The 72,089-nt window shown below is 35.3% G+C and overlaps 1 protein-coding gene across 1 annotated transcript; it reads right to left on the bottom strand.

Moving 5' to 3' along the window:
* Positions 1-40,612: 40,612 nt before the first annotated feature.
* LOC149580273 (ABC transporter G family member 35-like) lies at positions 40,613-52,182 on the bottom strand. The gene is made up of 24 exons (XM_089790197.1): positions 51,105-52,182; positions 50,738-50,858; positions 49,627-49,715; positions 49,445-49,529; positions 49,196-49,355; positions 48,997-49,073; positions 47,763-47,816; positions 47,586-47,676; positions 47,203-47,504; positions 46,425-46,706; positions 45,569-45,885; positions 45,237-45,397; positions 44,921-45,024; positions 44,581-44,734; positions 44,371-44,475; positions 43,716-43,882; positions 43,265-43,597; positions 42,881-43,171; positions 42,714-42,797; positions 42,378-42,511; positions 42,061-42,288; positions 41,775-41,946; positions 41,271-41,525; positions 40,613-41,111 (listed from the first exon to the last, which is right to left on the bottom strand). The coding sequence occupies exons 1-24, from the start codon at positions 51,488-51,490 to the stop codon at positions 40,845-40,847; spliced, it is 4,419 nt and encodes a 1,472-aa protein (XP_089646323.1). The 5' UTR covers positions 51,491-52,182; the 3' UTR covers positions 40,613-40,844.
* Between the last annotated feature and the right edge of the window lie 19,907 nt (positions 52,183-72,089).

Below are 72,089 nucleotides of genomic sequence, written 5' to 3'. Positions count from 1 at the left end.
TTGTTTCTGTCGCTATGTTTTTATTTCACAATGGTCGCCATGTCGTGTAGGATAAAACACTCACAACTTCGCTATGCGACATGACAACCACCACAAATTTAGGAAAGATTTGATGGTAGGAAAAACTTGGGAAGAAAAGGCTGAAAATTTTGAATTTTAAAATGATTTCCTGAAAAGATATTTTATTTTGGAAACAAATTACCTGCCCAAAAAACATTTGAAAAATACAAGCAACAAGCCTAACATGTTTATTTGGGACATGAGATTTTATTTTACTATGGTTTCACCTAGGGTTAAAGTTACACAAAAAAAAAATCCTTATCTAATTTTTTACACCAAAATTTACAAAAAAATTGTCTTGTGGAACATTAGACCACCAGTGGCTCTGTCTGGGGATGATAGACTACCTGTGTCTATGCAAGAATCTAGAATCTTTGGTAGAGTAGACCACACACTTGACAAAGAATGACAACTTCTAAGAGAGCAACCACACTAGAAAAGAACTATGCATAGGAACTATACAAAGACCAAAAGGATATACAAATATACAAAAACCCTAAAAACTATTGTTCATGAAAAAAAAAAAATTAGCAAAAATACTTCTTCAAGAACTATCCATGAACTAGCAATTTAAGAATGTTACCTGAGAGATCCTTCAACCAATAAGAATATTCCCCCCATGAGGCTTTAATTAAATAAGGACCCAACCATATCGGGTCAAATTTGCCATGTTTTCCTTCATCTTCAATCTTGGCATTCCACATGAGGATTAAATCTTCAAATTCAAATTTCTTACTAACTGTTATTTTATCATAAAGAGTCTTAACCTACAGTTGTAATTTTTTATTTTTGAGAGATGCTTCTCTCCTAGTCTCAGTCAATCCTACAAGCTCATCCAGTCTTTCCTACATGTCATCAATAATATCTTCATCATATTTTTGGATGTAGTTATAAAATCCCACCAGATTGTTCTGAGGCATTCTTGTCTGGATTCCATACACAATATCAAAAGGTGCTACCCCTATAGCCTTTTTTATAGTCACTCTATCTACCCCTATTGATAATTGAAATTTAGAGTCCTATGCTTTCTTATTATCATCCAATGTTCTCTTTATCACTTTCAATAAACTCTTGTTTGTAGATTCAGCTTGTCCATTTCCTTGTGGATGATATGGAGAAGATGATGATCTTGTAATCCCAAACTTGTCACAAAATTTTATGAATTTCTCAGATCTAAAACACATTGCATTATCTGTCACAATCCTCTAAGGGCAACCAAATCTAGAAATGATGTTATTTAGCAAAAAATTGTTGACAACCTTGCTAGTTGCATTTCTTGTAGGAATTGCCTCTACCCATTTTGTAAAATAATCAGTTGCAACCAGTATCCATGAATAACCAGTACTGGATTTAGGAGAGATTTCTCCTATAAAGTCCATTCCCCATTGTTGGAATAGTGCTTGAACTTCCACTAACTTCAATGGAGTATTTCCTAAAAATTTCAACTTACCTGCAAATCTCTGAAAGGCATCACATTTTCTAATCATTACCCGAGCGTCTTTAAAAAGAGAAGGCCACTAGAATCTAGCTCTCATCACCTTATGTGCAGTGGTCTTGGCCATGTAATGTCCTACACAGACTCTAGAATGCATTTCCTTCAATATTCCTTCTGATTTTTCTTGATCAACACATTTTAATAGCACTCCCTCAAAGTTCCTCCACCATAAATTATTATGGACTATAATAAATCTGATGGCTTGTAACTTCATACTTCTTTTTTCATTCTTAGTCAAATGGGGAGGGGTTTCCATATGTTGTAGATAATAAATGACATTAGTATACCATTCACAATAGTGCATGTCACATAAGCCTAAACTTGGGTTATCTTCTATTGTATTAATCTGATTGGCATCTAAGTTGGATTGAGTCATAAGCTTGGCTAATCCCTAACCTCTTACCAATTTAGTGATCAGAATGTCAATATTAAATCCTTGGATTTTGTTAATCCATCTACATCTACTACCTGATACCTCCCGCTAAGAAAAAATATCCTTGACAGCTGTAGTAGGTACAAAGGCAATGACAATGGCAACCACCAAATAACACCTAAAAGCCTTAACAACTTTTACCAAGGTATAGGCTTCCTTCTCATTTATTTCATACTTTAACTCAATAGGCTGTAAAGACTTACTGAAGAAAGCAATAGATTGTTCAAATCCTTCCTCATTCTTCTGTAACAAAAATGCAGCTATAGTATGGAAAGATGCAAAAGAGAATATATGTATTGGTTTTGTGTAATATGGAGTCCTAAGGACTGGAGCATTTTTTATGGAAATTTTAATGTCTTCAAATGCCTGTGAAGGTTCTCCATCCCAATTGATAATAGCTCCTTTCTTTAACATTTTTGAAATGGGCCTACTGATCTCAACAAAATTTGTGACAAATCTCCTTAGGAAGTTTACTTGCCCAAAGAAAGATTATATTCCTTTTACATTTCTTGGCTTAGGCACCCTGTCAATAGCTGCTACTCTTTTAGGATCTATTTTCACTCCATCCTTTGATACTATCTGTCCCAATAATTTACCTTCAGTTAACCCAAATGTACATTTCTTAGGATTTAAAGATACCCCATATTCCAAAGCTTTGATAAAGATCTTTTCAAGATGGTTGCAATGATCACCAGCTTTCTTGAAATATGTTGTAAGGTCATCTTGATATGCCAACATAAATTTTTCAATATACTCATGGAATGCTACATTTATAGCTCTTTGAAAAGTGGCACCTGCATTGATTAAACCAAATGGCATCCTCACATAAACATAGGTTCCCCATGGAGTTGTAAAAGTTGTCTTGAATTGTTCACTCTCCTTCACAAGGACATGATTGTATCCTGAAAACCCATCCATCATGGACATTAGTTCAGAACCAGTTACCTATTGCAACATAGCTTCCATGTGTTGGTGGCCCATGATTATCTTTCAAAGATGCAATATTCAAATTTCTGAAATCTACAAATAATCTTATATCACCATTCTTCTTTCGAACAGGTACCAGATTTGAAACCCCAATGGAATGTCTAGTTGGCTTAATTATCCCTCCATCCCTTAGCTTCATCAGCTTCTCTTGCATTTTGGGTGCTAAATTAGGATTAACTGGTCTCTGTTTCTATATGAAGGGTTTTATATTATCTAAATTCAATGGTACATTGTTGAAATAAATCTTCTCTATAAGCTTTGAGGTCATCATATGACCAGGCAAAAACATGTATGTACTTCCACAACAAGTCAATTAGTTGTTTTATAATTTTGGCTGACAAATTCTTGCCAATGTAAGCTTTCTTGGGAGCCTCAGTAGTACCAAGATTTACTTCTTCTAATTCTTGAGGGTTAGAGTCCCTAGTTCCAGGTTTTACTCTATCTTGATTGTCAAAAATATTCTCTAAAACCGCTAACCCCTTAGGTACCTTATTGGTTTTCAACTGCATAATTTCCTAGCCAAAAATAGTTTCCTTACCATCAATGGTTTTTAATTAAATCAGTACAATCCATTTCTTGACCTAGTATTTGTCCTCACTCAACATGAAGTTTAAAATATCTTTACTTCAAAAACTTGCCAATTTTTAATATTGTTAGGAATTGAAGGTCTATTTTGGACCTCTAATTGTGAAATTCTTGCAAATGACACTTCCTTAGGCTTGAATGCTACATTTGCAAGTAGGTCTGCCATGTTATTCTGACTTCTATCCCTCCATGAAATACCAAATGCATCAAAAAATTCTATCTGATCCCAAACTGCATTTCTATATTGTTTCAACCTTTTATTTTTTGAAGCATAAGTTTCCTTTATTTGTGAGATGACCAATTTGGAATCACCTATGACATGTAACCCTTTTATCCCATGGTGGGCGGCAACCTTCAATCCTAACAATAGGGCTTCATACTCTTCTATATTGCTGGTACAAGAAAATTTTTAAGTGAATATCTAAAGGTGTTCTTCTCAGGAGAAACAAATACTACTCCTACCCTTGAACCTTCTTTGGAACTAGCCCCATCAAAGTGCATGGTCCATAGAACTAGTGAATCCATGCAACATTATACTTCATGTTCAATTACAGTGGGAAATTTCTCTACTTCTTGAATGATAAATTCTTCCCTAAAAGTATTTACACCAGTGTCCAAAAGGAAAGTTGAATACCTACCGATGCCTTCTCCTAGAATTTTATTGACCCTTGGTTCTCCATCAACCCTAACTGCCTTATCACCTATATGGAAAGTTGCATAAGACAATATCACATTGCAAACTACCTTCCATAGCAACACTTCATTTCCTAAAAATCAACATCCCATAACATGGAGGAATGCCAACCACAAGAACTAACATGGTCAATTCTACCTCAGGGTATGCAGCTAGCTTAAATGGTAAAGCATTGATAGTACCTATGACTGGAACTTCTCTAGCATCCATACCTCTACATATTCCTTGCGTGGTATCCAATTTCAAACCTAAAGCTTCTGTAACTTTGAATAGCATGATGGTATTAGAAGCTCTTGAATCTATCATACAATTCTTTAGGGTTTTTCCTTTTATGATCAAATTGAGAAAAAATGGGTCAATATCTTCTATGTATGCTACTGATGAATCATCCAAAAACATCTAGGGAATTTGAGATATAATACCACTATCCTCTAACACTATTAGGGATTGTTGAGTGGTGCTTGGTTCAACCACACTACCATTATTTCCTATCCCACCCAACCATGACAAGGCTTTTCTCTTATGCTCATCAATTTTGAATAATTTAGACAAAGGTACTTTGACAGTAATTTGTGACAACATGGATATCATATCAATAGGCTCAGATACAATAAGCTTTACAACCATACTTGGAGTTGAAATCCTTTGAGCAACAGGCACTACAACCTGCTTGGCTAAATCAAATCCTGAATTCTTTTCTTGCACCACTACTTTAGGGATATCACTTGTTTGCAATTGTACTTTATTTTTAGGCTCCCACTTTTTGGTCTTACTATCTTTGGCCTTTTTTGTGTCTACCTAAGTTTTCTTGTTGTCATCCTTCATCTTGTGTGTAATATCCTTGATGAATATACTAGAAGATTTTCTAGCATCATTATCGATTGTTCAATTTCTCAAATTATAATTGCTATGAACTTGGAAAATCATCTCTGCAGTAATCCTATCAATCTCCTCCTTAGAGGGTATTCTCAAGTTAGCATGGCCAACTTTAGAAGATGTAACACATACCTACTCTTCATCATAACCTTCATTGTCTAAAAATACTTGTTGATGATGTAACTAATAAGCAATTCTCTGGTGTGCAATATCATTTTCAGGTTCTTCCAAATTAGAATCTATACAATCATCACACATGCTAACCATATTACAACTTACATCATCATGGCCCTTTTCTTCTTCATCCTCTCCATCTTGTGCAATTTGATCTAAAGCAAATGATTGAGCAACTGTATAATAATCTGGAGAGTGGGGTGATTGACATATGATGCACCATGGTACATCATCATTCATATTAATAGAATTTATTTGCAAAGGATTTGGTGTACCCTTATCCTTTACATTTTGGGGCTAGTTAGGAATTGGTTTGCCATCTTTCCTTTGAGTGGTATAGGGATAGTTCTGCATTCTTGGCTATTTGTTGAAATGGTTATTATTCACTGGGACCTTCTCACTAAAATTTGACTTATGTGTATTGAAAGTCATTGGATTCATCTTTTTTAACAAGTCCAATACATGACCTATTGTGGGTTCTTTAGGTTTCTTACCTGCAGGAGTTTTATCCACTTCCCTTTTGTTGTTATTCTTGGAATTGAATAGCTTTGGATCATCTCTCCTCCCAAGCTTACTAGATGCTTTTCTAATATTTTCAATATTCACTGCAACCTTATAAGCATCCCTCGAAGTTTTAGGATCTTTATCCCTTAATTGATAAGCCATCTTGCTGTCAAAAGCATTAAAATACGTTGTAAGACAAACATCCTCATTCAATCTCATAACCTAGAACAACTTATACATTCCTTTTTGAAACCTTACATTGAAATCAAATGTAGATGCATTAGGGTTTTCCTTGATATTATTGAAATCATTCAACATGAAACTAGCGTTAGTATTGTCACCATATTGTTCTTTGAACAATTTCTCCATATCACTCCAAGAACTAATGCAATCATTTGGTAATCTCCTAAATCAGTCCCTGACATCTTCTATTAATGAATGTATAAACAGTTTCATCACCACATCTTCATGCTCAACTTCAATGTCATTCAACATGTCTACAAAGACTCTCAAGTGTTGCTCTCCAGTAACAAAATTGTTTCTAAAGAACGTAAAAAATTTATCTCTTAGATAAAAAGATATGGGATGAGGGAAACTAGGAATCCCTAGGAATGATATTTGTCTAAATTTATCCATATATATATATGCCTTTTCTAAAAACCTATAGCATTGGATGTGCTTGCTATATTGGCCTGATTTTGGACAATATTGGCTTGAGATTGTTGCATTTAGATAGTAGGGATTGAGATACTAGTAGTGGATGAAGAGATAGGGGTAGACTGAGACATAGCCTGACTAGCTATTACTAGTCCACAAGTAGGTGCAAAAATTGTATTTTGAGTAGACAAGTTGGGCCAAAAAGCTAAAGCAGAGTTAGATTTAATGAATTGAATCTTTCTCCTAGTTTCTATTGTTTGAGCTTCATTCTCAACCTTCTCAAGTTCTTTAGCCAGATCCTCTTTCTCTTTCCTAGCCTTTTCCAGATCAAGGTCTAGTTTAGACATGGGAGGGTTTATAGATTCGTCTAGTGAAATTTGGGTTTCATTTATTTGAATTCCTATAGCTTTTCCCTTTCCCTTATCTATGGGTTTCATAGTAGGTTCTACAGGATCTGCTTGGACTGGCTTATAGGCTTGGACTTGAGAAATGACATGTTCTTGCCTTTGGCTCATGAGTTTTTCTTGTTCTAAAACTTTAGACCTTAAACTATCTATATCCCCAAACACATTACCATGAAGGACTGAGGTCCTTTCTTCTAACTTCTTATTTTGTTCCTTCAAAGCAACCATTCTTTTGAGTAAGTTGTCTCTTTCAATAATGGCGTTCAAAGTGGCCTGCTCTCTTTCTTTTTCCAAATGAATACATTTGGCCTCCTCTTCTGTGACCCATTTCTTTAAAACTTCTATTTTTGAACATACTTCCTTAGGGCTTGTAGAAGTTGCTTCTAAATCACCAGGATCATCAAGATCTTCAAGATTAGGCTCTTCATATGGAACTACTCTAAGATCTTTCATTCCATTCCCATATCCTAGCCTATGGTTCATATATGATCTATGAAATGTATCTCCTACTGAGGAAATATTCTTATCATGATAAACTTAGTCTTCTTGCAGTGGAGTACTAAATATCCCACCTAAAAGCCTGGTAGTTTCTGACTTAGAACTTAGTGAAGAAGACTCCTTTCCTACCACTGGTTGATATTGAGGATATACTTATGTATTACTTCTAGGTTTCTAGGTAGGATTTGGATCTACCTTCTTTTTGCTATAATTCTTCCTACCACCTTGGGGTAAATTAGTATATAAGGGTACATCAGGATTGGCCCTTGTGTAAACTCTTGTATTCTTCTTTTTATCATCCATTACAGAGATTTGTTTGTTAAATAAGCACTAGCTTCAAAACCTTGATTGAGTCGCCACCCTATTCTAGGGAAATATGACAGTAAAAGAGCTGTTGAATTTAAGAAAAAGGTACAAGGGAATACCAAAAAGCTTTGTAACACAAAAGGGACCAATCACAAACAACACATGACTGCAACTCTTGCTTGACAGATAAGACACTTCATAAAGGTTGTATACATTATTGTGTGTCTGTGATACTGGTGGTCTTTTCTCCTTTTTTTAAATTCTCAAGATTTATCACTAAAAAGGTTCATTTTGACCATGAGCAACACTAAACTAATTAACATACACATATACACCTAGATCAAAGAAATTGTAGTACATTTTACACACAAACATGTGTTAAGCAACTCCCCAGTAGAGTCACCATTTTGTTGGTGTTTTTCAACTACTAAGCAACAAAATGCTCAATACCAAGATAATGAAAACATAAAAAATCTAAGGGTCAACTAATTCCTATAAACAATTGAATTCGTTCCTTATTTAGACCCAACTGCAATGAAATCAAGATAGATTTCCTACTCTTTAGGCTCTGCAGAACCAAGGTGGGTATACTTGAGGGAAAGTTCAAATGAATACTATTGAGTAAGAATATTTTAGTTTCATTCTGATTCTCATCTCCTATCTCTAACATATACATAGTTTGTTCATTCCATGACATTTTAAAATGATATCCATCCCTTATAAGCAGATTTGGTCACAATTCCCCTCAGGTTTACAAATATTTATGGCAATAGTAGCTAACTAAGACTCAAACATCAAATGCAAATGAGTGCTGACCAGAATTTATAATCTTCAATAGTAAAATAAGATGGTTTTGAAATTAAGTTTAATGGTTGTTCATGATCTTTCCTTCTGCAGACTAAAATAATTAGATCAATGCCTAATCTATTGGGATCCAGAGTCTACTTAATTCCTAGATCTTACTGATTTCATTACAATCAATATTATCAACAATTCTAACTGAAACTCATTCTTGCAAACATCCCTTCTATTATCATGGAAATCCTGTCAATTTCATTGAAGCATTTACTTAATTCTTTGAATTAAAAGCAATAGAAAATTGATATACAATTTGATTTAATTGTATTCAATTGAATAAGACTTGCTCATACAATTTCAAGGCAACCAGATAACACAAATGGAGACAAGATTTAGCTAGAAAAAATGTGGCGACAGTTCATCTTTGCATTGATTTCTTTTGAAAAGTTTGCATACAATTGAATAAAACTCAGAATAACTCAAGACCAAGCATTAAGATCCTATCACACTGATACAATTCTCATAAATTTGCAGAGAAAAATATCATAAAGTATATCTTTTGAAAAAATGGACCAAACAAACCTAGTTAAGACTTAAAAAGTTAATAATTCGGACCCTTTCTGTAGCCCTGGGATCTCAGTTATATAGTGTGAGATGCAACAAGCTTCAGGCTAAGAGAAAATGACAATTGTCCCTTAAGACAAAAGATATTTACATTCTACTATCAAAAAGACAAAATTTTGTGTAATAGAAAAATTATACATCATTTCTGTTACACCTCCAAATGCTACTGATTCCATGATTGGCTCCTATGCTATTCTGGCTCTTTGGAATATGTAGCTATTAGACTAGCCAATGTTGTGTCTTGTTCTGGTACTTGAAAATCAACCTCAACTCGAGGATTTTCGATGTTTTTATCATTAACTGATAAAACCACCTTTATTCCTACCTCTTCCTCTGCCATATCATCATTTTGGTCTTCTGTGCCTGCAACTACAATTGGTTGCTTGTCTTTGTCCTGCTCTTTCTTCTGATCTCCTAAAGGTGCATCAATGATTTGTACTTCATCTTGATCCATCTCATCACCATCACTTTCACCTTCTCCCCACTGCTCTTTAGAAACAATATCTTCCATCCACTTGTCAAAAAGTGTGTCATCTAGCCAGTTAAATTGTAGGATATCATTTTGCTTCTTAATCACATATTCAGCCTCTTTATCAATGTTAACAAAATCTTGTTTCAAAGAATCAAAGAATAATTGGGCCTTCACCATTTCTTCTGTTGTGGTTGCCCACCATGCATGTCCTATTTTTTTTATGGCTTTATTCATTCTTAAACAAAATAAGTCATCTAATTCCTTGGCCCACTCATCTTTACTTTTCAATTTATTCTTTCTATCCTAAGCACATGGGAATAAGTCAAATTTTACACTTTTGTACTTATCCAAGTAATTAACAATTCTTCTATGTAACCCAACTCTTCTGTCATCAAAATTTGGGAGGTCATTAGTAATATCAAAAGTTTTTTCAATGTAATCATGAGCAAATTCTATAATAGAATAACATAACAATGTAACCTTTTTCCTCCTCTTATTCCACTTATTAACAATGGGTTTCAAAGTCTCTTCGCTTGCTTTTATTTCCTCTCATACTTTTATTACCCTTGCTAACTGATCATAGAATAATGGCCATTCAATTTTATCAACCAGATACAGAAGAGTCTTCCTCAATTTATCTTCATATTGCACATTTAACTCTATATGTAGTGCCCATAGTTTGCTCTTCTCTTTTTCAAAATCTTCAATCGTATAGTATTGTGGCCTTTGTGGAGTATCTGGCATTTCAATAAGAGGAGTGGATTTTAAAAGCTCCACTAGTGGGCGAGGGTATGTAATCCTTAGCCTGGAAGACCGTCCCATCACTTTGTTTTCAAGTTCAATCCTTTTCTGAACTTCTTTATTGTAAGTCTCCAAAACTCTCTCATATTTAGCCTGTAATTCTAACCTTTCCCTTGCATCTCTTTCTACAATGGCCAAAGCTAGGTTAGATGAGTCAACATTGAAATGTGCAACCTCCACATTAGTTGTCTCTGCTACCCTTTTGACAATTATATTACCCATCAATCTAGTATCATCTAATTGTGAGGAAATAGTCCTGGATCCCTTTCTTATGGACTAAATAACTAAGACAACATGGTCTGCACTGAATATAGTACCTTTTTTTTCTTTCTTATTTTGATATTGTAGGTCTAATTTATTAGAGATAGAATTGAAAGCTAAAGCATCTGCTATATCCCAATTGGGTAGCAACAAAACACCTCATGCTTTCACCAATTATCTCCCTTCCTTAGGGGTTAGGTTTTGGAGTTTTTGGATCATTTCATCTTTTATTTGGTTTTGTATGGCTACCTCCTCTATTTCTGGGTGCTTAGTTTTCAACTTATTGCACCTTTCCTTATATCTACCTATGTTTGATCTCCATGCAAATTGGTAAAAAGCTCTTGGCTTAACAAAATTATCATTTGACGAAAATTCATGGTTGGCTTGTTCTATTACAGGGTCCAATTCCCTTCCAATATAATCTGCCACTATCAAATTGAGGCTTGGCACCAGAGGCTCTTGAGGTTTTCCCTCATCCAGCTCTGCTTGGGTAATAAATACTCCCCCTTGGGACCCCAATTGTTCAACTTGCTCCCTAGTGAGCTGCTCCTCTCTAATCTACAAAGGGGATTGGGTAGGTGAATACTCCTCAATGTGAGGACCTTGCTCTTTTATTATTTTCTACCTGTTAGGGGAGGGCTCATCAGGTCTCTCTTCCAAGACAACGCTGGTGGATCCTATTATTTGTTTGCCTTTATCCATAGTGGTCTTCTTATTCTGGATCACATTATAACCCGACCTTTCTTGGACAATCAATTGTCCTGTCCCCATATTGGGAGTGAATGCAAATCTCTTCATAACCTCTTTGGCCTTATCCAGATATGCATTAATAAAGAATTGTTTTTTCTCATTCATGGTTTCCATTGTTTCAAGAAAGGTAATGATGAGTTTATTGATTCTATCTGCCTCTATTTCTGCATTATCAAAAGGCTTATAATTCTTGTCAAAACAATGAATAAATTCCAAAACCCTTGATAAAACTCTCCACTTTTCCTTCTTGGTCTTTTGCTCCTGCAAGGAGAACTCATTTCTAATTATATCCTCAGGGTAATATGGTTCATGTTTTATGGAACCAAATTTAACCCTTATTCTAAAAGTTTGATCATAAAAGCCCTTTGTATCACAAAAATGGGCATGAGACACTGCCATCTTATATCGATCTAAATTTTCTTTTATAAAAATAACCAGCCTCCTTTTCTAATAACAAAATGATGGGCTACATTACAAGTGTGAAAAATTGAGCCTCTTTGTCTTTTTACCAGGTAGGTTTCTTCCAATCCTCCTAGCTGCCACAACACCTCATCTATTCCTATTTTTAGTGGCACTTGGTAAGGAAAAACATGAGGAGTCCCTTGAAAACCATAAACTCTAATAACAGTAGAAACAAAATATGGTATAATATCCCCCCAATTGTGTGATACTTTCAAACTGGAAGGATTATCCATGGGCCTGATAAAATCTATTAGTACCTTAGGAATCCTGGGATTGTCCTTGAGTAAGAGGTGTATATGAGCAATGTTAGTATGCTAATAGAAACCAAATTTAAATAAAGCTTCTACAAACTAAACAAAATTCATAAACTTCAAGATAGACTAAGAATAGCTCTCAATTGAGAATATGAGCCATTAATGGGATCTCTCAATAAGAAGCTCTCTTGTTGAGTGGTTTTGTCTAAATAGATAGGATGTATGCTCAAGCTTATGCTTCAAAAAGGGCTTCAAATGGAGTTGGAATTTGGGTGTGGGTGTATGGTTTTGATGTAAAATGGCTTCTTAAATTGGCATTATGACTTTACTTCATGGATTGTGTTGTTTTGCAAATGGGAAGGATCCAATTTATAGGCAAGAGGCTTAAAGGATTGAGGGCTAAGATGCAAGGATGGGAAAAAGCTCATGGAGGGCTCAGATTGCATGAGAGGAGAGCACATGGATTGTGCTTCCTTACAGCCAATCAGGGAGTGACACATGTCATAGGGTGAGAGGATGGAGGAAAGGGGAAGGATGAGTCAACAAAGGAGGCTCAAGGGATAAAATCTTCATAAAGACCCTCATAATGGCTTGTAAGAGCAATAAAAGGGCTTGGAAGAGTCATTTATGGCCTAGTGGGCTTCATAAAGTTTTATGGTTGGGATATTTTGAAGGATATGAGAGGAATTTCGACTTGGGCTTGATTAGGAAGGTTTTAAGCTTGCTTAGGTTTGGCAAATGATTAGAGGATGGATTAGGATGGTTTAGGATTAGCTTAGGGATAGGTAAGTGGATGGCATTTAATGAGGGTGGGTGAAGGAGGAGATATTTGTTAACTTTGGCTTGGGTTAGTAAGTCTTAACCCATTTTTAGGGAATGTGACAAGGTTAGGAGGGGATTAGGATTAGGTTTAAAGACATCTTCTAGAAGAGTCTAGAATTTGGATGAGGATAAAGACTTTCTAGAATAGTCTAGAATTTCCTAGGATGAGGATGAAGACTTTCTAGAAGAGTCTAGAACTTCTTAGGATGAGGATAAATTAGATTTTTAGAAAATAAATAAAGTTTTATTTATTTCAAGGGTTTGGGTTGAGGAGATATTTATTAAAACTTTTTTAATAAACATGAGGATTAATATTTAATCTTAATTAAATATTTTGAGTTGGGATTAGGGGTAGGAAATGATGGGATTAGCCTTTAATCAAAATTAAAGAAGGATTAGAAGATTTTAGAAGAGGTTAGTGGTCTTAAGGAAATTGGCCAAGTTTTGGGCAAAAAATAAATTTTTTATTTATTTTGGGTTTTTTGGTCAATTTATTAATTAAATAATTAATAAATAAAGAAATAATGTTTAAATAAGATTTAAAAAATTTTGGGAGGGATTCCTTAATTAAATATTTTTAATTAAGATAAAGGGATTTAATGGCATAAAAATAAATTAATTAATTAATTAATAAATGATGATGTCATCAGGAATTTTTCAGAAAATAAAAATACTTTATTTTCTAAAGGTTTTTAGGTGTCTACAAGAGGCATCTTAGCTTTGAGGCAAAATACCTATCAAATTTTCCAAAACTAGCCTTCTCTGCATCCCAAGTCATATCTGCACTCCATAACTGAACTGGCAGAGCCTCTCCCTCATGTTCTTTGTTCAAATCCATTTCTTTACCAAAATATGTTACCCCTTTGAACAAAAACATGTGCATCAGCAGCGAATAATGACCAAAAGTTTTTTCAGTATTGCCTTTGGCAATTCCAACCAGGCTTATATGGATTTCTTCTGCTAAGTAGGAGGCAAAATAAAAAACAACATCAACACCAAAAGAAGAAATCTGAGCTATCATATACATGAAACTTATAGGCATAATATTATGTTCATCTTCACCAAAAACCCTAGACAAAGTCATATATATTTCTATAGTGGGGAAGTGAATTATTCCTTTTTAAAAGGTTCCCTATAGGATGTTGTAATCATTGGCAAGTTCCCAATTGTGCCTATGTGTGCCCTCAACACACCCTGCCTAATCGTAGCCCTTTTAGAAAAATATTCTTTTTCTAAACCTTATAGGTCGATGGGTGTATGATAATTTGATAGTGGCTCTAGACCAAATACTTCTCAAATTTCCTCAGGGCTTATTATGATTAGAGATTCATCATGTGTTCTTCTTACTACTCTAATTGTTGGTTCATAGCTTTTGGGAATAGTCATTAATAAGTCAGCATCCACGAAGACACTAGGGATCACTAGCTTTCCTAAGTCAAAGTTCCAGATATTTGCTCGAGGGGCAAATAATTTTTGTTCTGAGAACCATTTTTTAAAAAGAAAAAGCCTTGTTTGAAAAGTTTTAGCATCCCTAACCCAATTTCCCTTATCAAACAATCCATCAACAAACTTGAGTCTAGGGTTTGGGGAGATTAACTTTTTCACCTTGACAATCTTGTTTTTGGATTCAGGCAATAATTCGAGAAGATCATCATGAACATTTCTAGCCAAATAATCCTCTTGACCCGAAAAAACTTTCTTTGGAGGCATGGTGAACGACTTTGCAAAAAACTAGAAAATTTTAATGTATACTGTGAGAACAGAAACTTACTTTGACTCCCTGCTACCTTCAACAATTCTACAATATTTTGTGGACAAGTTGCAAATCTTTCACGTTATCGTCACCCAGTGCAAATTCTCAGCAGCTTTGAATTGTTTGAAAGACTGGAGATTTTTTCACGTATGAAAGAAATGATGAGATTTTCTGCAATATACTCTATTCTTGGTTTGCACGAGGAGTTTTAAACCTGCATAAATGAAGTGTAAGGAGAATAGAGTGACATCACCTTCTAATTTTTAAAATGCGCCGTCGATCTGAGAAAATTTTGATGATCCAAGAATAAAAACAAGAATGATTCATTTTCCACTCGCCAAGCTGGAAGTCAACCCAATTAGCTTTCTACATATAAGATTTTCTTTCACTGGTGGAAATTTAGATTGGTCTTACTGACACTTTGTGGACAATGAGCATATTCTTTACGCGACATAATGACCATTGTTGATTCCACTGCAATTCGACGATGTGTATTTGATCAGTGATTTAATGTGACTATGGTTGATCCCTCGTTTTCTTTCTTAGGTCACTATGTCACTACCCTTAAAAAATGAGCAAGTCCTCATGATGACTTAGTGACAATAGTTGATTAACTCTGATCTGATGGTCTTGAATCTTCATCCACCCTTTTCTTTAGTGTGTTACCATGTCATATGTGACTTGGCAATATTCTGACAAGTTGGCAAACCATATAATATTTTAATCCTTTTTGTAACATCATAAAATTGAGCCCCACCATGTTTCGTCTTTTTCAGTAAGGTTCTATGTTGCTACCGACACTTAACATGGATTTTTTGATCACGACATGGTGACCTCCGTGTATACATGCTTTAATTGATGCCAATGTGTCACACTAGATATCTGACTTGTCGCTAACTAGGAGACTCTTGGAACCCGTCATTTAAATATTACTGCATTTCCTTTTTCCGTCAAGGCACTATGTTGCTACCGGTGGGATTCCTTCATTTTTTGGTCGCAAAATAGCGACCTGCTTTAGACTTTTGAAATTCTATTACCGAGAAAGTTCACCACGTTTTTGCCATTATTACTACATTCAATGCTTCTAACAACACATCATAAGCATATATCCTCATTAAAAATAGAATGACTTTACGATGCCCGTCCTTTTACAAACCTCACACCTTTTGATTTTTCCATCAAGGTGCTATGTCACTACCGATAGGGCTCTTTTATTTTATGGTTGTGACATAGGGAGCTCCCAGAATTTTCCCAAACTGGTGATGAAAAACAAAGCGCCTTCCACCTAGTTTTTTTCTCCAATGCTGACGCTTATGACATCAACCTGATCATCAAGAACTTTTAAAATAATGAGAAACTGGTGCTCCATTTTCTGTTTCCATTTTTGTCTTTTTATTTTGCGATGGTCGTCATTTCTCGTAGGATAAAACACTCGCCACTTCGTATGCGACATGATGACCACCATAGATTTAGGAAAGATCTGGTGGTAGGAAAAAATCGAGAAGAAAAGACTTAAAAGCTTGAATTTTAAAATGATTTCCCAAAAAGATATTTTATTTTGAAAACAAATTGCCCGCACAATTTTTTTTGAAAAATACAAGCAACAAACCTAACATGTTTATTTTGGACATGAGATTTTATTTTAGTAGGGTTTCACCTCGAGTTAAAGTTGCACAAAAAACCAAATCCTTATTTGATTTCTTACACCTAAATTTAGAAAAAAAATTGCCTTGTGAAAAATCAAACCACTAGTATGTGCACCCCACTCTGAGAAACAGGCTGAACAATCAAAGATGCAAGAGGTAAGGTAATCATGAGGCTAGATGTAGAGGATATCGACAACATATTCCATGTTCGTTCTTCTCTGGTATATGCCGATATTTCTTTAAGGTTTCTCTAGAACACTACTTCCAAAAAAAAAAAGCCTTGGTCCCCTTTTTCGTTCTTTCTTGTTATTATTCTTTTTCCACTTCATCTTCCCCTTTACTCTTCATTCTTGATCTCTTCCTTGTCCGTATCATTTTCTTCTATTTCCTCATCAATATTCCCCTCCTTTTTCTTGTCCTTCTTCTCCTCTTTCTTCTTTCAATTCCCCTACCCCTTCTTCTTCCTCTTATTATTCTTTTAATTATCTTTCATATTCCTCTTTTTTTCTTCTTCTTCTTATTTTTCTTCTACTTCTACTACTTCTTCTTCCATTTCATCTTAAACTCTCCTCCTCATTCTTGGTGTTTAACTCCTGAACTCCATTTGCTTCATCACATAGTGTTTTCAACACAAGATGTAAAACATCAAGTTAACATATATTTCATGTATTATTTTAAAAGAATAGTTTTTTTTGTGAAATTTAAAGTTTTTTTTTTTCTTCAGAAAATACACTTTAATTAAAGAATTTTATGTATTTAATTGAAGTACATACACTTCTTTTCCTTGTAATTCTTCTTTTTCTCCATTTTCTTATAATTCTTATTCTTCCACTTCATCTTCCCCCTCTTCTTGTCCTTCTTGGTCTCCTCCTCATCCTTCTCCTTTGTTACCTTCCCCTTCTCCTCCTCTCACTTTTTCATCTACTCCTCGTCCTCCTCCTCTTGCTTCTTCTTTCCCTTCTGTTCTTCTTCTTGTGAACTTGTTCTTCTTATTTTTCTCCTCTCCCTAATATGCTTTCTCCTTCTTTTTTCTCTTTCTTCTCCTCCTCATAATTTTCCTCCTTTTTGTTCTTATGCTTCCACTTCTTTTCCTTTTCCTCCTTCTCTTCCTCATGCCTATTTTACCTATCATTTCCCTTTCTCCTTCTACTTCTCCCTATTTTACCTATCATTTCCCTTTCTCCTTCTTCTACTTCTCCCCCATTGCATTTTCCTTCTCCTTCTCTTTCTTCTTCAATTTCATCTTCCTTCTCTTTCTTCTTCAACTTTCCCCTCCTTATTGATTCTTCTCCTTCTTCTTCAGCCCCTTCTCTCTCTTCTTCTTCTCCTCCTTTTTCATTCCTTATTTTTCTTCTCTTCTTCTCGTTTTTCTCCCCTTCTCCTCCTCCTTGGTATTCTCCTTCCCATTTTGCATTTTCTTCTTTTCCTTCTCCACTTTCTCATTTCCCTTGTTCTTTGGTTCTCCTCATTTCCTTTTTCTTTCTTCTCCTCTTCCTCTTTCTCATTCTCCTCCTCCTCTTTTTTTCTCCTTTTCCTTCTCTATCCCCTTGTTTTTCTTCACACACACACACACACACACACACACAAAAATAAATAAGAAACAAATCTCAAACATAAACATGCACTACAAATAATCTTATTTTATATTTGTTAATACAATATTAATTCTATAAACATAATTATATTATAAAGTGATAACAAAATAATTAACATTGTATTTGAAAATTCATCAATTTGAATGAACTTTCTAAACCCATCATACCCTTCAATACAACTAATCATATATATTTTTCAAAATAATTTTTTTTTTTAAATTACAAATTTCACTTTTAGCAATTAAGAATTACTTAACACATTTTTTTTGAAAAAAGCAATGTTAAACTATATAAGTTACTACCTAATAAAAATTGAAAGGAGTTGGGGATTTGGATGCTTTTAAAAACTATATAAGTTAGAATTACTAAATACCACATTTTTCAGTGTTGTCAATGTCAACCATTGCTTTTGAGAGTCATCCCCTAAAATTTGTGTATGATGATTTGTCGGACCAATGCAATTGGTAATTTACAATCTAAGGATATTAGTATTATTGGTACCTTTTTGGATATTCATTAGTCCACTATGGTCGCATGTAGTTATCTATCGATTTTACAACATACAGTGGTATCTAGCGGTTCTCTCTAATTTTAACAAGTGCCACATAATGGCTTAGTACTTGCCTTAATTTTTATATAAATCTAATTTTAATTCAATAAATTTACTATAGTATGTTAAAAATGATTTGTCGGACCAATGCAATTGATAATTTACTATCTAAGGATATTAGTATTATTGGTACCTTTTTGGATATTCATTAGTCCACTATGGTCGCATGTAGTTATCTATCGATTTTACAACATACAGTGGTATCTAGCGGTTCTCTCCAATTTTAACAAGTGCCACATAATGGCTTAGTACTTGCCTTAGTTTTTATATAAATCTAATTTTAATTCAATAAATTTACTATAGTATGTTAAAAAAATTATTAATAAATATAATTATTGATATATTATAAATAAATTATAATATGAAAATAGTAATATTTTCATAATAATAATATAAATTAATATTTCTTAAACAATTATACAATATAAATAATAATATTTTTTTTAGTATTTTTGAACAACAAAAATTATATTACAAGAAAATACAATATTAAATTATAAAAATCTAAATCAAAGTACTTACATTAAAAAACTTATTAAACAAATATGAATCAAAATAATTTAATAAAAACTCAATCTTAAAAAGTATTAGTTTTAAAATTCATCGAGCCAACATAAGAGCTAAATGAGTTCACCCAATCAAATTGTAAAAAAATATTTTCTAAAAATTGTAAAGTCAAAAATCTTGCATCTAAATGTCATAGTTTGATAAAGAAATTAAGAGAATGATTAATTCGAACACATAGAAACCAAAATTTTTAATCACTGGTTAAAGTATAAAATTCAAACAGTATCACAATAGTACTTAGCCTAACGACAAGTATTAAAAAATAACTTTCATATTTTCAAGGTACCTCTAGTTAGTACTTGGTAGGCTAAGTACTATTGTGATACATTTTGAATTTTAGGCTTTAACTAGTGATTAAATTTGTTTTATTAAGAATAAACCATTGCATTTTTTTATCAAACTAATACATTACATAGCATAGATACAAAAATTTTAACTTTACAATTTTTATAAAATATTTTTCTAAATTAGGATTGGGTGTATTTAGCTCCTATATTGACCAGATATAAGAACTAAATATTTCATTTGAATGTGATTATTAACTTTAATATTTTTATTTTTTAATGTAACTGCATTGATTTATATTTTATATTTTAATAAAAAAAATTTATAATACATATTTTTGTCTAAAAATAATATTACTTATATTATATAATCATTTAAGATTTATTATTAATATTATTATTATTTATAATATAATAGCAATATATATAAAACATATATATCAATGATTATATTTATAAATAAAATTTAAATTTAAATATAATATCATTATACAAAAATATAATTATATAACATTGAAATATTTTATATACTATAATATATTTATTAAATTTAAATTAAATTTATAAAAACACTAAACGCCATTATGTAGCACTTCTTGTTTGTTACTACAATACAATACAATTTGAGTATATAGCAAAATCTGAATTCCATGAATTATGAGAATTGAGTTCAGTCATAAGCTTGGAAAAATTGTTCTGGATCAAAAAGTGCTTCACTGACTGCGACTGGACTGTTCTGGCAGGTCATCAGTAAGGAAAACTTAATATATTTACTTGCAGACAGTAAATAGATGGTGAAATGGAGAAATTCCGTGTATTCCAATCTCTGTTGCCATTAACATTTAACATTACCAGTGATAATCCCCGCATGAGCATAACCCATCCTTAAAATGATGGAAACGTCTTGAATCCCTTACAATTATTTCTCTGTTGACAATCTTAGAAATGAATTTAGTAGCATTATGACAATCAATACAGACGCCGAGATTTATTATGACTGCGATAGGCATCTTGGGCTTGTACTTATAAGCTCAAAGGCTATCGCGAGCTTTTCACTATGACTATACAGTGTGTTCTCCTTCACATCATGCATCACCAAATCTGTGCTAGGCACATACCCTGCGTTATCCATCTCCCTAGTCAAAGTCTGCAACATTTGATGGATTTGCACAGATTGAGGATGGGACTTATCTCCAACAATAAATGAATGAGTTTGTTATTAAATGAATCAGGCTGTAATCTTTTTACGCCCTTAATTTTTATCAATGTTGTAATCTTCGAAACATCACGCCACCGGCCAGCAACAACATATATATTTGACAATAGAACATGGTATGCAGCTTTGTCAGTCTGTAAGTGAAAGAGGTGTTCTGCCTGCACCCATTACCCCATCAAAATGTAATGGCGAATTCTACAGGTGCCAAGCAAAACACCCAACACACCAGCGTCCAAGCCCTACTACTCTCCTCCACGAACTGGTTCAGTAATTCCTCAGTCTGTGCTCTCCCCCAAGAATCTGAAAACATAACATGGTGCGTTGGTTCAAGAAGCTCTGGCCACTCAGTAATGGTTATGGAGAAGAGTAGTAGGAAGCCCCGATACAAGGATCAACTACCCCACTCCCCACACCGCCATCGCCAGGCACCGTACTGTACCTCCATATGAAGGTATTGTATGTCTGCGGCTTGCTGTGAATGGATGTAGACAAATTTATTGGTTCCTTTAGAAGCACCTCTGTTTACAGAGATAGCGTCTGCACAGCTGGAAGGAGTAGGCTGAACTTCCCGGCGGAAGACGTGACGAATCCGGCCGGGCTTCGCCCCGTTAATAGCCTATCGGCTAGATTAAAAATTAATAATAAAAAATTTCAAATATACGCAAGAGAAGACGCCAGGGCAGCCATCAAAGTGGTGTAGGAAGAAACTTGTCCATTTAACATGGATTTCATGAGTCTCGGTGATGTAGTGCTTCTGATCTTTACTGCGTTCTTTGCATTTATGTTTTGCCTTTGTATCGAAGTGTTTAATATGGTTGAGGTAGTTTAGATTTAAAATTAAATTTTAATTCTTGGCATCCACAGTAATAAAAATTGAAGTACGGGATTTGGGAAAACTGTAGATGAATAATATTCCGTAATAAAAGAAAACCCTAATAATCAATTGTGAGTATAGATTTTATCCTTTTAAAGGAAAACAAAAAGGCACAGCTGTCATTTGCCTCGTTTCGAAAGAGCGGGAAACCGAGTAAATATATAGAAAGAGAGGTTGTGGAGCGTAAAAATTCAAAGTTTGGAGAAGAGGATGGAGGAATTTCAGTAGAGGAGAAGAGGAATGTTGCAATTGCATTACAGTCATTGTGAATTTGTTTTGCATTTGATATCAGTATTGAGAGAGGATAGTATTACATTACATCTACAGGAGATATGGTGTGGAAGAAGGTGGGAATGGGCAGTCAAGTTGAAAACATTTTCTTCTTCTCTTGAAAACCTACAACATGGTGGCAGCAATGGCAAGTTAATGCTAGAGTTGCAAACGACCTGAAGCAAATTATATTTTGTTTTTTGATAATGGTTATGGTTCTGCTGCCCAGTCTCCTAGAACAAATCCAGAAACAGAGTCTAGTGGAAGGAACAATCCCGATCAATTGAACACTGTGGAGTTTGAGAAGAATATGATTGAATTCAAAGAACGACATTAGCAACCTTAATTTTAAATTCCAAAATTTTTGGCTTATGTTTGGCTAGTCTGCACGAATGGATGATGCATAATCAAAAGCCCATTTTTGAAAAATTGCATTGCCATTCGCTCATACAGGAAAGGTTGGTTTTGGGATCATTGGTGAATCACTCACAGACAAGGAATGACATATGTAAAGAGAAAAGGTTATGGATAGCCTGGCTTTTAGTTATTTGTGGGCGATGCTCTCGTCAAGAAAGAAGTGAACTCAGCCACTTCAATCAACAGCTGATGTTATTCATATGGTCTATTGACATCATGGAAAGACTTATTCTGCTGCTTTTGGAAGGGAATCAATTGTACTAAGAGCAAACCTGAATGCTAAGTGCAAAGTATAGGAAAGGTGCGTGAGCTGTTTGACAGAATGCCTATTGTTGACAAGGCTTTAGGAAACGTCTTGGTAGCAGGTAACTTGAAACAGGTCGCCTTTAGAAAGTATTATTTAAATATAAAACAACACCCTGCCTACCTATGCTTAATGTTTAGAGCTTGGGAAAAGGTAGGGATTGCCAATCAAAACAAATTTTAAAAATGGTTTTCTCTTGTATTTAATTGCAAGGGCCATTGTTTTCACTGCAACCCTCACAAAATTCAATAAGAAATAATATATGGACAAAGTCTCTCATGAATGATCTTCGTTTGTGATTAACTCTTTGTGTAGCTTATATTATATAGAACCCTTATTATATAATAAACTTGCAATTAGGGTGGATTTGGCAACAACATTTCAAAGTTTATACTTGGTATGAGAACCTCCGTGTTTTTATTGGTTGGATTTATTTATTAGCATTTGAAGCGGGTTCCTACTTCAATGGAATTAACAGGGTATCTTGTACCTGTGGAATTTGAGAGAGATCATTATAAAATAGAATATGGTATTTTTGATAAATCTGAGCTCCCAAACAAGGGGCTCACACTTACAAAGCCACAACACTGAGAAAGGAGTGCTGGAATGAAGACAAGCCGACAATGGCTAAACAGTAGCAACAGATACTGTCAGAGACAAACAAAACAAAGCAGCTAGCATCATAGCTATAAGCCTTCCACAAGGGTGGGAAGGTCAAAATCACACTGCAAGTGGAGAAGAGCATGAGTTTGAGGACTAATCTACGGGAAGGTCCTCATAATCCAATGCTTGAGACCAATACCTATCTCCAACCATGAGCATTACATCCCCCGCAAGTGGTGCAAGTTCCATTTCAACCAAAACACAAGCTAAATTAGAGTGACCCAAAGTAGTCGTAGCTTCATCTACCTTTTGTTGATGTGAGTTTTGTTCCACTACAACACACAAAATCAAATACTTAATGTTTCAAGGAGAATCACCAAGCACTCAATCCTCTCTTGTTATAAGGTTATCTCTCATGCTAAGCTTGCAAAGTAAGATCATGAAATGACTTCAAGGTTCCTTATTAATCGTGGACTTAACTCAGTTTTATGATGCGATATGCTGGTTATCACAAAGGGACTTACGTTATTCATCCAATGGATATCAACTCTTGCACTTCTTAAGATTTAGCTTCACACTGTGCAAAGAACATATAGGTTCTGATTTTCCAATTTTCCACTTCAATTAAACTTCTACTTCTACTACTACTTCTACCTCTAACTAGGAATGAAAAGAATCTTGGATGACTTAAACTCTACTAGATGTAATCTCACTAGCAGCTCCACTCACCTAGTGCAAGCTTCTAAAGGACACTCAAATAGTTTTCAAATCAATATCTTCTTTCCAATCCCATCAAATGGATGCAAATTAAAGATTGAATATCAATTGAAGTTAGGCGCACTCAATCATCGACTTACCACACAAGGCACCCTTACCATCGGCAAGAGGCTAGTGTCCCGGATTTGTTCGAATCAAACAAGTAAACATCCACAACAATTTCTATTCAACCAAACTATTTCAACATGAAAATAAATCTACTCCTAGTTAAAGATTGAGGAAACCATGCAACACTCCAAAGCAATAACAAGTAATTCACCATGAGAACCAACAGTGAACTATCAATTACTTTGAAAGCATCATAGCAACAACTTCATCAAGTCTCTCCCTTAGCTATCCTACTCTAATCTAGCTCTCTAATCTCACCTCCCAAACTAATCTCCTAAGCTCCTAAGCTCATCTGATGAATTACAAATGAGAAGGCCTTGGCCTTTTATAGTAGTTCATTACAATGAAAGAGCCAAGATCGATTCAAGATCAGGGGCCGAGATTTCTTCCCACAAACCCTAATTAGGATTACCAAATATACAGCCAATTACACGAAGGCACCAATTCATGTGCCAATAAGCAAATTACAATGACTTTCGCAACCAATGAGAAAATGGGACACTTGGCATGATTTGCTTGATTGTGCTTGAAACTGAAATTATCTAATTGGAGGATACAAATAATTGCCACCTCATCATCCTTATCTCATGTTTGGAGTCTTGGCTTGCAGAAGATGTTTGCCATAATTGCAAAAATATCTCTTGCTTAATCGTTAGAAAGCATCTCCCAACGTTTGAGATTTTCTCCATCCTTTGAAACTTCCTCATGGAATTGACTTGAACCACTTGCATCTTTGTGAACCCCTGAACTTGATCTTCCTTGTTTCTCCTTGAATATGTCCTCATGTAATTGGATCTTCTTTGCTTTCCTAAATTTCCTCTTGATTTCAATCTGACTTTGAGGGTTGATAGCTTGAATGTGAATCTTTCCTTCTCACTTGAGTCCTTGAGCTTGAGCCATCTCCTTGCGATGTCAGCTTGAAGTGTTGAGGCCTTGATCATCACCCTGCGCTCTAGCTTCTCCTTGCGCCAATTTTTGTTGGCATGACGATGGAGGGTATGTGCACTAACAACGCTTTGATTTTCTAAGATTTTTCAAGAATGAATTTCAATTCAGCCCTTCTCCTTGAATTCACCTTGCAAAACAAAGGAGAAAAGCATTAAGCTTGTGGAAAAAAATACGGAAATTAAATCACATCACTAATAAACAAAATTCATCCCAATTTAAAACCAACCATTTTGAAAAGTCAAGGTAAATTTTAATCTCATCCCAATCTAAAACCATTATTTATTATTATTTTAATTTTGTTTCTAATTTTTATCACTTTCTCTCTCCTCAATTTTTATTTATTTATTATTTGTTGAGGAGATAGGGTGGTTTTGGTGATTAACAAAGGATGACAGTTGTCTGGTAGAATATCCTGAGAGCCAAGAATTACCCTTCGGTGGATTATCCTGAGAGTTGGAAATTTCCCCCGAACATGGTTTTCTTAAAAAAAATTCTCATTTCAATGGTCCTTGGTAATTCCTTGTTCTATTTTTGCTCATGATATTGTCTTAATGCCATAAATCAATCTTCAAATGCCTAAGAGGATGGTAAAATTTGGGAGACTCGATGTAGGGAAATTCCAGAGTGACGTGAAATTCCAATAGGAGGGAAATTTCCGACAGACATGAAATTCACCTAGGAGGGAAATCCCTGAGAGGTGAAATTTCCCAGAGGGAAATTCTTGAGAGAAGTGAAATTTCCCCAAGAGGGAAGCTCCAGAGATGTGAAATTTCCCTAGTACCTAGTTCACTCACAAACTCTATCCCATTTTTCAAACATGCAAACCCTTCTCTCTCGAACTAATATTCCACTCTCCACTTGGAAAAGAGATATAAAAATTCAACTACACAATTGCATAGGTTACCCAAATGGGGAAAGAAAAAAAAAAGAAGAATTCGGATCTTAGCCCAGGTTGCTGTAGAATGGAAATATCACCCATGTTCACAGAATAATAAGATACATATAGAGAAATAACATAGGACATACCTTATTACCACAATACTCAGATGGTGAGGAAATGATTTACTTTATTTATACCAAAACATCATAAGTACATTGTCAATATTTCAAAGTCTTTATAAAAGGGTTGATTGGTTGGGAAAGCCAACCGACGCATTCCTTCACTACCTAACTACCCAACCTACTCAAGCTTAACAAGTGCTAAATACAATATTACTTTATTATGTACTACATCTACCCCACCAAAAAAAGAAGTTGTCTTCCAGAAGATTACCAAATCAAACTAGAACAAAACTTGACTTCAAGAAGAGGGTTGGGAAGACATCCTTGTACTGGGGGTTCCACGGAGTCGTTGCAGTTCTTGCTCTACCGCTTTCTATTTGGCTCAAACTCCTTGCAAAATCCGCAAGATCCATCTTCTTTGCTTCTGCTGCTGTGATTTTGCCTTCCAGGGCAGCCTTTTCTATATTCCAGTTTCCCTCCATGGTTGCCTTTTCGGCCTGCCACTCTTTTGCTAGAGTAGACTTTGCAATCTCCCATTCCTTAGCCCATTGTTGGGCCAAGTTTCTTCCTTGCTGAAGTTCTAAGTATGTCTTCCGAAATGCAATTTCAATGTTTGCAAGGATCTGGATGAGGGTTGGTCGCTTTGGGATGAGAGGAACAGTGTAAAGTTTGACCCATTATGTAGCTATTTCTTATTGTGTATATCCACTCTCCTAAAGCAATTCTCAGTCCTTATGACAGCCCTGCTGCATAAATGTTGCTAATGATTCCGCTGCCTTGACCATGAATCCCATATTCTGATTTTTAGCCTACAAGATCACTTCTTTGGTGGAATGCTCCATATCTTGCAGCTCTTTGAGAAATATAGCAGCCCTGCCTTCAAAGGAAAATGTTGTATCCAGTCTTGCTCTATCACTCTCTATTTCTGTGGGATTTTCATTTTCCATCTCTAGAGGAGTGGGTGACGGTGGAGAGACCATCCCCTCTTCCTCAAGCAACTTTTTCGGCCTCCTCCAAGACTGTGTCGTTACTCGGCATAGCCTCAACAGCTGTAGTGCCTGGCTTCTCCTTCTGAGTGTTTATTTGGCTTGTAGGTTGCACCGCCAAAGCAACATGATGGACTACTTCTGTACCAAACGGTGTTTGCAACCTCACCTTGTGTGCACATTGTTTTTGGCATCTAAGGTCTATCACCTTAGTACGGGGTTGCTGATTTGAGGGAATTAGTTGCACTACTCCTGGAAGTGAAAGTCTAGGAGTCTCCCATTGCGGAATCTATTGCTGAGATGCACTACCTTCCCCCTTCATACGTTCTTTCTCCTTGGCTTTCCCAGATGTACGACCCACCTCACTTTCCACCGTACGGTTGCCTCGCTAAACTCCTTCCTCCGTACAAATAGTAGTACGTAAGCTATGGGGGTGAATTTGGGCATACTCAAGTACTTCTACCGGTGGTGGTCCTCCTGTCGATGGTAGAAATGTGACCTCACTTGGTGTGCCCTTCAAGTGGCTTAGGTGAATCTTCGCTTCCTTAGAGTCTTGAGAGTCTGAAGATGTATTAGTGCTACTCTCCCCCTTGCGAACTGTCCTCTCCAGCCTCCCCCTGACTTGAATCCTCCAGCGATGTTGCTGGTATGGTTGCCTATTTGAGTTTCTTCTACTGGGATTCTCCTCCACCTGCTTCAAAAGTATCTAAGTGAGTCCAATATGTCTTGCTGGCTTCTAGGGTTCCACCCTGTTTGCCAGAACCAATGTTCCTCTATGCTTTGTTGGCAACTGAGTATAGATTGCTTCGAGGAATAAGGCTATGGCATGACGTGGCATGTAAAATGCCTTATGCTTCAATTCCATAAATTCTTGCAGTTTGTTTGAGAGGAATTGTCCCTAATTGTATACTTGTCCTGTATGCAATCCATCCACCACAAGTAGCATCCATAGAGCAATATTGAAAGTGCAACTACCGGTTGTGAGTTTGCTCTTGATCAAATCCACTATGCAACGCCATTCTTCATTGACAATGAACACTTTCTTGAGGCCTCTACTGTTCTTCAGAATGCCTTCCCATTCTTGCTTCGTGAGATCATCCCTGCACATTACTCCCAACCACTTCTTCTTTTCTTCCAGTGATATTAGGGTTTTTGTCAATTCCTGCCCTTGGTTGGGAATTCTGAACACCTTGTTTATTTCCTTGGCTAAGTAGGAAATTGTTAGAGTTAGGTGGAAATACTGGATGACAGAGTGATTGGTTTTCTTATTATAGCCAACCACCATGGTGGGTAATATGGATTCAAACTCTTTCAAATCGAACATGGGCATAGAAATAATTTTATCTACCTCCACATTCTGCAACGCCTCCTTGAGAGGGTGGTTGTCCTCAGTATGCTCCCACCAGGTGCGACATTCACTTCCCATGATGTTTTCAAAAGTAATGTTGATAGCCGTAATCTTCCTTGTAGCTTTCTCTCTGTCATTTCTGGTTATCATTTTCACCCCTTTCTTCATTGGCACAGCTGAGTTTTTCTTCTTAAAATCGTATATCTTCCCTTTGCTAGGGTTCCCGAGACTCAACTTAACTATTGTCCAATAATACACAAGTGCCCAATGGACAATGGTCTTGTCTTTTCCTCTCTAATTGTTTCTCCAACCCACCTGATAAGTATTTTGCCTCTCATGTTGTACTTGTCCAATTCATGTACAACCTCCATCTCCACCCTTTCGTACGCTTGTAACAGGAACAAACCGTATGGTCTTAATAGGTATGATGATGATGACAAGGACAACCCGTATTGTTGTGGTGACAGGAGCAAACCGTACGAGTTGAACTGGCCATACGACAATGATCTCCCAAACAATTTGTAGGGTAATGGTAGTTTGTACGTAGGCAAACTGTACGACAAAAGCAATATGCCATATGGTAGGAGCGACTAGAGTATGCCGTACGATAGGAGGTATGGCATAAGCAATAAGTTGTACGTTAGGAGTGAGTGGAGTATGCCATACGACAAGAGTGACTGGAGTTGGCCATACGACAAGAGCAGCTAGAGCCGACTTTGTACCTGGTATGGTAGACTTCTATACGGATGTCATGCTTTCGTCTAGACTGGCCTATATACATGTGATGATTTATCCGCTAAGTGTTATGGGTGAGAGGTATCCTTGCCTTTTATAAAGGTCTTGATTGGTTATCACATCTTTACATTTGTTTTCTTTTTGTCTTTCCTTTGAACTTGCATTTATTATTATTTTTTGACTTTTTTATTTTTTCAACTTTTGCTTGTGTGTCACTTCCGTCCATTTCTAAGGCATAGGCCGTAACTGGCTTCTCTCTCTTCTTGTAAGGCTTCAATTTAGACCTATTAACCGGATCCTTCAAAAGTTTGTTGTCCAAGGTTGACAAGCTTATTGCACTATTTCCTTTTACATCGATCACTTTGTATGGGCCCAACCAGTGTACTTTGAACTTGCTTGACTTAATTTCATTTTTTTAATTAAACTTAAGTACCAACTGTTTTGACTTGAAATTCATTCTCCTTAAATGTTTGTCATGCCAAAATTTTCTCCTTTCGTCACCCATTGAGCTAAGGACTTTATTTCATCCAGCTTTATGAGGGTATTGAATCTTTCTCTTAGGTTCTCCACATCTCCCAGCCTATGCTCCATTGCTATTCTTCAACTGGGTATTGCATACTCTATAGGCATTACGGCCTCCTGACCATACATTAGTTGAAAAGGAGTTTGCCTATACAACTACGGGAAGCCTATGCTCCCAATCTGCTTTTTCAACCCCACAAGTTTTGTACAAGATGGTCACCAAGATTTTATTTGTAGCTTCTTCTTGACCATTTGTCCTAGGATAGTACGATCTGGAAAACGAATGAAAGATTCTATACTCACTAGTCATTACCTTTATTGTGTGATTGACAAAATGTACTACTCTATCGCTTGTCAACTGTAGTGGGATAACGACTTTGGTTACTATTTGTTCATAAAAAAATCTGGCCATACTCAGAGTTGTATTGTCTGGAAGTGCTTGTACTTCGGCCCATTTTGTAAGATATTATGTTGCTACTACTATGTACTTGCACCTGTGGTTATGACTTACAAGCAAGGGCCCCATGAAGTCCAGTGCCCAATGTTCAAATGATTCTTGTGGTTGTGACAGAAACAATGGCATGAAATCCCTTTTTAGGGGCTTTCCCGCTCTTTGACATGTGTCACAACTCAACACCCATTCTTGAGCGTCAGCATAAAATGTAGGCCACCAAAGCCCAACTAAGAATACTTTTCTAGCTGTTGCATCAGATCCCATGTGGCTCCTTGCCAACCCTTTATGGGATTCCTTCAGGACTTTTGGAATTTCTTCCTCCATAACACAGCTCCTTAATACCTCATCTAGCCCCATCTTACATAACAAACCCTCAATAAAAAATGTTATGCTTTTAAGTGCAATCTTTCTCCTTTTTGTTGCTGGCATTTCCCTCGGAAAGGTAGTAGTTGATAGATACTACCTGATCTTGTCGTAGCAGTGGGGTAGTACGACAATTTGAAATAGGTGGGCTTCAAGAAAGTCTTTGTTCACGCCACTTCTAGGGGCTTCTCCTGACTTGATTCTTGATTATTGATTTGCAATTACATGACCTTTTCCCAGCCGGACTATGATTTTGAATGTGAATTCTTGCAAAAGAATCAACCATGTACTCACTCTTCCTTGGATCACAAGCTTGTTTACTAGATACATAAGTGCTTGGTGATCAACAAAAAATGGAAAGGGAGTAGCTAATAAGTAATGTCTAAACTTCTATTTTGCATAGACCATACCTAAAGCTTCCCTTTCTGTGCTACTTAGTTTCGTTCCACCTTTGATAGCAACCTACTCCCAAAGTAGATAGGATGATTTAGTCCTTTCCTAGCTTGTGCCAAAGTAGCGCCTATTGCATAATTGGATGAATCCACATGGACATGGAATTCTTTATTCCAGTCAAGTTATATGAGGATCGGGGCTCCTACTAGTCTCTTCTTTAATTCTTGGAAGGCTCCCTTCTGTTCTTCCTCCCAACAAAACTGTTCTCCTTTCCTCGTTAGCTTTTCTAGGGGTAAAGATACTTTTACAAATCCTTTTATAAACCTCCTTTAGTACCCTATATGCCCCAAGAAGGATTTGACACCCATTATGTCTGATGGAGGCTTCATATCCAAAATGACCCTGATCTTATCAGGGTTTGTCTTCAATCCTTCCTTATATATGATATGACCAAGAAGTCTTCCTTGTGGAACCATAAATCTGCATTTCTTCGGATTCAGGGCCAACCTTGCTCTTTGACATCGATCCATGCATTCGCCAATAATTTTCAGGTGGTGCTCCTTCCCACTATAGACGAACCAGTCATCCAAGAAAGCTTTCAAGTTTCCTACCGACATATCGTCAAAGATGTGTAGTATGATTCTTTGAAAAGTGGCTGGTACATTGTACAACCCAAACAACATCCTATTATAAGCATATTCACCATCTTCAATAACAAATGTAGTCTTTAGCTTATCTTCCTCCACAATACTGATTTGATTATATCTTGAAAATCTGTCCATGAAAGAGTATATTTCATGGCCGGCCACTTCTTCTAAGATGCTATCAGTAAAGGGGATGTGGAATGGATCTTTTATAATTATGGCATTCAGACATTTGAAGTCAACACATATCCGAATTTGGTTGCCATCCTTCTTCAATGATATGACTATAGGAAATACCCATTCACTTGTTTGTACTTTGAATATTATCCTTGCTTCCAGCATTTTTGTGATTTCTTCTTGGACCTTGGTTGTATAGTTTTTATTCATTCTGTAAGGTCATTTTTGTACTAGTCTTGCTCTGGTATCAGTGGCATCTGATGGACACACAACTTCGAGAGCACTTCTTTTAAGTCCCTGTACGTCCACGCAAAGATGTCCTTGTACTCTAGGAAGATTCTAAAAGTAGTTGCTTTCAACACTGGGTCCCAGTCATCCCCTATTAGAATCTCCTTGGGTTGATCCTCTTCCCCAAGGTTTATAATTTGTAGTTTGGCCTCCTTGTATTCTACCTTTTTCTCAAATATGTATGTTGATGTCCTTCTAAGGGTTGCCATACCCTCTCTGTATTCCTTATAACCCTCTAGGTACCTTTCTTCAGACTTCGATTCTTGGATTTGCAACAGATTACATTCTGGCTGGAAAACTTCAATCTCCCATTTGCTAGTGAAATAATCCATTGAGGGAGCTCGTTTCATCTTCTAAGCTTTCCCCAAGTTTGAGCACCCCTTCCTCATCTGGTTCCACCCCTTTTTGGACTTCTCCCTCTGCTTTTGAATCCGATGCCATGTCCTGACTCAAGGATTGGTTTCTCAGGTCTATGGTGTACTTCCTGCCATGTGACTCAATGGATAGAGTGTTTTGTTTCCAATTATGGGTAGCTTTCGCCCTAACCAGCCATCCTCTTCCCAAAAAAGCATCATATTCCTTTTTCTCTATAGTAATAACCGATTACTACCTTTTGTCCCATCAAGGTTCCTATTGGCTTGATTCCATGTTGGTTTGCTCCCACCGGTTGAAATGTAGGAGGCCAGAGTGTGCGTTTCCCTATTGCCTACCATGTTTCTTCAGATAAGACATTTACACCAGAGCCTCCATCAACAGTAGTATTCAAGAGTTTATACCCCAATATTTCCATTTCTACTACTGATGGTGTCCTCCCCATTCCTATAGTGAATAGGGTGTTGTTTTCTTTCCCAACTTGTGCTTCTTCTTTTTTGTCTTCTTTGGACGGTGTCCCTCTCTTGCTTGCCCCTTGTGTTAATGCTACCTGCAGCTGAGGTAATGTTTCTAGTAAATCAGCAATTTTCATCGGGATAGTGGTCTCCAGTACTTGTTTCATAATATTCGGTACACCCCCGTTAGTAGGAAGTTTATTTGGCCTTGCCTTGCCTTCTGCTGTCATGTTCTCTTGAATGCTTTTCCTAGCTTCGTGAAATCTTTCCTTCTTTGTAATAGCATCCGGGCAGACAAGTTTCCTGGCTTGCATCCTTGTAATAGCAAGGATTTCACTCTCTGGTTCTTCAATATCCAACATGTTCACCCCTTTTTGCATGGGGCAATTTGCATCCTCATGATTGCCCGATCCACACCATTTACACAACATTCCTCCATTCTATCCTCCTCCATTTTGACAATCTCATGCAAATTGCCCCCATTCGTTGCACCCCCTACATTGGATCATAGGTCTTCCCTTAGAATCATATTGTATTGCTCGCCAAGGAGTGTTGCTATTGCTGTTATTATTACTCCCTCTTCTATTATTTCCATATCCTCCAGGTGAGGCTCCTGTATTTGTGTTCCTTGGAGGGGTGGAGGGTGGTGTGGATTGCTCTCCTTGGGTGAAGAATACTTGTGCGTTCTATGTTTTTAGATTGTAGGGACAGTCTTTGATTGCATGTCCCAACACCTGACAAATCTCACAGAATGCTTTCCACGGGCATGTCCCTCCTTTTCATAGTCTGTGCACCATAGCTCCCTCCCTTCCTTACTTCCCGTTACCTCCATCAATCGCCTCATGTGCTTCCTTAGGGCTTGGATAGTCTTGGATTCATCCCCACTTTCTGCTGAACTTTCACTCCCGCTTCAATGCCTTTTGGCCTTGGAGGTTTTGTTCTCACTTTCTATGTCCATTGCACGAGTACACGCATCCAAAAAGGTTGATGGTGGAACTATTTTCATCTTTTACCTTAGGGACGACATCAATCCTTCAATAAACTACCTTTTCTTCAGTCTATCCACAGGCTTGTTGTCAAGTTTTCCTATCAATTCCTTCAGCCTCCTACTATAGGCTTTGACCAATTCATTCTTTTCTTGCCTTGTATTATAAATCTCTGTTACTATTTCATCATCGTCCCTAAGAAGTTTGGATTCTTCTTCAAAGGTTGTACGAAGATTATTCCATGTGTTCTTCTTGCTTGCCTCTAGATCTGTATACCAGTTGATGGCTATACCTCTTAGTGTTGTTGGAAATGCTTTTAGCTATTCATTCGCATCATTCTCTCTGTTTGCTTGCCATATGGTTGTGTGTTTTATAGTGACGTGCGGCATCCTTCGAGCCCTTCCCGATAAATCTAGGCAATTTTTGTTTGTCCATTGCTTGAAATGTTCACAACTCGGTTTCCCTTGTTATAATTTAAATCCTTTCCAAAATGACACTAATAGTATGTAGATTAAGCCTATTAGGATAGATAATCTTTAGGAAGGAGGGACATATCACCATACATGAAAGCATTGATTTTATTCATCCATATTAACTCTTAATAGACGTTCGATGGCTTTGGAACTATTCATACAATTATAGTAACAGTAAGGCTAGACGTATACATATCCTTAGAATGGATTGCTAAAACAAGGGAGAATCCGAAACCTGTTATTGTTGTTATTGAGTTGGGCCTCCTTGCCATCTAGCTATAGGTGCATGTGTTTGAGAATCCCGTGGCCACTGTGAACCTGCTGTTATTGTTGCTGGCTATTAAATGTTGGATTGAACACCCCGTCACTCCCTGTGACCACTCACAATACCATCACTGCTGGTTACTGACTTCCCACACCTGCTGACATGTTTGCAATCCACGATGTGAGAATAACTCAAGCCATCCACTGAGTTCTCTTGCCTCCCACACGAGAGATTGCAGTCGGTTCCCTTACTATTGAATAATGTTGAAGCACGATAGCCTGCACACTAATCACTGTTCTATCCTCACTGTACTGAACCCCACGTGACAACGACGGGCTTGCCCTACCAACTGAGAACGAGTATAACTGATGCTGACTCCTATTATTACTAGAATCTCATGAATTGTAAATACTTGTTTGATGCACTTCTCCTTGGATTTCAAATAGCTAAGACCTTTCAAACTGCATCTCCACTTCTGAAGATGAACAAATAGTTGATGAAGGGCTGGCGCTATGTCCACTCCTCACACTGGCTTAAGGGGTTTCGTCTTCAAAGCAACTAGTCACATTCAAGCAACCTTCTGTATTTGAGCAATATCATATTTTCATGGTGTAAATCCCAATGCAGCTCCTTGCTTTTATAACCTCGATGTAAGGGAAGATGCAAACAACTAGGCAATGTGGGATAAAAGCCAATTTCGTCTTTTAGTCACTTAAGTTACTTTTGTCATAAAATGACTTTAAATAATAAAGTAACTTTATAAATCAACTTTATAAAATAAAGTGACTTAACTATAGGAAGTTCCCACTTTAATATCTCCCCACAAAACCAAAAAGACTCCTGTGAGTGGCTGGCATCCTCAAAATAAGTGTCCTTAGCCTATCTGAATGGAAAGATAGACCAACAAGGCGCCATAAGGTCTAGCACGGAGAAGGGGGCATTACATTGCCATTTTGTTGCCCTTCTTCCCTCCTAGCAGGCCACCCCCTCCTACTAATAGGATGCTTCGTAACGGGACACTCCCTCTTGATGGGATGCTCCCGGCTAACGAAACGCTCCCTCCTGAAGGGACGCTCCTTCCTGACAGAACGCTTCCTCTTGACGGAACACTTCTTCCTGATGGAACACTTCCTCCTGATAGGAAGATCCTCCCGGTGGGCTAGACCCAATAGTATCTCCTCCTGCACTTAGGTTTTGTTCCTGTCGAAGTTCTCTGTGGACAAGGGTTTTCGGGTTTCTACACCCTACCTTCCTTCCTGGTGTTTCAGAGATAGCCAAATTGGCTATTCCCTTGATTGTATGTTCAATCAACCCTTCTTGGATTCAGATGGGGTCCCCCTATCCCCTTAATTTACAATTTCTTTCCTCCTACTGTTGGAGACGTAATATCCTCAAGGTGACTTCCTCCTCAGCTTCTTCCTCTGGTACCCACCTCGGATATTTGTTTGGAATCAGGGGCATGAATTGGTTTAGTGTCTCTTTCCCTTCCTAGGATTGTCACGCTCCTGCAAGTTGCGTTCCTGTGTCCTTTCAGCTAACTACTAGAGCACTTGTTGCCTCCATTCCCTTTTTGTTTCGGCTCTTTCTTCCTCGACATGTACCAAGTTTCTTGCCAGTAGGCGAGGAATTTGTTCAAGTAGATTGTACACCGCTGGTGGCACTGGACGTTCGTCCCGTATCGTGTTCTTAGGCATTGTTCTCGCACGGACTTCCCTTTGCATGTACTGGTCAACCACAACTTCCCAAGCTGTCACCAGATCGCGTGTCAAGTGATCTTCTCTGGTTATTTCCTCCTCTTCTCTGTCACTGTTTGTCACTTGTATACGTGGTAGGAAGGGTCTTCCCATTACTCCATCCTGTCTTGCCGACAATCTCCAGATTTGGACTTAGGCAACAACACCAAAATGTAGATTGAAAATATCACCCAAGTTCATAGAATAATAAGATACATACAGAGAAATAACATAGAACATACCTTATTACCACAATACCCAGATGGCGAGGAAATGATTTACTTCATTCATACCAAAACATCATAAGTACATTATCAATATTGAATATTCCAAAGTCTTTATAAAAGGGTCGGTCGGTTGGGAAAGCCAATTGGTGCATTCCCTCACTACCTAACTACCCAACCCACTCAAGCTTAACAAGTGCTAAATACAATATTACTTTATTATGTACTATAGTTGTCTTAGCCACAACTCAAGTCAGCTTGGAACAATTTAATAGTTGCATTTATTAATAAGCTTATTTCTTTTACTTATTTAAAAAAAAATGCTGGCAAATAGGATGGCCAACCCAACCTTGAATCAGGGATATCTTAGGTTATAACATGTATGCTAACTTCTATTAAATCAAAAGGGAATGTATAGCTACTGCTAGTGCATATGAATTTACAACATTACCATGCAGCCAAAGAAAAGAGATAACTTTTGTTTTTATTGATTTAGAAAAATCCAAAATGATGGACTCGGTAGTTGGTACCATTGGATCTACTAACAATGTGGTCAGCTTATGAGCTCATTATTTCTCAATATTGAGGTATAATTATACAAGCAGAAATCTGCAACAAATCATGATAAGACCTGATTATTTAGGAACTGCCAATGCTGTTGGCTGCTTCCCCCAAAATCATGTTTTTTTTACTCCAACAATTATCAATGATTTGTTCTGTTTTTCTGTGCAGTTAATCAGTTAAAAATCGTGATTAACCAACACAAAAATCCTATAAAGATGTGTTCACTGAGAAGATGCAGATTTCAAGGGGCATTCAACATGATGCTCAAGAAACAGATAATGTTAAGGGTAAGGTTCCATGCATATTCATAAAACCCTACTCTCTGTTGGTAGTTTTGGTGTCTTCATTCAAGATTTGTGGGGAAAAGTCACATTAAATATGAGATGTCTTTCAATGTTAGAAAGGTTCTAGAATTTCATTTATTAATTGCATTTGATTAGTCATATTTTTCAAAGATAGAGACAATATTCTTAGATTGATAAGGCAAATCTATTCACCGATTCTTGAGGGCGAATATATGAGGGTTTTATTCATAAAGACATCCACTGTCATACAAGTTTATTGCACTCCTATATTTAATGGTTTCACCCTTCTTTCAAAATTTTTATACTCTGTTTTAAGGCATATTTATGTTTTGAAGGTCTATCTTATCAATGATTAAATGATTGTTTTGAAGATCAAAAGACTGTCCCATAGGTGAATGACTGTTCTATGAAAAAAGTGATTTACTGTTCTTGAAGAGTTTTTCTTACTGTTTGAAGGTAATATTTACTGTCAAGAGATAAAATCTATTCATTGTTAGAAGAAAATAGAGATCTAAACATATGTTAGGCAATGCGTAGGTATAGTCATAAAGGGTACCTTTAGTAATATGCACAAGGATACATTTTATCATCACTAAAAGAAGCAACATGCAGAACAGTCCTATTCACTATCATAAAACAGTGAAAGGAAGCCTTGCTACATATGTTCTAGTCAAAAGGTTAAGACCAGTGCAATCTATAGTGTAGAAGTGATACATCGTCAATGAATCTTTCAAGAACAATGACGTGGAAACCACATGACGGGTAAATTTGTAGTCAAGAGAAAAATATGCAATCAAATGCATGATGATGCAATGATACACAATAACTCCAATACAACACAAACTTGTGAGATCAATAATATTTTGGAAAAAAAGGTGATGAATCTTAGCATTAGAGAGCAACCACCCATTCATAGAAGGAATTCCAACTTAGGAAGATCAATGAAGAAAGAAAATATAATGCATCAAATTTTAAGATTTGCTAGTACACATCTTTATGCTTTCATGCATTGAGAAACAAGTAAATGAGCGTTAAGACCTTACAGAAAAGTTTAAGCTCCACCAATTGGATTGTGATGATCAGAAATAAACACAAGCTAAGCTAGGTAATGAACTTAGTGTAGGTTCAGAGTTACTAATGCAAGGAAATGGCAAATTCATTATAGAAAATTCAATGGCTTTTGTACAATCCCTTTTATTCCTATAATTAATGCTCTCTCTCTCTCTCTCTCTCTCTCTCTCTCTCTCTCTCTCTCTCTCTCTCTCTCTGTGTATTTTGTCAGCAATAGTGATTTTTGTATTAATTTTAGAAGTAAATGCATACATAAAGTAGTTTACCATACTAACATCTATGCCAATTACAACCCATATCATCCAAGATTTTTACTAAACCTAACCTAGAAAGTTCATGGGTTCTGCCTAAATGCCCATCCCACCTTATAACCAAAACAATTAGACCATAACCTCTGCCCAATACATCCATGACCCATTACCATATGTTGGGGAAGTCATAACAGTTATAGTCACAATACAATTTCATTCAGTAATGGACCAAACTGTACTTGATACCAAAAAACACCATTTATACACAAAACTAAACCCTTAAAGTGAAAGACAAAAAAGTCTTATGCCAAGCTTTTCTTTGGTGCCTTTGTAGTACCATGCTTACTATTAGCTGCCCTCTAAGATTTTCGCTGCCGTGGTGTGTTTTGCCCCTCCTCCACCATCGCATTCTGGTTAGCCTCAAACTCTTGTCTTTACAGTGCTAGTTTGAGCTTCTCCCATGCTTCAAGGACAAGCATCTGGTATTCATCCCTATCCAACCTTCCCCACCTCACAAAAGGAATAATACCTTCCTCCCTTGCTTCTACAGGATCGTCTATCCCTTTAGAGATATTGAAACTGACCTGCCCATTCAAATCGTCTCCAAACTGCCGAGCATTTCATTGTCAACCAAGGAGTGCATGACCCATTTAATGGTGTCTCTATATCCTCTGCAATTTCTAAACCCCACGCTAGCTGAATAGAAAAGATATCGACATTCAAATGGTAATGATGTTTTGCTTCAACAAATTTTCTCCCCAACAATTTTAAAGCTGCCTGGATTACATCCTTCCTTCTGCACTTAAAGTCTCTTTAATCTCTTTGCCTTCACTGGTCCGAAGAATCCTTGCTGCTGTTTGGTAGTGATCAAGGTGAAGGTGACTTCCATGGTTGTGACACTCTTTGCAACATTCCCAAACTATTTCCCTTCACATTCTCTATGACCTTTAAACCATTTCACCTAGATAACGTCCCATCAATACACTGAACATTAACTACAATTAAAGTTCTACCAACCTTTGCATTCAAACTGATGTACTGCTTTGCAATGAATGATTGATTTGTTCCCGTACTTGGAACAATGAGACATTCTTTCTTGAGAGATTTCATCAATCTCTCTGCCATCATACACCACGATTACCTAGTCACTCATAGAGATATGACATCACATTGCCCTTTTCAAATCATCACCTTTCACACCATATTCTTCAATGAAAAAATCAATGTGTGTGTGGGGGCGGAGAGTTGGAGGGGCGGGGTTGGTCACACATTAGTCATCCTTCATTTATCACCTTAATCTTGTTTGGTTAGATTTTGAAAATCTTCCACCTTCACTTCGCTACACTCCATAAAAGATAAAGCCCATTTTGACAAACAGTCTGCCTCTTGATTTCCCAGTCTGTGCACATGACTCACTTTAAAATCATCAAAGCTTGCCAATTCCTCCAGGATTGCCTTGATAAAGTTTTGTAGGTGCTAGGCAACCAAATATCATTCATGATTTGCTTGGACTATTACTAAAGAGACCTCTTCCAGATGCCCTATTGTTTAATCCAGCGATTTATCCATTTTGACAAACATCAAGGCCACTTTCGCCTCTACAACATTGTTGGTTCCTTCCTGTAGTTATCTAGCACCATATGCTACTACCTTACCCAATCTTGGATTATGACTCCTACCCCTAATGGTCTTGGGTTTCCTTAAGCCTCTCCATCAAAATTAATTATAAACCATCCATATGAGGGCCTCTCCCATACCACATCCTTCTTTAAATATGCTGCTCGATTCACCCTAACAGGCCCTTTGATCTTTTTAAAAAAAAGGTAGTCTTTGACTCTTATGCTCGATTCACACTCCGATGCTATGATCCTACACAGCAACTGTGCTAAAAATTGAATTAAGGGATGGATATAACTAAAAATTCATAATATTCCTTAATTTATAAAAGTCCTAACAAACAGATGTAGAAACAATAGAATTTAAGTTTAAATAAGTGTAACCTACTTTTATATGTCCCTTATGATCATATCTTCCATAGTTTGTAGATCAGATTCATGATTATAAAGAATTAGTTTGAAAATCATAATCATAATTATTAGTATCAAAAAACTGTTTGCAGGATCAAAATGATTGGATGTATTTAACCTTCATTGTAATAGCGAGAAAATATATACAGCTACTACATAATGATATAGCCTGTCTCGATCTCAAAATAAAAAAATTATTACTCCCTGAAATGACTCTAATAGGCCATTGCTTTATCAGCAAGAAGAACTATTTTTTAGTTCAACCATTACAATCACTTCCAATGTGAAAATTTCAAATAAAATTGTGAACTAATGGCTCACCTTATCTGGAAATTTAATACTTTGATGCATATGGTAAACATAAATGCAAAGAAAACTCCAAAACATATGAGAACTACAGCAACCGAGCCGATAAAATCTCTGTGGAATCCAAAGTATTCCTCCACATATTTATTCAATGGCATGTGTTGTCCATTTACCATGATTTCATTTGTGAGGTCTCCATATTGTGTTATAATGAGGCCATAAACTGTCCAAGCAACTGGACAGATCCAGTAATACCAAATCCACCATTTTGGAATTTTCTGCATCACAATTTACAACATATGAAGTTAACAACTACCTTTATTTTTCATACCAAACAAATTGGCTTTGTTGGATTATAGAAATCAATGTTTAGTTCAGTCACTTTTCCCTCTAAGAAGACTCCACCAAATGAAATAAAAACATCATTCATAGCATACCGGTTTTGGAATGAAGAATCCTGAGAAGAGATTGAACAAGGCATAGAAGGACCCTGTTAAAATTGCAGCCATCTGCTCATTCGGTGTTATTGAAATTACCATCATCCCATAATATGTAAAATATAGGAATGTGGAGAAATAAATGAAAAAGAACCAAGTGAATTTGCTGGCTGTCCATTGGAAACCTATCATACTGTAGACAATAAGAACATAAAGAACCGTCTGGGAAAATATGTAGGGGATCTCTATGGCCACCTGTAAAAAACAAAGAGTACTTAATTCACTACATGCTGCAGTTCGAAAACTGTGTAATCTACTCTTTTTTTGAGATTGCTTGCAAACCTCTAACATAGACTCTAGAGTGAAACAAAATATGTAGATATGTACAAATAATGAAAGTACATAAAATCAGGAAAGAAACAAGTAAGCCAGAAAAAAAGCTTCTCATTAGCTGGACCTCATTGTTGCTGGTATATCAAATAAAACCTAAGAATATCAACTTGCCTGTGCCAAGGCATAGGGGATGGCAGAGTACATCCCTGCAGCCCGTTCCCTATAGAACACTGTTCTCTCAACTGCAACTACAGGCTGCACTGTGTAGGAATTGTTTGCTCCTAAGAACATCACTGCCCCATAAATGCCCCCAATGATAACGAAGAGATCTGTGCCATTATCCCTGATATGAATTCATGGAACTCGTTAGTATTTTTCCATGTGACATGTGAAATTGACCTATAAAATCACATCAAAATAAAGGATATATTTAACTGCTCTATGCTTGAAAACTTACAATTTCTTTTCGTAGTCCCAAAATATGGTTCCAAATATCAAAGCAGTGAGCAGAGTAACCAAATATCTGATGCTATTGTAGCCTGGGCTTCGCCAATATGTAATCCACTGCTTCCATAGACAGAATGTGAATTGATTCCAAAATGATTGTGAATATTGTGTTGGATAGTAAAGATCATTTGCATCAGAAATTGGTACACTGTGCTCTTTCACTAACGCTTTGTTTTTTCTGCATTTGTAAGGTAGTGGTGTTTATTAGGCTGAGTAGGAAAGGCATAGGTTGGAACATCATTACTAGCAGCCTTATGTTGTACTTACTCATAGAGGTGTGATTTCTTGTAGTTATTTGCAAAGTCTATTCCCAAGTGAAGTTCAGAGGCAGCAGAGCTCACTTCAAGCATCCATGTAGCTGGATTGTACTTATCTTTTATCCTGGGTACTCCTGGAACAGACTGTGTAGCATATTGTTGAGTGCAAACTTGGAAGAAATCATTAAATTCAATTGAAGGGTCAAACAATATAACTTTCTACAGTTTACACTTCATACACTAATATTTACTACTATTGGCAACATTAACCCTTATGACCTATTTCAATTCGATTCATATTCTTCCTATGCATTATTAGCTTTTCTGTCTGTTCATGCTAAATTACCTCAAAATATTCAATTATATTGTTGGAGTTCTGACCTAGGGGCCCAGCATAAATAATTTGCCCTCCTGTTTTCATTAGTAGAAGCTGCAGCAGAACTCAATCAGACATCAGTGATTTAATATAATGTTGAGGTAGACACCAAAAGATGCAGATATTCAATGGTTTACCTCATCAAATGATTCAAATATGTCAATGCTAGGTTGGTGTATTGTACAGACAATGGTTCGTCCTGTATTAACAATATTACGCACAGTTCGCATCACAATCGCTGCTGCTCTGGCATCCAGTCCTGAAGTCGGTTCATCCATGAAAACAATTGATGGATTTGCAACAAGCTCAACAGCAATTGTTAATCGTTTTCTCTGTTCAGTTGATAAACCAGTTACACTAGGTAGCCCAACTAATGCATCTCTTAAGTTGTCCAACTCCACCAGTTGCATGATCTCTTCCACAAAACTCTGTTGTTTGATAAGTAACCACGTCAGGGTAAATTGTGGAATTTTGCAAGGAGACAGGGAAGATTAAATGAGGAAAATAGAGTGTGGACTTACAAGTTTGGTGCTATTATCAACCTCTTTAGGAAGACGAATAAATGCAGAGAATATTAAGGACTCTCTTGTTGTTAACTGGGGAGAGTGTATATCATTCTGCTCACAATAACCAGAAATTCGAGCAAAAGTTTCTTGCTTTTTGGGAAATCCAGATATTCTGATTTCCCCTTCAATATGTCCAGTTGTCTTCCTTCCAGACAATACATCCATTAGCGTTGTCTTTCCAGCCCCACTAACTCCCATCAATGCTGTAAGAATTCCTGGTCTGAACACTCCAGTCACATCATGCAGCAGCTGAAGTCTTTTTTCTGTAACACCTTGTTGTGTTATTTCCTGTAGAAATTTCAAGGCGAAAAATCTGAGCTGGGATCAAATACAAAGTGGCTCTCAAATTAAACTCAGCATTCAGGGAAGCATGCATTGACATACTATACATTAGCTTCATCTGTACCTGAGGCATGTCAACAAAATACTGGATATTGCTAAAAGACATTGTTAATGGTTTGAATGGAAGAATCATCCCTGGCTTTGGTGAACCACATGTTGCTGCTTCCAAATCTGTCTTATCTGTTCCATGGTTGATTGACATATGTATTGATTTATTCACATCCTTTTGAACTGTGCATACATGCAATGGTAGTTTAGAATGTTATCAGGATTTATAGAATATAGCATGTTTATTTACATCATGGAATGGGGATCTATTGTCTAAAGTATGGTAGAAATGAATTTACACAACATTACTGCATCTTATATTCCTATACGTGTATGATTTATTGAGTGGAGTAAGGTACGACAGAATTTAAACAGGACTGCTGAAGCCCATATTCCGTTTACACCATTTCTGTTAAGCAGCTTGGTTGCAGTTTACACTTCCAGCGCTACAAGTCAATCTCTACTGAAATGTGTAAATTGTGAATACTCCAAACAAAAATCTTAAAAGATGCAGATTCTTCTCTTCCCAGTAATTTTGGAGGATTCCTGATGAATACTTAATATCTTTTCTTTTCTTTGTAGACTAGTATTTCTTTTCTTTGTAGACTAGTATATCTCGCAACTTGTGATCTTGAAAATATTGACAGTTAATAATGTAAGATTTTTCTTACCCATATTGTTTGCAGAGTTTTTTGAAGAGAAATGGTCCAAAAACTGTTCTTGCTGCTGTTTCACAATGCTTTCTTTAGACAAGACAGGCTGAGGTTTCCCAGGAGCTTTACATCAATAGGATAATGAGTCAATATGCAGGAATTCACAGACTTTTGAAGTAAAGAATCAATATAAGAAAAACTATCTGCATCAACATCAAAGGAACTCACGTTTTATATATGCAAGGACCACTGTGTATAGGACATTGAAGACAAATATAAAGCCAAACAAAGCAGCAGCCCCTATCCAATACCAGTATTCTTTCTGAAAAATTTGGTGGCTTTTGAGAACTTCAACACCCAAAAGTGATGTTCCGTTGATGCTCTGCATTTTGCAATCCAATATCAATTCAAAACAAAAAGTATTTAAGTTGCTGCAAACTTGCTCTATACTGTAGAAAATTCAAAAATTCATTCATATAAAATGAAAAGAAGAATCTCCAAAACTGCATTGCACGCCTTGTGGTTGAAATGACTAAGATAAGCATGGGTGCAATGTTAAAAGGCTTACTTTATTCCATCTAGGAGCAAGCATCTCGTTTATCATCAGGGCATTCTGTCCATACATCATTGGTGAGGACCAGTAGCCCCATATCCACCACTTGGGAATCTTCCCTGCAAAAAAAAGATGACCATCAAATTATACCTACTGTTTTAAATCATTTTACAAATAACCTTGAAGATGCCTTGGGAGCACCTTTCTGATACATTAGAGTAAGCCATTGGCATTCAGATTGAATAGCTTTTGGTCATTCATCAATGCTATCACATCTAGTTCTTCATTCATTTAAATTCATAATAAAAAATGAATACAAAGACAAACCTACCTCGAGGAATAACAAAACCTCCAAGCATGAAAATAGCCAGCAAGGCAAATACTGCTCCACTATTGGCTGCTGCTTTAGTCCTGCAAACAGCTGCTGTTAATCGAAACAAGGAAGCTGACATCTGATTAACAAGAGACAATATGAGGAAGTGCCTGAAAAACCTGCATGATAAATGACACCATTAGATTAGGAGAAGGGAGTAATGAACTGTGGTCTATTCACAACATCACTATTAATAACCCAATAAGAATTGTCAGGGCAAACAACATGTAACATAGTAATATTATAGGTGTAGATACAGAATAATCACTATAGTGGCAACTGAAAGGTACCTGCTGACTTCAGGAGAAAATCCTATACCATAGTATGTTATAATCACCCAAGCAAATGCCTCCACAAATGAGATAGGAATGCTTAACAATAAGGTTGGAATAGTGAAAGCCCATGCTGGAAACATGAGAAGATCACGTTGTTTGAAGAACATAGGTAACCTGGTAATTGTGTATGCGAGTTCTGCAGTCCCATTGAACATGTTGACAAGGAAACTGAAAAACAGAGCTCCAAGATATAAATTCCCATCATCCTCATTTCTTTGATGCATCTGGGTTCTCAGGAATACTGTAGTTGCTACTAGTGCCATGAAAATTATCTGCAATTAAGAGCATTACTTGTAAGGTTTATTTAAATATGGAGAACACTGGGGGCCATTTAAGGTAAATTTTTTTAATGTTGACAAATTATGGGAATCTATTTCTTGTAGTCCCCCTTTGAGTGAATCTGGGAATGCAAATACGGTAATGCCTAAAGTACCTATAAATTCCAAAAAATGATATTTGTATAGGAGATTAGGATGGATTGGAAGAAGAACTAGGCGAGTAGAATAAGTTCGAATATTCATAGAAATGATCTTAGACATTTGTACATATATTATGCATAGTATGTCAGACATTGTTAAATTATCCCCATCTTTGAAGCTGTGATTCTGTAGGAAACCTGCCCATATGATCAAACTTCACATACAAATAATGAATTCTACTTTTCTTAGATACAAGGAACTTATTGTGAACTATTATTCATGTGAGATATCAAAAGAGTGATTTTCAAGTTATGATTGTGTTGAGAAAGGCAAGGCAAGGATGATTAACAAACCAAATCATTACACATGCTGTTATTCTAAAGAAAGCTTACTTGTACAGTTTTGAATACATAGAAAAAGGAATTGCGCCTGAACAGAAGCCATTCTCTAGCAAAGCATGCCTTGAAGACCTCCATTCTAGGGACAGAATGTTTACTCAATGCCAAAGCCGCTTTGTGGCTTTTTCCTTTGTCATATGCTGTTGATAATTCGTTCAAACAATTGGAACCCACACAAAAAGTTTTGAACATATCTGTGAATTCATTAACAGAGACATAGTGATATTGCGTTGTCTTGTCTGCCCAATATTGTTGCTGATCTTTCTCCGAAGTTACCTGTATATAAAACAACATTATTTTTCTCATGAAAAGATTCTGTAGGGGTATCCTAAATTCCAAATTGAGACTGCAAAAAGGTTGTAATTGTATGAACAATGAAACATGAAACTTTACATCATTGTACCATGTTTAAGTAAAAGAAAATGCTAAATAATTGAGTTTTCCATGATTATTCATTTGTGTTGACTTTCTTGGATAAAACTGCCTGAGTTTCTGATCTGCTTCATCCATCATCAGAACCGAATTGGCTTGAGTGAAAAAATGGATTAACACTAAATGTTGTAATCAGCAGAATAGAAATAACCTTATCACTCTTTTCAACCCTTTCCATGGGGGACTCCATGGATATGGCTTGAAGTAGCTAGCTATTTTTTATTGTGAACAGATTGATTATAAAGTCGGCATCAGTGCAATTTTTTTGCGATGTTAGATCACATATGTTTTTGGATGTGATGTAATTAATTTACCAGTCCAGGAACAAAAAAGCACTTACTTCCTGTAGGAAATCTACAGGGCTCTTCCTCTCAGGGCATTGGAACCCGCAGCTTTCAAAAAATTCAATTATATGCTCTTTGGGTCCATGGTAGACAATTTGTCCCTCGGAAAGGAGTATAATGTCATCAAACAATTCATATGTTTCAGGTGCAGGTTGAAGCAAAGACATAAGAATTGTTGTGTCCATAAGGGAACAGAACTGCTGCAGACATTTTACTATTTGGTAGGTTGTAGAAGTGTCTAGGCCAGTTGAAATATCGTCCATGAAAAGAGCTCTTGCTGGTCCAACAATCATCTCCCCTGCGCGTGGACAAGGAAAGGGAATTACAGATACTGAAAAACACCCCAACCATTCGCAAACTGATATGTTTTCTCACATACCAGTTGTAACACGCTTCCTTTGTCCACCTGAAATTCCTCTTAGCATTTCATCTCCAATCAATGTATCCGCACAGTTATCAAGACCCAATACCTGTTTCACGATAAAATTCTATTTGAATCTTCTTATAGAATTAACCTTAATAAGAAATATGTTTGAAATTCCTGATCTTTACTTACTTTGAGCGTGTAATCAGTCTGAAGGCTACTTTCGACACCTTCAATGGCCGTTGCCTGCATGCAGGTTTACATGAATGAATTATACACGGTCCAATTAATTTACCAGATTGCAGGTACCAGTAATCGATATGGGTACAGTCTACAGATAACACATTTTTAATGAGACTCTAGTACACTCTTGAAAAAAAACTGCTTTAGAGGTAAAATTTTGTATTCTTGTTTCTTGGCATCCTCTTTTATTCCTACAATTACAATTACCATGATTTATTTAAATACGCTGTCTTTGTTTAAAACTCATTACCTAACTGTATGATTTTCTGAATTCCTATTCTTCTCCATTTTCACTTGTTTTTATCATCAGTACTTATTTTATTATGGATAGGTGGAAAAATGCAGAACTCCAATGGCTTCAAATGCAATTAGGATTATTAATGTCCTTGAATGTACTGTTGATTGTTTTGCTCTCTATTAGTGCCTTAGGGCCAAGCTCCGTTCATGATAGACCTAAAAAGTTCCTAGGAAATGCCTTGACAAAACTACATTTTTTAGGGAAACCCCCTCTAAAGAATCCGAGTCTAAGGCTGGGGTCCCATGGAAGCCAGCTTCCTCAAAAATAGAGCTGCACCCGCTGAGATTTTTAAGGAAATTTGTAAGCTGAGAGGTCCTATGGAGTTTGTAATTGGAGTTTCAGCTCTCAAATTTAAGGAAAAATTTTCTAAAATTTATTTTATGATAAAAGACTTTTTAAGTTTTAAAGTCTCAGTTTTTGACAAATGGCTAGATTTTCCCCTAAGCTGGTGGGACTATTTCCAGCCCCACCCCATTTTCGTCCGCTTCCTAAAAAAACGGGGCTCCTATTATGAAGGGAAAGATTCTAATTAAACCTGTAGCCCCTCAAAAAAATTCTTATGGGACCACCTGTACCTAAAAAATAGACCTGTAGGCCCCCCTCATGGGACCCCTGCCTAAATATCTTTAAAAAATGTATAAAGCAGATAAACCCAATATCAGGCGTAAAGCCAACTGAGTAAATTCCGGGAAAGTTGAAAACTACAGTCATATGCTATACAGATCCTGTACAAGATATGCTAATATTAGTGACAATTGTAGTCCATTATGAACACTCTAATGCCAGTACTAATTCAATTTCTACTAATAAGAAAACCATTTTTAATCTTATTGCCATTTTGGGACAATCATAAGACTAATGTAAAAAACCAGTAAAGAGATTAACCTTCATGAAGAGGTCAACTTCAGCCTCTGGAAAAATCCCAGCTTCCTTCTCTCTTTTAGCAACTTCAGAGAGGAGTTCTATAAAACGTTTCAATGTTGCAAAGAGCTTGTCAGTAATTTGAATTTCAAACTTAAAACTATTTTCATATTTGTATATGTCCGGATGCTACTAGAAAGTTTATAAAGATTACATGTCTTACCATATCTACTGCCAGCACCTTGACATCTTGCAGAGAAATCCAAAGTTTCACGAACAGTCATCAATCCAATATGCAAGTCATTCTGACTTATGTATGCAGATGTCTTTTGGGGAACAAATTCAGAAAGTTCATGCCCATTATATGTTATAGTTCCTTTCACCTGTTGATATAGAGCAATTTTATGCAAATGATGTGCCAAAAATGAACATTTAACTATTTGCTACAAATATTAATATCATGAGTGAAAACCTTTAAGTCCTTTCCCAGTTTGCCAGCCAAAGCTAAAAGCAATGTGGTCTTCCCAGAGGCTGGCGGACCTAACAACAAAGTCATTCTACAGTTTACATAGAAACAAAATTGAACATTAGCAAGGAATAACAAATAAAGCTAGTTCAACCCATTTTCATGTATAAACATTTTACCATACATACCTAGAGGGCTTGATTATACCACTGGCATCTTTGAGGATTTGGAGGTTAATTTTCTTTGTTGGTGACAATCCAACCAAACTAAGCAAGGCCTGAAATCCAATGGATAAAATTCTTACAGCGTTTTAAATCAACAAATCTATCCAGCTTGTTAAAGATACTTTTTATGAAATCTAAAAGATTACTTTTATGTCCTAAAGGCCAAAATTAATATAATCTATGGATTTAAGCCTTATTTCTTATACTAATCATTTCTTTAGTTAACGAGCCAAACTTCTGAAGTGAATGTATGATAAAGGGGCAATGCCTCGGTTAATTCAGTACTCACGCCATATTGGATAGAACTAGATTTATGAAAAGGAAAGTAATTCAACTGTAGATCATTTCATTTGACTGCATTTCCTAGGTCTGAGATGTTGATTGGAGTTCTAGCTCGTATATGGTTCTCTAATATAGTAGCAAGGTCAGTATTAGAATTGGACGGCATCTAGAATCTCAAGTGGAATGCAGCTTGAGATAAAGTACCAGGGGAGACAAATGATCCTTTAATGCATCTAAAGAAAATCGTTTTGTGATATGATAAATACATTAGGGGCAGAGCAGCTACTTGAATAAATTTGATCATCCCGAAGTCATGGAATGATAAGCATCGAGTAACATGACAGGGCAACTAAATGGATAGATTTGATCATGCTGGATTCATGGAAGGGTAAGCATGTTAATAGAAAAACTCATTGGTAGGAATGAGGCAGTCCTGTAACAGGCATGCCTATCCTGTCTCTATATTACCACATGATATCAAGACCAAATTGGGGTTGGGGGACATTATGGACCTCAATCTGAAGTGTGGATTGAAGATAGCTGTGGGAGGTAGTAATTAAAACTTAGAGAGAGATAATAAAATCACAATAAGGTTTATGGTAATCCAGTATTTGATTTTAACTTCTATTGTTGACCCAAAAATAAATTAGAATCTCAAATTCAGCTATTTGGTAGGTCTTAAATGGATGGACAGATTCTAAGCAGCTTTCTTTATTCTAGATTTCTCTTACCTTCTGTGATTATTTCTTATAATCTGAGAGGATTAAGAATCGGAGAAATTAATCAGACACACCTCTATGGAGTTCCTGACCGAGTTCCAGAGTGTTGGGAGCGCTCTTCCACCAACCAAGCACTGACCCTCTATGGATAAATTTTTAAAACGAACTTCAACAGTTGGAATCTGAATGCCTACTCTGTAAACCATGAACAAGGTTAACAATATGATCGTGAAATGAGGCAAAAGACAAATATATTTCCTAACTTCATGCTTGTACTTGTGGACTTGTGTCCTGAACCAAATGACCAAATTGGAATCTCTAGCGAAATACCCACATCTCTTGTTATTCATGTTCCATACGTGCGACCTTGCATAGACTTTGTTTAAATTCAGGATGAAGAAAACATAAAAATAAATTTCAAACCATACTCAAGATACTCACTTATCAATGCGGTTTCTTAGCTTTTTCAGTAAGTTTTCATTATCTTCATTCACTTTGAAGACACTCTCTATAAACAATTTCCTTTCCACTAATCCCAACTTCCTAACGTCTACTTTCTTTGTAACAAGTGTATTGCCTCCTGCTACAAAATCAGCATTACCAATCGCAGATCCATTGTCAAACAGGATGCTGGTTCTCAGCCTATCATATGTGGGTAATCTCTCAATGGCCGCCCACATTAAGTTTTGTTCATCATCAGCCCCACGATCACTTTTTGATTTGATAAAAGCATCTGCAATTCCCCCATTTTTGCTTCTACTTGTCCAGCTTGCATTTCTAGATGGTAACTCTTTCATGGATCCCAAACTCATCTCCAAATTTTCCATAGCACTAATTCTAGTTCTCTCTATCTCAAATAGAGACCAGATGAAACCAGTTGTACCAGTTTCCCATTATATGCAAATAACTCATGCTTGCTTGTCATTTTACAAGAAGCCCAGTTGCATTCTTAGACGCAAGCTGTATTTGGCCAACAAAACATGATTCTCGATTCTCCTACCTACCACGAGAAGTACTTAAAGCTTTCCGCATTTGGTCCGTCACTGCTTCTAATACGATATGAATATAATGTTTGTACAGGACCTACATTCACTTGTAGCTGCGAGAGTGAATATTCTCACCTTGGCATTCAAGATGGATCATATGCTGTCATTTCACCCATCAATCACAAAATTTATGTACACAATTCTTTGCAGATTTATTTTATTCTTTTAAAACTTTGGTGATGTTCATCATTCATAGAATATCAGAAGACATGAGTCAAATCTGAGTGCAGCAACACCAGAATCATGCTCGTAGGCCAACCGGGCTCTTTCTTTACCTGCATTTCCTGTCATAAAATGCAACTCATTTGTTTATTCGGCGGATTAAAATATGAAGACCACTTTTTATGGATTTGTCTGGTATTTGTCAATAAACTATTTAGCCTACGCACTGGTAAAGGAAGGGGACAAATTTTGAACTTGAAGTGCTCAGTGGTATGAGCTTTTGGAAAGTTACAGTGATTCTAAATTTTAGATCTTAAAGAACTGTCCATTTTTCATATAAAATTATGATTCCTTGTTTTGTGCGTTGTCTATAACCTGGAAACACGAATCACTGGATACAAAATACGTGCTACGAATATACTAATAAGGTAAAATAACTTATAATTCATATTATACATAAATCAAAGAAGTTGAGTATCTACATAATATAATAATAATAATAATATAATAATAACAACCAGAGGTATATTGTGATTAGAGGCAAGATTAGGACTAATTTAATTTAATTTCCATGGTTGATAAAAAATGCTAGTTGTTTGATCATAAGATTCTAGTATTGCTTTAAATTGGATGTATTAGAAGAATAACAATGAAATTTAAATTAAGTTGTCTTTGAAGTTTTATGATCATAAGATTCTATTATTGTTTTAAATTAGATGTATTAGAAGAATAACAATGAAATTTAAATTAAGTTGTCTTTGAAGTTTTATGTTAGATTGTAGATTGTAATGTTAGTTTATATGATACAATTTTATTTTTATAGAATTTTATTTTTAATAGTTATAATAAATATTTGTTTAATGTATATGCATGTAAAGTAAAATTGTATGGTGCAAAGTGTGAGTGTGATATTTGTTACATTAGGTATATTTGTATATGTTGTATTGATTAATAGTGCACATGTTCAAAGACATTCCCATGTATATTAACTAAGTCAATGTTTTCACATTCATCCTTTAGCTTGAGTTCACTTAGTTGAACCTAAATTTGGGTTAGTTCATTCTAGTTGCTCCTAGTTTGTAAATTGAGCATATTAGACACTTCTAGTTTGCATGTCCAACTCTACTTTAGTATGTTTATTTTAGTTAATTTTTGCATATTTTTAAAACTATTGCTTTACATAAAAACAATAAGTCTCTTCATTATAATTTATTTTGTAATCTTACAAATTTTCTTTCTTGCACTTGAGGAATATAGTCATTTTTTCTTCCACCCTTGACGGTGGAAGGTGCTTTTGGTTTGTTGTTTGATCCTTTGGTGCTCATGTTGCAAACCTTAACATGGTATTAGAGCATAAACTCAACAAACCTCTTCTCAAGACTTAAGAGTTTCTTTTTTTAAAGGTATTGTATTGTCTCCAAATTTGTCTTTTTGTGTGAATTTGGATTTGAGTATTTTTTGGAGCTTCATAAGCCTCGTGTATTTGCAATGTTTCAAAATCTTAAGATCCATTATTGTTTTTTCAATTTTTGAGGAGTTGAGAGTTTGGTTTGTATTTTTTGGGGGCATGCTTTTTGAGGCAAGTTCATCTTCTAGGCACTTTGGTTTGAAACAAACATCTGCAACAAGTTTGCAACATGTAAAACCCTTGACTGTCATTTTGTCAAATTTTGGATAGTAAAAAATCTAGTTCAATTTGGCTAAAGGCCCAAAAAATAATCAAAATCTAGGGGTTAGAGAAAAACCAAGATACAATGGAGCTAAAGAGAGGTCATCGTTGCACTTAGAAGGGCAAAAAACTTATAAAGTGAAAGCCATCTCATTGATTTTTCTCAGTATGGAATGGTGCTATTGTTAGTATTGACACAGGTGGATTGTAATTTCCAATCTGCAAAACTCACGTAGTTCTAAAAAATTAGAAAAAAAAGTGATTTTCTTCACAAAACTATTAGAAAAGAAAAAACTTTAACAAAACAAAAAAATGGTGTACATGGTTTGTTGCAAGTCCGTATGCTCTACATGTGCAACATTGAGTTGACAACACCCAACTCCATTTTAGAAGATCTACCAAAAGCAACTAGTGATCGTCAAATTTATCTAGTAATCACCAAATTTAGCCAAGATGTGTAGAATATTCATTTTTTTTCCTAACCTCATATTTTGAGGGCAAGAGGTATTTTGACGAGAGGAGAATATTTTATGATGGTTAGATGGTTGTCAAGTTTTTTTATACTTTGTAATTTTTAGTTTGATTGACTTGCAACAAAGATCAATATTTTTATTTTTTAGCTATGACTTGAGCATACAAGCATGCATATTTGTTGCATTAGGTATATTTGAATATGTTGCATTGAGTAATTGTACACATGCTCAAGAATGTTCTCATGTAGATTATTATGCATAATTGAACACATGTTTGCATATTCATTGCTCTATCTTAGGTTTGCATAGTTGAGCCTAAATTTAGGTTAGGTTAGCTTAGTTGGGTTCTAGTTTGCACATTGTGTATATCATGCATTTCTTGTTTGCATGTACAGCTCTAGTTTGCTAATTTTAGCTTGAGTAAGCTTTTGCATATTTTTAGAGCCATTGCTTTCTATAAAAATAATTGATCTCGTCATTGTAATTCACTATGTAATCTTGTAATGCAACCCTACAATTATTATCTTACAATATTGTATTAGTTTTTGCACTTTAAGTATATAACAATTCTTTCTTGCTAGCTTTTCTTGTGGACGGTGTTTTCTTTCTTTTTTGATCGTGTGGTGCTTTTGTTATAATATTTAAAACTAAGAAGCATTTTAGGATCTAATACAATGAGGAAGACTGATTGACATTAATGTTTATAGTTAGACATCGAGGTCGATTTAATAGTTATTGTAGAAAAAGAAAGGTAAGCAAGCTGGATTGCTCATTTTCCTAATGCACAAGCGAAAAGAAGATGACCCAATAGGCTCAAGTAGGACCTAGGTGCTAAATGAGTCAATGATCCCATTCCTGGGATAAAAGAAGCATGGGGCATTTTGTTCCTGAGGACTTTGCCCAATTCAATTGTAGACCTCCTGACAAACACTACATTTTTTGGAATAGTATCAACAGTTGTGCCACATGCACCTCCACAAAAAAAAAGAATTGAAGGAGGTCACATAGAGGGGTTTGCCTTAGCTAGGCCCTTGTTTAGAATCAACTTTGAAATGAAATGATAGAAATGAAAGTGTGTTGTCATACAGTAGAGGCCAGAATAGAACATGTTATAGCTTGGCAATGCAAATGCTTCTTTAAATATTATCAAATATGTTGATGCAATAACTTTGACTTGACACAAAAATCCTAAAGGAAATCATGGAATACAAAACCTTATGTGATGGATTTTGTAGTTTCCCACAATGTTTGATTGGAGGGAGAAGAAAAAAAGACTTAGATGATTGTAGATGTATCTCCTTCCTTGATACAAATTTCCTTTGCTTGACTATTAATGAGGGAAATAAGATTGATCCATTGAGAAGAACACCTTGAATGCTTGAACACTAGTTCTTGATAATCTTAATCATTTTTACCAAAACGAGGAGAGATAGGGTATTTATATACCTCTTAATAAGCTACAAGTTTGTCCATTTATGATGTTATTTTGTTGTATTTTGTTAAATCCTAGCCTGAGGGTGTTTTGCAGATAAATCCTAAAACATTGTCCTTGTTTACTTTCAATGAATTTTATGGTCATACAACTAAAGACTTGAAGTTTCATTATATGGGTTGAGCTTATTAATTTTTACAATAGAATGCAATGCACACACATGATTGTACTACAATGAATATTTAATCTTGTGATAAATAGATATAAGTTGTATATTGGATGTCTTGTTCTTGTTAACAATCATGATGCAGGTCATCAAAGAAGGTTGACCAACATGGATGCTTAGTCAATTAGCTATAAAGACCCAATCTTGCAGTAGAAAGAAGAAATCATTGAATAAGTCCATGGATAAGACGATACCATCCAATGAAGAGAAAGTCAAGACGGTTGTCCTTAACTCAAAGCAAATTGAGGAAGTAGTGGATGCCAAATATGCTACTCATGTTGTTTGAAAACAAGTTTCTTGTTCCTCATTTTGTGGATTTTTATACTACTTCCTAGGCTACACTAATTATAAATCCACCTATATCTATGGTGCAGATTAGTTAGTGGTTTGTTAGATTTTCTTATAAATAAGAAGTTGATCTCCTGCAAGAGTAAGTTGAGAGAGAGATTTATGCAATAACAATATACTATTTTATTCTAGTTCAATTTTCATGAATGTAATATATATTTTTTGCTACATGAATAAAGCGATGAAGTTTTGAAGCTTGAAAGTTTGTAATTGAGATCTTGACTTACTTGCTCAAGGGGCCCCACTTGGTGAGAAGTCCCTAGTTAGTGTTAATATCCATCTTTGCAGTATTTAGTTATATTTCTAGATTTGGTTTATTCTTGTAGTCACTTGAAATTTTTTCCTATGACTATTCTTGAAACCAAATCAAGCAAAGTAATTCTTGTCTATCACACCTAAACTTTATCTTAGCTAGTTGCATGAATTTGGTTTAGTATTCCTTTTTGCAAAGAATTTTAGTTAAGTTGCTTTCAAGCATTTATTTCTTGGAACCATAGAGTTGATTTACATTCAAGTATTTACTTCATATAACTTGGAGTTAGAATGTTTTTAGGAGGGACTTAGTGCACATACGTTTCAAGTTCACGTCCTTGGTTGACAAGTAAATGAGCCTTCACCATGATAGAGATAGCTACTTAGATAGGATATTCAATCCCTTGGTTGAATTATGAAATCTAGTTATTAATCCAATTGTGAAGCCAAGCAACTCTTGCAACATCTTGTGGGTTAACATTCAAGGAACTAGGTTTTAAATCCTAATATCCCACTAAATCATCAATACAGGGCCTGGGTTTTAATTTTAGGCCAAACCATGAGGAACAAAATACATTGGCCATTTTGTTCCCAAGAACATAATGCCCTAACCAGGGCTCAAAATAGAACCACATATCCTAGATATTACAAGCTACAGTTGATTTCATGGCCGAGACAAAACACGAAGGTCACAAATAGTAACATATGACTTAGGTAATGAAATAAATTAGGGTTGGAGGAAAAGTATAGGAGATTCTTAAAATTATGAGCTTACCTCGATTTTAAACAATATTAAAATGTAAAGGACTTATAGTTGAATTTAGATGTCTATTAAGTACCACATGAAGTCTTGCAATGAGAAACACACTAAGGTGGGTTCTAAATAATCATGAATTTGTACACCAACTAAGTGCTTACAATTTATGATGGTACACTAATATAGAGAAAATAAGCAAATATGTTGAATGGTAGTGTAGATACTAGTCATAACTTAAGCAAAAAATGTTGTTAGATTTGATTTAAATGCTCTCCATGACATGAGATGGTTAAAAAAATGAAAGACTTAAAAAACACAATTGCATACACTTAAGCCTTTCAAGATTTGGGTCTACTCAAAAATATAAATTTGTTTGCAAAGTGATATCAAATAAAAAAAGTGAAAGTGTAAGATTTAAACTTTCTCCTCTACATTTTGTTCCTATTTTTGGTGATTACATGAATATGCATGTCGACATAGAAATAATCATGATCTACAAATAATTATAACACTTCTAAGATTTAAATTACTAAAACACTTACTCCTAAAATTTAAAAACTATACATGAATCGACCATTAAATCAGTAGTAAGATATTTTCTCCATGCGTGGCTTATGGTGAAGTGTGCACAAAACAAGGTTAATTTTTTTATTATAAAAAATTAGGACTAAAATTTGACTATGAGAGAAGAGTATGAGATGTAAATATAAAAATTGAGTGGAGAATGCATACATAAATTGTTGGTCGTCAATGTGAGTGGAATATGTTCTTATATTTTGCCACAAGAAATAAGAATTAGACATAAAAAATTGCTTGAAGAAACAAGAGCTCTTTGTGAACTAGAGTCCCTACCTTTTGAAATTAGACAAAATTATGCATGTGCTACAAGGACAACCAGATACCATATGTAATTGTGCATTTGTTCCAAACAATTCTCTCCCTTATGATAATCCAACTCAATTGAATACATGCTTTCATATTTTATGAGCATTGACAAAATCTATTTAAACTTTTAAATCTATTATTTTCTGAATCTATTTAAACTGTTAAAACTGTTATTTTCTAAATCTAAAACTAAGCTTGCAAAATATTTATAATAAAAAAATAATAAATTACAAAACAATAAGTTACTTATAAATAATATTATAATTTTAAAGTCTATTAATCTATTAATTTTTAATTTTGCTAAACTTAAAAATATATTTTTTAAATTATAAAGAAAATTGAGATGAGTTTAAAATTTAAATATAAAAAATTTAATGTTTAAATTTTTAATATCCATGATTCAGTTGGATGATCCTACTTCAAAAGATATATATACGCTCTACAAACTCAGCAAAAATGACGAAAACAATGAAAGCAGTGAAAAATCTTTCAAAAAGCAAGCCCCTCAAATTGAGTTTTAATGCATTTTAGTGAAAGACAGGAACATAGCCTCCTCTGATGACCTATAATAAATTCGAAGCCCTTTCACAACACAGTCATGAACTAGGCAACATCTGGGATGCAAATAAAAACAAATTTGAAACTTTTGTCTGGCAACATATTGAACGAAATAAGGAGATTCATTACAATCAGTCCCATAATAAAGAAGATGGATGGCAGATGGGGTGCAAAAGGAAAAAGTGACCACAATTTTGGCATAATAAAAAAAGAATAGGTGGAAAAATTCAACAACAAAAAACCTTCTACAGTAAAACAAGATATGCGACAGATCCAATGTTTAACCCTAGCCCTAAATTGAAAATGCCAGAAAAGCCTCGAGTGGTTTCTGAGGCCAATTCTATCCCCTTAGGAAGGGCTCAGGAAATCGTTTCAAAAATCAAAAGCCCCTTGGCTCCCTCGAAACAGTATCATGAGCGCAACCCATAGATTAGAATTCCTAGCAAGGAGAAAGAAGTGTACATCCCACCGCACCAAAAAAGAGATCAATCCGCCTTTAAGCAAAATGTGGAAAATCATCCAAAGCCTAGCTTCATGGAGAGATATTCAAAAGGTGAAGAAATTATAATTAGCAATGCCTACAGTGAAGGGAGATGGAAAGACTGTGAAGATAAGGGTATCTATATGTATTGGAATGGTCCGTCAAGGAAGAGATCTAGGCTGGTGCGCATTATTTCAAGGATTTGGGGCAACAAGGTAAGTAGCATTAACTTTTTTGCTGAATTTTTTTGGTTTATTCTATGCTGAAATCCATAGGATAAAGAGGAAATATTGAAATCAGACTATGTTTTTTTACAAAGGTCACCATATTAAATTTTTAGCTTGGCAACCAAATTTCAATAAAAACCATATTAAAAATTTAGAATCTATAATATGGATGGAAAGCATAGAGGTACCATCAGAATTAATGGAAGAAACAACAATTAAAAAGATACGAATTCGTTAGGAACAATAATAGGTTTCGAAGATAACATTTACAGATCTAATAAAATTAGGGTTCTGATTAAAACAAACCAAATCCAATCAATAAATAGGAAAGTCATTACAAACAAATCTATTTACAATCTATCCTTCAAAGAATTTACAAGAGACATTAACAAAATAATAGATCCAAACCTTGCAAAATCATATATAAAAAATAATATTAAAAATCTAAAAAAGAGGATAGGCAAAACATTAGCAAGAGAGGAAGAAGAAATTAGAGAGATACCAAGCTCTAAAGAAAATCTGACAACAGAAAAAAAGGAAAACATTATTATGGAAAGCAGACTAGAAAATAGAGAAGAAGCAATGGACATCGGAAGGGATATAAAGGAAATGATGGAATTTGAATGGAAGGAAGATATCAACTATCAACACTCATTAAATAAATTTAAAAATTGTATGGATTGTCAGCTGGAAAAGGAAGTAATTACGGAAATGGATCAGAACATTCTGAAATTAAAGAAACTGATGCATGAAGCTCTCTTGACTCAAAATGATCTAATAGATCAAAGTCTATTAGCAGAAGAACTTCACAGGGAACATAAAGGGAAGAAGATAAAAATCACAGATACAGGGGAGACATTAGGATGTTGTGAAACTCAAACAGAGGAGCAGAGAAACGAGAAAGAATTGATTCCCATCAGGCAAGAAGAATAGAGAGTAGAAAAGAGAGATGAGCAAAACTCAGATGTCTTTCAAGAAATAGGTTTTCAAAAGGAAAACTTAGAGCAAGAGACTATCATACCATCAGCAAACTCCGCCTAGTGGAGCAATATAACAATCAGGAAAAAAGGGAGAAAGAAAAGCTATAAATTTTGGCAAACCCCTAGTAATGGGTAGGATATGTTTGCATTAGAACCTAGAAAAATTGATAATGCTATAAGAGAGCCACCTTTTTCCTCAGATATAGATGAAATCTGGTGGAATATGACCATGAGTAGCCCTATCAAAGAAAAGAGTAACATAGAGATTGAAGGGTCAAGGTCTATTCAGACTATACATGAAGAGGATCGACAAATTAGCAATCTATTGATTAAAGAAATCATCTTAGAAGAAAATTAGGAAGGTGAGGAATCAACAATTGCGAAACTGGTAGTAAATGAACAAAATCTTGAAAGAATTGGGATAGTAGTGAATTAGGAATGAATGAAGACTCCAATTTGTGGAAAATCAAAACAAAAGAGGGGAATGAAGTCACTCAAAGAACTTAGAGAGGCAGTGAGACAGATTAAGGAACAAACCAAGATTCTCTAACTTCTATACAATGGGAAGGGGAAGTTCCTTCCCAAGGAGCAATGAAAATTACTACTTGGAATGCTAGGGGTCTTAATGCCCCTAGCAAAAAATGCTTGCTAAAGCATAACTTAACTCTATTTTATTCAGACATTACATTAATTCAAGAAACTAAACTTAATAAAGATGAAGGAATGAAGTTGAGTTAGAAATTGGGAAAATGGAAATCAGAGCTTTAGTATTCGCAGGGAGCTTCAAGAGGATTATGAATTATATGGAACCCTCAGCAGATTAGTATAGAATTACTCTCCTCCCAAACAAAGTGGATGGGAGCAAGGATTATCAGCTCTAAATTAGACCTTAAAATTGTCATAGTAAATGTCTACAAGCCAACACCTATAGTAGACAAGTAAGCAGTCTAGGAAGAAATCAGTACGTTCATCAATACGATGCCCCTAGAAATTATCATTATCGGAGGAGACTTTAATGTGATTTTAAGTAAGGAAGAAAAGTAGGGAGGGAACACTCAAGCCTGCAAATCTATTGAAGACTTTAAAGATTGGATTTAGAAAGATTCATTGATGGATATCAAAACAAAAAATGGTATCTGTACTTGGAATAACAGAAGAAAAGGATTTTGTTATATAGCAGAACGATTGGACAGATTTCTCCTAAAAGAAGAACTTAGTTCAGACAAAATGGCTAATGTGAAAATTCTTTCTATGGCTAGCTTGGACCACTTCCCAGTGAAATTAGAAATTAAAGAGCAGATGAAACCTAGCGGGAACCCCTTCAAATGCAAAAAGATGTGGTTTCAGGACAAAACTTTTATGGATCATGTTAGAGAATGGTGGTAGGAGGAATAGTTCGAAGGTTCTAAAATGTTTTGCCTTGTCTCAAAACTGAAAAGTGTTAAAGAAAAGATATTAAAATGGAATAATCAACACTTTAAAAATATTTTCAAAGAAAAACTAGAAATAGAAGAAAAAATAAATAAACTAAATAAAGAAAACATTGCAAAAGGAATAAATAATGAATCCTTTATTCTAGAAAAAGAATATTTACTAAAACATGAAGAAATCTTAGCAAAAGAAGAAATATTATGGAGGTAGAAATCCAGAGAAAAATGGCTCCTAGAAGGGGACCGAAATACTAATTTTTTTCATAATAGCACTCTTTTTAATAGAAATTATATTAACATTTCAAAAATTAAGAACTTAGAGGGGGAGAAATCCGAAAACCCGATAGAAATTGCTGAAATTTTAACTAAACACTTTAGTAACACACTTGATAATTATGATTTTTCCAACAAATCAACCCAAGAAGAGATGTTTAAGTACATCCCAAAGTTGATAACTGAAGAGGATAATAAGTTCCTCTCTAAACCCTTTACTCTCCAAGAGGTAAAAACAACACTCTTAAGTATGAACCTAGATAAATCACCGGGTTTGGATGGCTTTCAAGCTTTCTTCTTCCAACAATGCTAGGACATCCTAGGAGAAGAATTGTGGAAAGCCTTAGAAGCGACACGTAATGGTGGCACTATTCTAACTGATTAACCACACCTTTTTAACTCTTATCCCCAAACTAAGCAATAGTATTACGCCTGGGGATTTTAGGTCTATTGCATTATGCAACACCATTTATAAGGCTTTTTCTAAAATATTAGCCAACCGTCTCAAAAGATTTCTTCCAAAACTTATTTCGAAAGAACAAACTGGTTTTGTTCTTGGTAGATCTATTTTAGATGATATTTCCATCATACATGGGACTATACACTCGGTGATTAAAAATAAGGAAGCTTGTATGTTCCTCAAATTGGACATTCAAAAAGCTTACGATAAGGTAGATTGGAGATTTCTCTGCAAAACATTTGAGGCCTTTGGCTTCTCAAAACAATGGGTTGACATTATTTTTCAATGCATCTGGACTCCCAAAATCTCGATCCTCATTAACGGCACCCCGAAAGGTTTCTTCAACATTTCTAGGGGTATCAAACAAGGAGATCCTATATCTCCTTTTTTGTTTATTATAATGGCAGAGGCTTTTGGTAGGGCTATGAAAGAAACACAATCTAAAGACAAAATTAAAGGAGTAAGAGTCACAAATGAAGTTGAGAATACCACCCACCAACAATTTGCTGATGACACTCTTCTTGCTAGACTTAGCACTCTCCAAGAGGCAGTTCATATTCAACATATCCTAGATACATATACAAAAGCATCAGGACAAATGATTAATGCTAAAAAATCAGAAATCTTCTTTCTCAACACTGCTGAGGAAGTTGAAGACCAAATTTGCAATAAACTTGGCTTCAAAAAAGGTAAGTTTCCATTCAAATATTTAGGGATATATCTAGAGAAATTATTCTAACCTAGGTTGGGATCATATTCTCAAGAAAATCGACAATCAAACAGAATCATGGAAAGGTAGATAGTTAACAAAGGCAGGCAGAATGACCAAGGTCAAAGCTGTCTTATTAGCCATCCCTATTTATCAACTTTCTTGTTCTCATCTCCCTAAAAATATAAACTCAAAATTAGAAAAAAAACTTTGTGACTTGTTTTGCAATGGATTAGAGGATAAGAAAAAAATAACATTAATCAGCTGGAGTAAAATCTGTAAACCTAAATAATATGGTGGATCAGGGATCAAAAATCTAGAATGGCAGAACAAAGCCCTAGGGGCTAAACAAGTATGGAGGTTATATCATGAAATAGACAAAAAATGGGTTAAAATCCTTTACAATAAATATCTTAATCTTTTAGATAAAACTTCATTATTTAGAATTAAAAATCCCCCCAAAGGCTCTGCAAGCTAGAATTTCATGGTTGAAAGCAAAAATTTGATCTCCAAGTACCTAACATGGGACATACAGAATGGAGATGAAGCTTTATTTTGGAAAGATTCGTGGAACAGATTCCCCCCCCGCTTATTAGTTATAATTTATCACCAGAAGCAATATCGCTCCTTAAAACCTTACTAGGGACAAAGGTGAAAGATTACATAGAAGAACCAAATTCAGATTTAGATAAAAATTGGAAATGGAAATCATTACCAGAAGATGGAATTAACCTATTTGATAAGGAGAAACTGCAACACATTCTAAAAAATTGAATTATTACAATTCGAGATAGGGAGGACAAACTTATTTGGGCAGCTTCAAAAGATGGGAATTATAAAGTGAAGGAAGGATATAGAATGATTACAAATTCATAGAAATGGGAAATCAACACCCTCCCTTTGGACCTATGCTGGGATCCAGCAGGCATTCCTAAAGCAGGAATGTTCCTCTAGGAAGCAATGCAAAAAAGAATATTATTTGCAGATAGAATTAGGAAAATGGGATTTGAAGGACCTTTAAGATGCATTTTATGCAAAGAAGCAAAAGAAAATGCAGAACACCTTTTATATACATGTAAAATATCTTAGGACTGTTGGAGATGGCTTCAAAGAAAATTTAATTGGACCTCCCCGCTATTGGAAATCTAATTGAAAAAGCTCATTGTTGAAGATCAAAGAGGGAGATTGTTTCAAAGAAGGAAGATTGTTGTAATTTAAGAATGTTTTTAATCACTGTTTTGTCATTGATGTCAAACCTACTATTTTTAGGGATGATATTTTCTTATAAGATCCAAGTACTATCACTTAGTTGATTGATGAAGAGGATTTGATCAACAAGATGTAACAAGAACACCTAAGGGAAAGGTTGAATTATGATGTTATAATGAAGTGCAAGGATCAATTGAGACAATGGTTGAGTAATGTATTGATGACATACTCAAGGATATAGAGGTTGGTCACACTTAGAAACATTGGAGGAAGAAGTTGCAACAAGGTTGACTGCAAAGCTTAAACTAAGATCATAAGTGGGTGCTGAGCAAGTTAGTTGAAGCCGAGCAAATTTTTAGTAGAAGCTGAGTAACATAAAATTCTAGTGTGTGCCAAGTGATCTTCATGTGCCAAGTGAAGATCAGGTGTCAAGCATCAAAAAAAATTTAGTTAGTGTCGAGTGATCTTTAGGTGTTGAGCATCAGGAAAAACATAGTTGATGCCGAGTAACATAGTATCTGCCAAGCACCAGTATTTCAATAGTGCTGAGCTGTTGCATTATTTCAAAAGATGAAGATTTTCCAAATCTAAACCAACATAATGGTTACATTGAATTTTGTGAATGAGTTGGAAGATAAGGATGATGAGTTGGTGGCACAAAATCTTACGTAAAGCATTTTTGGGTGAATTCTAAAAGATTATTCAAGAAGTTTCTAGAGGAAACAGAATATGGGTTAGATGCAATCAATCCTACCTAATCCATGCGAATTGAAATTGAAAAATGGAAGAATTGAGTAGGAAAAGATACTCCAAGACTTCTATTTAAGAAGTCACAGACCAAGAAGCAAAGAGCTACTGATATTGTTGCTGCTGAAGAGCCAAATCTACAAAGTGGTTAGAAGGGTGTCAAGGAGGAGACATCTAGGAGAAGGAAGAAGCACAGAGGCTCTACTTGTATGAGTGGTCATGAAGTGATGATTGCACTAGTACAATTGAGTGTGGATACTCAAGGAGACAAAGCTTGAAAGAAGGGCAAGCTGTCAAGAGTTGCAGAGATTGAAGGCTAGGCAAGGGTATGAAATGAGAAGTGATCTAAGATCTGCAAGATAAGCTGTATGTTGAAGTCAGGTCAAGATTTTCTAATAATCTCTAGCAATTGTATTAGATTTGAAAATCCTATGGACTTAGGTTGGCCTAACAACCATTTGTAAATCCTTTAACAGGGTGGCATTCCAAGTAAATGTTCTAAAGTCCTCTAACCAGGCCCACTTCTAACAGGGTGGTTAAATCCTTTAACAAAATCACATTTAACAATGTGTTGTAAGCCTTTAACAGGGCATCACTTCAGAAGAGTGAGAATTGAGTAGAATGTTACTGGTGGTTTTTCTCAAATTGGGTTTCCATGTAAATCACTGTGTCATGTGTTGATTTCTTATGTGTTATACTTGCATGTTGATTTACAGTAACTTGCTAATTAGATAAGTTAAAGCTTGGATGAATGAATGGTTGAATGGGTTCACTACATTTAGTGAAAAGTTTGAATAGGACATTTGGACCTTGAATAACTGATTCACCCCCCCTCTTAGTTATTCTAAAGCAATTCTAACACCCACTAGCTAGCAATTGGATAGATCATTTATTAGGTTGGCCTAAAGACGCCTCTAGGAAGATCTATGGTAAACTTTGGAATATTTCTCCAGCTATAGCTCTATGGGAAATTTGGAAAGAATGAAACTGTAGGATTTTTCTAAATCAAAGCCTATCTGAGCAAGCTCTCTATTCAAAATTAGAAGTGGCTATCTCAGAAGTGATGAATAGTGACCTCAGGAAGCGTCCAAGAGAAGAAGGATCCTTTTTAGAATGGGATGTAGAAATTAAAAAAAGATGGCCACTGTTAATCAACCCACCCCTCTGTTACAAAAAGAAGAACAATCTCGCTAGACTTACCTGTAAATGGGAACCTCCATTGCCAGGATGGAAGAAATTGAATTTCGATGGAGCCTCAAGAGGGAATCCTGGCAAAGCTCGAATAGGATGTATAATAAGGGATGAAAATGGTAACTAGTTAGCAGAAAGATCCAAACCTCTAGACAAGGTGATGAATAACATTGCAGAGTTGGAAGTAGTTGAAGAAGGAATTAATCTTAGCATTAAACTCAAAATTAAAAAACTTATGATCGAAGGGGACTCCCAAATTATTATTAATGCTCTTAGAAAGGGAGTTACCCCAAATTGGGTTTTGAATTCCAAATTAGAAGATATTATCAAATCAATCTCTGCATTCGAAGAAGTTAGATTTTCACATATATTTAGAGAAGGCAATAAGGAAGCCGATAAATTAGCCAATTTGGGTACCGATGGCATTAACTCCCTATCTTTTAATCATATCACTGATTCTTATATTCGGTTGAACTCATCATAATTGAATCACACATGCATGTGAATTGATTTAGTTTGAATTGAGCAGAGTACCTAATTTTTATTGAAATCTTACTTTTGAGTGATCGATATCCCCATGATGAAATTGAGAGGAAACTTTAATCATTGGGATGTCATCACCATTATGTCACGTCTAGAATTTTCTCTAATCCCTATATATTAGTGTATTTCAAAACTTAATTTTTATTTTATATCGGACAGTGATTGATTTAGATAGAGTCATAGGTTGAGGTCTGGGTTTGGCTTTATGGATTCCAACATTAGTCTTTATCATGCCTTTGAAAACTGGACAATGGCTTTTTGTGGGCTGATAAAACCAGAGAGGTGGAATCAGCTCCTCCGGCCAATTGATGACATGAGTCGAGTAGTTGTTAGTCAGGCTTTAGGAGAAGGGATCTTAAACTATGAATACTCCTGGAGGACTAATAGTGATATAGTAGGGATTTGGGTGGGTTGTTTAGCCAGGGCAGGAGTGGAGAAGTGGGATATTATTAGTTTAACCCATAATATTTTCGATCCCTAAGGTTTGGAAATTGCAATTGCCAATATCTATGCCAGGCTCCATATCCCCCTCCCTGACTATTATATGGAATTTGAAGTAGATAGTCTGGAAATTGGTAGGAGTCCAAGACATCCATGCTTGGTAATTAGGGATAATGTCAAGTTTTTCTGTGAATGGTTGAGAATGGAGTTGAGTATTAACTTCTTGTTAAGGTGGAGGGGAATTGTTGAAGACCCTGGTAGGGAATGGTTAACCAACTATTTGAGGGCATACGATGCCTACATTCATCCGGATGTTGACTTTTCAGACTTGGAAGAAGTGGAATTTTGTTTTCCCAATTATGATAAAACAAGCAGGGGAAGAACTACATTCGAATTCACTCCAGGTTCAAAGGCCTCCTCGCTGCATGAAGCCTTGAAAATTATTCTAGTCTTTAAAAGAACTTGATAATCTTATGTACTATGGGTCATTGTTATATTGACCCAAAATTTTGTAATGTCGGTCATTTTGTTTGTTATATTAACCCAGAATTTTGGTTTTGTGCTCAATTAGTAGTATGGTTTCTTTCTATAGATGTCTCTACCAACTACAACTAAGGTTAAATTATTGCATGCAAAGCTAACTGTAATAGTGTCTCCTCTTATTTCATTAGGGGCATTTTGAAATTGTATATATCAAATTTTATAATAAAGATATATGTTATGTAGCTAATTTCTTGCCTCTTCCTCTAGTATCGATTGCAGTCTCTGGAATGCAGCCTATCTCAGATTTTCTTGTTATTTGGAATGCGTTGAATTAGGGTTAATTTTGATTAAATTTGTCTCCTAGTTTGGCATTAATCAGTTTACAATTTTTGCGCATTTATTTGAAACAGTGTATATGAAACGCATATATAGTTTACCCTTCTTTTTGCCATGACAAGTTTTTTTGAGTGTCTCCTCCTCATAAGTCTATAGTGATTTGTTCCCTGTGTCAGAGTTGTAATTCATATTATTACCCTTTATAAACACTCATCCTTTTAATCATCACATTATGCATTAATCATGATAAAAATAATAATTTATAATTTCATACTCTAATTTCTGATAATTTTTCAATATCTTTTAATATCAATAAATAATAAGAAAAAGTAATTAAAAATAATAATTAAATATTTTTTAATTCTAATAATAATGAAATCTATAAACTTCTAATTATTCTTTATAATATCTTTATGGATCGGGCAATCCTGATCTAATATTAAGGAATTGATGGATTTCTTTATTTTTCCTAACCCCTAATGTTTGGATTGGTTGTGGTGATATGTATACAAAGATAAGGTTTCTATTTCCTATTATCCTCAAGTCGGCATGACAGACACATAAATGAATTTTGATCTATAAGATTGTAATTTACTGGGGTATGCCCCTTTTAGTTATGTATAATATAGGACTTCACTGCTGGGCAAGACTGGAGGTTTTCTTTTCCCGTTCTTTCCTACCAGTGCATGTCAAAACGGTGGACAACTTGTAATTTTGATTTAATTAATAAAAATTAATCATGGCTACTATTGTTTATCGATCAAAATAAAAAATAAAAAGTTAAAAATTAATATCTATAAACCAAATTAAAAGACATGTCTTATCAAAGAGAATATTTAGTATTTATTTTAAAATTAAAATTTAGCATTTTTAATATCTATAAACCAAATTAAAAGACACATATCTCTTGATTTAATATGTTAACCCCCAGAAAAGCACAATAAATGCTTTCTTATTCACTGTCCTTTTATTTTTCCTTTGGGTTTGCTGATTATATATACTTTGGACACATTGTCCCATGGTGTTTGCTAAAGATTTATTACAATCTTAGCCTTATTTTTTCTACTTTGTCAAAACTAAAAAGTTCAATATTTACCTAGGAAATTGGTGTTGGGCCAATCAATTATTTTTTAAGAATGTTATAAATAAATTTTAAAAAATGATATTCAAAACATTAGTTTGAACAATATACTGGTGCCTTGAAAAATTTGATACAGATATCATGGGGGTCTAATGGGAACTTCCCTGGTAGGGACTAATAATACCTTGCCCTCGAGCAGAAAGATCAAGCTAAAAACATCAAAATAACATTGATAGATAATCAAGATGGAAATGGATTGCAAATGAATTTAGAAACGAAAAAGATAAGCTCAATGTTCATTAACTTCAAATGGTGCTACAAAGTTCATATTTGTCAGCATAAGAGACACTTAATTCATTTTCAAGGTGGCTATTCAACTTTTGTTTTTTTCTTTAGTAATAATAGAAAATATTATTATGAAGTTTTTCACTTGCACCTAGGATGATGTACAATATTTATATCAACACTCAATTCAAAGGTGGTGGTGTTAGACCAAATGTATACTTGGACTTTTTTCAAAATTTTCCCTTTTAAGTGCTTTTGTACAAATTTTAGGTGGTTTTTTTGTATTTTTTTAATGGTACCACATTTTACACGATGCCAAGTTAAATGAAAGTTTGTATTGAAGCATGAAGCAATGGATTTCCTACTATTTTAGTTTTAAAGTTTTGTTGACCATGAAAGATATAGAAAAACCTTGTTTCTCTTGCAAATTTCAAGAATCCTTTAGATCCATGAAATTCCTCTTGTTGTCTATGAAGATATTTCATATCCTAATTAAACTAACGAGGGATTTGACATTGATTGCTTCTTTAACTTGCAAGAGACTACTATTAATCTTAAATGCATTAAGAAACCAAAAGTTGATTTATTTTCTTCCAATTCATTTGTATAGTTTAAGTATACATAGATAACTAACTTGAAATATCATGAATTGGCATATTCTTGTCCATTGTTTCAAATTCCTTTCATATATCCAAAAAGTCAATATGTTATTCAATTTCTTTTGGGTTGTTGTATGGATTGTAGAAGACTCCAACAACAAAGAAACATTTAGTTGTATTAGTTTTGTTTAGTCCAAGAAGTTGTTTCTAGTTAATTTTATTGAAAAACACTTCATTATAGTTTGATCTCATATTTAATTATTTCTGCACACGAGGACTAAGAGGTATACAACTTGTCATTCTATATTTGCATAAAACTTTACAAACTTATTACTATTAAGTGTTAACAATATATTTTGGATATCTTGTTACCAAAAATAGAACGAAGGAATCCAAATCCATCATTTTGAATAATTTCTTGAACATTTGTTTAATTGTTTTTTCTGTTTTCATTGTTAATTGATACAAATAGGCCATCCATATTTCCAATCAAGTATGCAACTGATCTATCAAGTTTCTTGACAAAAGTGTAACAAATTCATATTTGAAAAATAATAAACAATAATCTTTAGGAGGTCCTTGGTGAGTTTTTCATACCACATTATTCAAGATTTGTTTCAAACCATATAGCAATTTTATTCATTTGTACATTGTTTATTTGAAATCATCAATAAAAAAAACTAGCCCTTACTCTATTTGATTGATTTTCCACCTATGTTGCGCTACTAGAGAAAGTAACTTATATTAATGATACTTGACTTTGTTATAGGTGTAAATGTTTCGATATGATTACATATAAAAAAAAATCTTACAAGAAGCATTTTCTCAATAAAAAAAATTCCATAACATCTCAGAAGCTTGCCAAAAGGCACTAGCTCATTTGGTTGAGAGCGGAGGCCTGAGGCTCTAGGTTACCCCTATGGTCTTGAGTTCAAACATCTCTCCATGATTAATTGATAGGACCACCGTATGAGCCTGTTGCCCCACGCGCAGAGGATTAGTCTCACCTTAGCTCGCCTCTTTTGAGCATTGGGTTGGGTTGCGATGATACCTTTGTGTTAGGAAAAAATAAATCTCAAAAGCTTCTATAAATCTAAATATTGATTAATTATTATAATATTGTAATAAAAAATCATTTTCAATGATAAATATATTATACTATAGTAATAAAATAAAATATTATGAGATAAAGAGGGCTAAGCCTTATCTATTCCTCCTTGTTTAGAGGACACCTCCTTAAGATCACAGGGAACATATTGATAAAAAGATGTTTATGAGACCCACAGGTATCCTTAAAGCAACTAAATATGTAGTTGTAGTCTTTTGCCCAGTAGAGCATGGGTTGAACCTCAAAATATTATTTTCATCTAAAGGATTCTAATTTTTTTACTATTAGGTCAAGATGGGAGAGAGGAACTTCTATGCTTTTAATGGATAAGATTAATCACATCATGTATTTTAGGATGGGAATGGAGATCAATTTTGATGGCATTATCTCATGGCTGTTGGCTAATGGTATAAGTTCAACATCTAATAAGGTTGAACTTGTGATGGCATTGATAATTAAACCTTTAGTTATCCATATACATCCAAACTTTATCCCCAACCACTGATTAGAGGTTGGTGATAAATTCGTTTTCATCTATCTTGAGATTATTTTTAGTTTGTCTCTTCCAGATTAGTTTAGAGATATAAGAAAAGAAAAGTTATATCTATATTTTATTGAGAATAAAGATCAATCCCTCGATACTATAATGAAGCATTGGTTGTTGGATCCTATAGTAGAAAATTACATCTTCTAAAGACACTTCATAGGTTTGTCTCTATTGCAGATCTTTACATTATGGTGATACTCCTAGATAGGCTATTCACATATTTTGAGATGTGGACGTACCTATTTATTACTATCACATGTGTAGGGGACTAGTTTACTAATTAGAGAGGTATTAGTGATAACCTACATAACCCTTCAACTTAGAATGAAGAAAGTCAATATTTCTATATGTCATCTTACCTCTTGAAGACTATTGAAAGCATAAAAAAATAGTCAATGTTCAACAGTGATTTTTTTAACAATAAAAATAAAAATTATAATTTTTACTTATGGGTGTAGTTGGAACAATGATGTTGTTGTTATATGGAG

This window comes from Cupressus sempervirens, chromosome 1 (genome assembly GCF_028749045.1).
Source record: "Cupressus sempervirens isolate cs-2001-9-10 chromosome 1, ASM2874904v1, whole genome shotgun sequence".
NCBI classification, from domain to species: Eukaryota; Viridiplantae; Streptophyta; class Pinopsida; order Cupressales; family Cupressaceae; genus Cupressus; species Cupressus sempervirens.
This window is presented reverse-complemented; position numbering and strand designations above follow the sequence as displayed.

Coding starts and splice junctions, on each gene's coding strand:
- LOC149580273 (XM_089790197.1), bottom strand. CDS start 51,490: ATGGAAAATTTGGAGATGAGTTTGGGATCCATGAAAGAGTTACCATCT. Junction 43,883..44,370: donor AAACTCTGCAAACAATATGG/GTAAGAAAAATC, acceptor ATGTATGCACAG/TTCAAAAGGATGTGAATAAA. Junction 41,526..41,774: donor TCCCCTATGCCTTGGCACAG/GCAAGTTGATAT, acceptor TGTTTTTTACAG/GTGGCCATAGAGATCCCCTA.